The 60,165-nt window shown below is 47.1% G+C and overlaps 5 protein-coding genes across 7 annotated transcripts; 1 reads left to right on the top strand and 4 right to left on the bottom strand.

Annotated features, from left to right (window-relative positions):
* Window positions 1-3,524: 3,524 nt before the first annotated feature.
* On the bottom strand, window positions 3,525-4,970 carry LOC120711553 (ethylene-responsive transcription factor ERF038-like). Its single transcript, XM_039997113.1, has one exon. It carries the CDS (start codon window positions 4,855-4,857, stop codon window positions 3,949-3,951), a length of 909 nt encoding a protein of 302 aa, XP_039853047.1. The 5' UTR covers window positions 4,858-4,970; the 3' UTR covers window positions 3,525-3,948.
* A 2,263-nt stretch (window positions 4,971-7,233) lies between these two features.
* Window positions 7,234-11,479, bottom strand: LOC120711543 (chaperone protein dnaJ A6-like). Its single transcript, XM_039997103.1, has 8 exons — window positions 11,214-11,479; window positions 10,618-10,789; window positions 10,351-10,525; window positions 10,122-10,260; window positions 8,608-8,741; window positions 8,392-8,534; window positions 8,112-8,310; window positions 7,234-7,962 (listed from the first exon to the last, which is right to left on the bottom strand). Exons 2-8 carry the CDS (start codon window positions 10,768-10,770, stop codon window positions 7,640-7,642), a joined length of 1,266 nt encoding a protein of 421 aa, XP_039853037.1. The 5' UTR covers window positions 10,771-10,789; window positions 11,214-11,479; the 3' UTR covers window positions 7,234-7,639.
* A 2,335-nt stretch (window positions 11,480-13,814) lies between these two features.
* On the bottom strand, window positions 13,815-18,106 carry LOC120711532 (anaphase-promoting complex subunit 8-like). The gene is made up of 4 exons (XM_039997092.1): window positions 17,910-18,106; window positions 17,471-17,840; window positions 14,980-16,230; window positions 13,815-14,658 (listed from the first exon to the last, which is right to left on the bottom strand). Exons 1-4 carry the CDS (start codon window positions 17,996-17,998, stop codon window positions 14,569-14,571), a joined length of 1,800 nt encoding a protein of 599 aa, XP_039853026.1. The 5' UTR covers window positions 17,999-18,106; the 3' UTR covers window positions 13,815-14,568.
* A 14,202-nt stretch (window positions 18,107-32,308) lies between these two features.
* LOC120711509 (ceramide kinase-like) lies at window positions 32,309-49,186 on the top strand. 3 transcript variants are annotated; one of them, XM_039997073.1, is made up of 12 exons: window positions 32,309-32,565; window positions 34,579-34,737; window positions 35,257-35,427; window positions 35,540-35,632; window positions 35,748-35,840; window positions 45,910-46,177; window positions 46,310-46,394; window positions 46,982-47,131; window positions 47,500-47,601; window positions 47,679-48,065; window positions 48,678-48,744; window positions 48,817-49,186. In XM_039997073.1, exons 1-12 carry the CDS (start codon window positions 32,470-32,472, stop codon window positions 48,952-48,954), a joined length of 1,809 nt encoding a protein of 602 aa, XP_039853007.1. In that variant the 5' UTR covers window positions 32,309-32,469; the 3' UTR covers window positions 48,955-49,186. The 3 variants fall into 3 exon arrangements, with proteins under 3 accessions (XP_039853007.1, XP_039853015.1, XP_039853010.1); XM_039997081.1 differs by having other exon boundaries at window positions 32,310-32,565; window positions 34,579-34,720; XM_039997076.1 differs by having other exon boundaries at window positions 32,310-32,565; window positions 34,579-34,818.
* A 7,625-nt stretch (window positions 49,187-56,811) lies between these two features.
* Window positions 56,812-59,891, bottom strand: LOC120711502. Its single transcript, XM_039997063.1, has one exon. The coding sequence runs from the start codon at window positions 59,692-59,694 to the stop codon at window positions 57,175-57,177; it is 2,520 nt and encodes an 839-aa protein (XP_039852997.1). The 5' UTR covers window positions 59,695-59,891; the 3' UTR covers window positions 56,812-57,174.
* Between the last annotated feature and the right edge of the window lie 274 nt (window positions 59,892-60,165).

The raw sequence follows: 60,165 nt of genomic DNA, 5'->3' as shown, positions 1-60,165 counted from the left end.
GTCAGATGTCTCTGCAAGCTAGAGTGCACTACTTCTCCCGTACCTGTAGAGCCAGTGAGCCACACATACAGCCAGATCACTGGAGCCAAGGCAGACACTAGCTAGCTAGACAGGTAGGGGTGGTAAAAGGTCCAATATTTTGAACTAGAAAAATCTAAAAACCGGGTCCTAAGAGGACTGTGCTCTAATTTTATATAATTTTGAGTTAAAAAAATTTAAGAGTTTTGTTAGGCTGTGAAGAGACCACTAGAGTCATGCCCCATTATCACCCTACAGCTAGTGCAGCGTCCAATTAGGTGCGTGGCCATGGTCCTGGCTGAAATAATTTGCAGCTACCGGCTAGCTTAATGACGCGCCATTGCGCAATTGATCGCCGGCCGGCGAACGGCACGGGTACGTCTCACCTACCGTGAATGCCGCCGGACCAGCTGATTCGTTCTCGTTCTCGTCTCCGATCGCCCACATCAGACAGGGACGGGCGGCGGGCCCGGCGGCCGCCGACCGGCCGGAGGTGGGCGGGGCAAGGGCACGAAACGCCATGGGCGACGGACAGTCCGTTGGATCCTGCATCTGCGGCTCTTGAATCTCAAGGAATCGGTAACGCATTCTCCTCACGATTAAAACGTTGGTGCGTGCGTGTGTTGTAGAGCTGAATTGGAAGTTGTTGGCTTCTGCCGTTTCGTCTCGACATCATGCACATGCTTGCCGGAGCGCGGGCACGGTCGAGCTTAATTCCGAGTGCTACGTGCTATTACGTAGTTTATTAATGGGACTTTATAAACTGATGTGGATGCTACAGCTCGTGTACATATCTTGAGCACTACCAGTTCATTTAAAAAAATTGTGGAGTTATGGTTTTGTAAAAACTCTAGAAAAAGTGAAATAATATTGCCATAATTGCACAAAATAAAATGTGTGAAAGAGTTATTAGATAGTTAGGCTTCCATTATGCTCAGCCAATCTGCCAAACATGGTCAAAAATATCAATACTATTTACGACTGAACAAAAAAAAGTCTATATCGCCCCCTCAACTATGGAGGATGGACTATATAATCTCCAAACCTATAAAACGGTATATATCACCCCCTGAACTTTCCAAAACCGGTCAAATTAGCCCCTAAAATATTTTTGAAAAAGCATAATAAATCACAAAAAAAATCATAAAATAGAAAATAAAATTGTGTTAGACTTCAAATGAATAGATCTACATAGTGAACATATAATATGGTATGCTTTAATATTTTTTTTTGCTGTAGCTTTAGATCTATGCTTTTCTTTATAGCTGTAAAAAAAATATACTAAAGGATACCATATTATATGTCCACTTTATAGATCTACTCATTTGGAGTCCAACACAATTGTATTTTTCATTTTATGATTTTTTTGTGATTTACTATAATTTTTTAAAACTGCTTTATGTGGGTAATTTGACCGATTTTGGAAAGTTCAGGGGGTGATATAGACCGTTTCATAGGTTGGGGGTTATGTAGTCCACACTCCATAGTTGGGGGAGTGATATAGACTTTTTCCCTGAAGAAATTACCAATACAATACAGGTGGTCTTGAAAGCTGCCATGCATGTTCGGTAAGAGGGGAGATTAGTAAAGACGGATTATTGCATTTTTTACGGATCAGAGCATTACCTTTTGACTAAAGAATGTTGTTGACTCAATCATTGGCAAGCCTTAGAGCCAATGGACGAGCTAGGTAGCTGGTATATATATAGATTATCATTCTAGCTAACTTGCCCCAATAATCTAACTAGCTTTACATATTGATGCTGACAGATAATATTTTCTGAATATTTAGAGCAATCATACAAAATAACTCGGAAAGATACTTCCACTTACCAATAATCAAATGTGAATGCTATACACATGTTGTTAAGGCCGGTATATCGGGATACTTATTCTTACTAGAGGGAATAACTAGTTGCAAGCTAACAACTCCGGTCATGATCCACCGTGCTTGAAACGATACACCTACTAGACTTCGGTTGATTCAAATATAGGAGTAGTATTTCGATCAATGGTGTTTCCTTTTCAATTCGCACTATACCACAGCCCTAAAATACCGTCAAACGTGAGTTGGTAAAACTACCAGTGATTAACTGTGGAGGTTCGAGTTACCAATGTTTTCATGAGGATCTCAACTCCACCGGACTTAGAGAGGAAGGTTTTAGGGAAGCGATTCCTCTGCAGTAGTGCGTGGTCACTGACGTGCGGATCCGGCCCACATGTCAGTGATCCAACGGCACTCTAAAGTACTGCAAAGGAGTCTCGCGGGATTTTAGGGGATAGGTAGGTCCGGCGGTGATTATCACTTGGACAATGGAGGATGTCCCAATGAGAAGATGAACAAGAGAAGGTGAGGGTTTTTTTTTGGGGGGGGGGGGGGGAGAAGCTTGTTTTGCATGCTTGAGAAAAAGGTAGAAACATAGGTGTTAGAGGAAGACACAGATGTAAGAATTGTTGTCGCAATCGATGGTTGACGTTGGTCAACTGAAATTAATCGGTATTCCAGCCACTTGACATAAATATAGGGTGCCCATTTTGAAAGGTGTGAGAAATCCCTTAGATGGAAATATAAATGAACACAAATCGTCATGTGTTTGTAATGTTGAAGGTGTAGACAACGCAAGAATGAAGATCATTGCATTTGCACCCCCCCTCCGCCACCCAATGCTCTCATACCACCACTAGCAGAGGCGTCCGATGATGAGCTTATAGGTGACCGTAAGCTTCAAAACTTTTGGTCGACCCCCACGTCGCCTCTTCCTTCTCCAGAGATACTTTCCCCTTTCCCTTATTTTTTTCTTCTCTCTCCCTCCACCCTTGCTCTGCTCGCTCCATGGTAGCGCGGTGGGCTGGTGCCGGGGAGGGGAGGCGCGGCGTGGCGGGGCCGACGATGGGTAGGTGTGGTGACGGCCCAGCGGCGGGGAGGCGCGGTGCAGCGCGGCGGGGCAGGTGGTGGAGAGTCGGCGCGGTGGCCTGTGGCGGCTACGGCGGGGAGCGGAGGCGAAGCGGGCGGCATAGCGGGGCCGGTGGCGAGGAGGCGGCGTGTCGGCGAGTTCCCCGACAGTTTTTTTATTTTTATTCTAAAATTTTAAGAAAAATTTTTACCCCATTTTTTTAAATTTTGGATGAAAAAAATTTCTCTTCAATTTATTTCGTAGAACTTTCTTTCAAATTTTTTCTATCTCGCCATTTTTTTCTTGCTGTTTCTCCAAACTTTTCCTTGACAAAATTTTCTATCCCTCCAATATTTTCTTGAAATTTTTTTCAATTTCTTTTATCAGAAAAAACAAAAAAGTTACTATAAAAGAAAAAAAGAGAAACGTCGGAATATCGAGTGTAGGGAACTCCTCCCTCCCGCCCCCGCTTGGTCTCCCTGAAAACCGAATCCTGGCTATGCCCTATTTAATACATTTTCGACATTATTACGATACGTGGACACGTAGTAGTACCATCAAAAGAAAGCAGCCACTCAAACATTTAGGATTAACGTTTCTGTTCAAGTGGCATATGACAACACTCCCAAAGTATTATTCTGATTTCTCCAATCATTTACACGGCAAACCACTGTTTCACCGCACCCTACAATGACTTGCCATCTGGAGATCACAGTAGCGACCCCACGAGCGCCAACGGGCGCCGTGCGCCTCCACCTCGATGGTGGCCCGGCCTTGCGTTTGTTAGGGTTTGTTTAGTTGATGAAAAAGTTTAGATTTTAATATTGTAGCATATTTTATTATTATTTGATAAATAATATTCAATCATAAACTAATTAGACTTAAAAAAATTCATCTGCTGCACGCGAAGCAAAAGCACGTGGTGCCGGTCGTCTGTTGCAGCCAACCATCGGCGGGCGGGTCACGGCCGCCGGTGCCACCGGACGGAACGGCTAGTCCGGCTGCACCGGCGCAGCCAACCACCGGCGGTTCACGGCTAGTCCGGCTGCACCGGCGCGGCGGCGCCCATCCAGCACTGATCGTCGTCGGCCCACAGAAGCGGCTCGTGCAGGCTGTCGCCGTCGTACTCCTCCGCCGCCGCGGGAGCCGCCGCCCAGATGGGCGACCAGAGGCCGTCGCTCAGGTCCAGCAGAAGGTCGGGCAAGTCGAACAGGACGCTCTCCTCGGTGTGGCCGGCCGCGGCATCCACCGAACTGGCAGCCGATGACGACGACGCCGCCTCGGCGGCAGGGGAGGACTCGCATTGCTCCACGCCGGCGGTGGCTGCTGCTGCTGCCTTGGCGGCGCACGCGGCCACCTTCTCCGAACTGGCAGCTGACGTCTCGTCGGCATGGGATTGGGAAGAGACGCATTGCTCTACGTCCGCGGCGGCGGCGGCGGCTGCTGCCACGGCGGCCGCGGCCTGGATGTCTGCGGGGGCCGTGGACGCCGGGCGCGGGAGCTCGTGCGCGAGGTGCGGGAAGTTGAGGTGCGCGGCTTGGCCCTTGATGGCGAGCGCGGCCACGTCGTGGGCGCGCGCCGCCATCTCGGCGGTGGCGAAGGTGCCCAGCCAGATGCGCGACTTCTTGCGCGGCTCCCGGATCTCGGACACCCACTTCCCCCAGACCCGCATGCGCACGCCACGGAACGTCGGGTGCCTGGTGCCGGCGGTGCTCCCCCTCTTGCGCCGGCCGCCGCCGTCGCTGCCTTCCTCGTCCACGGTGGCTTCCGGCGGCCGGCGGCCAGTGGGAGCAGCGGGCGGGGACGCGGCCCGCTTCCGCTTCACGTGCTTGTGTTGTCTGCCGTTCGCGGACGGCAGCTCCTGCGCGCCGTTGATGACGCAGGATCCGGCGCCGGAGGAGGAGGTGGAAGACGTGGTGGGCGCATGGATCGCGTCAGCGTCCATGGCTCTGAGAGCTCCTGGGCCGTGTAGGGGGTGGTGGTGCGCGGGGGAGAACGCTTCCGGTTGCCGAGTATAAGTAGCTCAAGCTTGTGTTCGTGTGTGCTGCACTGCAACTGCTAAATGCCACCACCCCAACTGCAGCCAGCCACCGGGTGGCGCCAAAGTTAGTGAGCCTGTCACTGTGTAGGCTCAAGAGTTAGTTAGGACTTCCTGATCTAAAAATAAAAATAAAAATAAAAAAACGAATGCATTCCGTCCCTGAAAGTCTTAAACTCTTACGGTATTTGCAAGTTGGTTGCTCCTGTCAGGCAGCCTGATGGCATGCGTTGGTCATCAGCGGTATAATGTCATAAAGAATCGCATCATACCAGACCATCACTCGCCACTTGGGCAGACGATGCTGGCGAGCCGTACTAATTTTGTGCCCCAGATCGTATGAGCCTCTGCCCAGACGATAATCCTCCTATTTCTTCAGTTGGGCAGACGATGCTGACGAGTCGTACTAATTCTATGACCCAAATCGTATGAGCCTCCGCCCAGACGGTAATCCTTTTATTAGAAAAATACAGCTGGGTGGCTGGTGCTGATTTGGTATGAGAAAAAAATACTACAACTAGCAGAAAATTGGAAAGGCAGTCGACGTCGATCGCCCGAGTAAATTACCTCTCAACCACTAGCCTTAAGCGCACGTGCACGGCCCGACAGGCTCGTCTAACCTTGCGGGGTGGCTCCATGTTTCGTGCGCCGGTGGTGCAGCCAGCAGCGGACAGGGCTACTCAAATGCCAAGGGGGAGGGCACGCGGCCCTGCTAATGCGCGCGCGAGCCAGCAGTGAAGAGAGCAAACGATTTCCGACAAAGTATGTCTTCCCATTTTTAGTTAACTCGTGTATACTTACGTAAGCATCATTTCCTTTTTTGGCTTTACGTGCACAACCCACCAAACGAGCATGCCCCCCGCGTGAATTTCCTTTGCACGCCCCGCGTGGCTTCACTACGAGTCTGTGACTGATCCACCGCACATATCCAAAATGGTATACATAATGTATATTCATAAATTTCTAAATAAAAGTTATGCACAAATGTTATAACAAAAAAGGTATTTATACAACAAAATTATGTATGTAAATTAATAATGCTCAACATATTTATATAGCAAATCCATAACTTTTATTGAAACAAATGTATAATTAACTTTTCTTAGAAAAAGGTATAACAAATAAAATCAGAGGAAAAGTTGTGCAAATGCAACATTGAACAAAAATTGTTAATATAACTTATGCAAAAAGATGAGAAACTTATGCAATTCTTAGAGAAAGGTATAACCAAATAAGATCGGAGAAAAAGTGTGCAAATGCAACACCGAAAAATTGTTAATACAACTTATGCAAAAGATACCGAAAAATTGTTAATACAACTTATGCAAAAGATAAAAAAACTTAAGCAAAAAAGTTTAGAATTTTTTTTATATGAGACAAAGTTATCTAAGCTATATTTATAATTTTTCCTGGACAACAACTTTTTCAGATTAATAGTAAAGAGAAAAAGGAAAATGAATTAAAAATAGAAAAATAGTATCGCCACTCTCCGTGGGATACGAAGAGAGATGGCAGAGAAAAATAGAAATGGAGAAAGTGAAGGAGAGTGATAAGGACATTGTGCGGTGCTTGATCAAGGGGAACGAAAAAAAATAAAAACCGTTGGTAGGCTCCACCCACGTGAAGGCAAGCTGGTGGTGGAGACTCGCCAGAAGGTTCGCTAGCGCTCGCTCGCGGAATTGGATTTCCGGAGGGCACGGCGTGAACGTGCTGGCACAGAATAGAAGATTCGGGTAACAGGAGGCACGGAATTGAACGTTGAAAAAACTTAGAGAAAAAAAAATATTTGAACGGTCCTTGTCTTACGCAACCTGCCTGTTGGGCTCACGAGCGCTCACCGTCTCCGTAGGCACCATGTTCCCCGCACACGTGAGCGGGTCGCTTCTCTCGAGCGGGCCGTGGTGGTTTTGGCACGCGAAACGTGCACGAGCCGTCGAGCCGAATGGACAATTCGCCCGCCCGTCGCGAATTCGCGATCGGCAGATGGCACGAGAAAACGCATCACAAGCAGCAAGATTCTTCGAAAAGCACACGAAAGAGATGGTTTCTGTTCTCGTCGAGCACGTGGCGGATTTGCTAACGAGCAGAACCAGCAGGACTCGGAGCCTAATCACACGGCCCAGCGAGCCGGAAGCAACGGCCGCAGCGACAATCTGAAACACAAGAGGTGCAGGGACGCAGGGGCTAATCACCTGTGCAATTAGCACTACGGTTTTTTCAGTTCAATGACACATCAGGAGGCTGTACCAATCTAAGGCCGGCAACGGACACCGTGGATCACAATTCACAATCCATAACCACTGTAGCAAGGTCCATGTTCTATCACATTCACAGGAATAATAGTAATAGCACACCATAAATCAGATACAAGACGGGCAACACTAACACTTGGAAAGAAAATCGGAATGGATCTTAGCTACGGCAGTAGCTCACGGCACATGTGCGCTCCATAAATTGTAGCCCAACGACCAGGTTCTGAAATCTTTCAAAAAAAAAAGACCAGGTTCTGAATCCCGGTGGGTAGCCAGGGATGTTCAAACAGAGACTGACAACATTATGAGCTCTCCTTTTCCGGCTCTACTAGCTATACCTACACGCTTCAAGTTCAAACTGGTTTAAATCTTTGCCAAAATAGAATCAATACCAATAAATCTGACGGGTAACTTTTGGAGATTCCAATGAACCGAGATCACTGCTGGGCACATTGCACCCTTGGTCCAGATTCCTCCTCGTCTTCATCGTATGCTTCCTGCCGCCTCTGATGCTGCCTGCGCCTCATCTCCTCTTCTATGTTGACATCATGCAGGGTGGTCTCCTCGCACTGATCCAGCTCCATGTCCGACAGCTGGCTCCCTGGCTTTGGTGGAAGGATCTTCTCAAGTGATTGGCATTGGGCAGGGGAGAGTGCACCAGGCTCGGGAAACTCAACGTTGAATTCAACAAAAAGACGGCCCTTCATGAAAGGGCGACCATGCTGGGGCATACCCTCATCATTTATGGCCTTGTGCTGACCTATTGAAACAAAACATAATATGAATATTTGCAGAACAGAGATAGATTTTATAGAGTGTAGAACTGAAAGGCAATGAAAGAGATCAATTGATTGAATAGGATTGTAGAACAGGCAAATAACACAAACAAGAAGAGCCACTCTGTCGTACCAGGCTTTATAACCTCTCCAGGATTAGATTTTATCAGAAGCTGCCGACCATCAAGATGAGTCAGCACAAACTGGAAGCCACACAGACTCTCGGTGAGGGAGATTGTGTGCTCAACATACAAGTCATCATACTTCCTCTTAAACTTTGGATGGTCTTTAAGTTGCAACACAAAAACAATGTCTCCTGTCACCGTGTCAGGCTGGGAAACAAAATTTGAAACATTAGATAGAATATTGAAAACATGCAGACATGTGCGTTTATGACGGTAACAAATACTCACAGCTTCGTCAGCTTGACCCTGGAATACAATCTTTTGGCCATGCTGCATTCCTTTCTCCACATGGACCTCCAAGACCTTCTTCTCCTGGACTACCTTGCTTCCTTTACAGCCTGAGCATTTATCCTTCTCACTTATGATCTCACCTGAACATTGAACAACCATAAGAGCAAACCCAGCGGAACAGTATTTCCAAAGGAAGATACAACCGCATAATACCTGTTCCTTTGCATTCAGAGCAAATAGTGTTCATCTGTTGGATCATGCCAAGGCCTATCTGTCTTGTGATTGTCCTCATTCCAGCCCCACGACAACCATGGCAAGTTCCTGATGCCCCACTCTTGGATCCTTTCCTGAAAGTACAACAAACAGGGAACAGTGAGATCCCTACTAAAATGAACCACAGAACAAGTCAAAGTTGCAGTTTCATTTTAGGGTGGGGTGGGGTTCAGACATCAAATGTCAATGTGCAATCATCTGTTACAATCGAACAATCACATTCGGTTTGGGCACCAACTAAATCAATAAAGATGTCCTTTGGCTTACTCAGCCGGTGGAAAAAAATTTGTCCATTCCATGCTATAACTAAAAAATAAAGACAAAACTCTGACCAATGGTAAAAACAAAAGAAAAGGGATAAAAGGAAAAACGAATAGCAACCATATATCTAGCAAGTCACATTGTAAGTCTGATCTTTAGTCATACAGAGAAAAAATCAAAATATTCCACAATTTGGTACTTGAAAAAAAATAAATGCATCCCTCCATAGGTAATTGCAACTTAATATTTGGATTAATTGACGAATAACCAGAGCAAGGACTGTGCATGAGTTGCAGCATGTCCAACCATACACTTATGCTTAGTTGGAATATTAGAATACAACCATGAAATAAAATGAAGATGAAATTAAATGGCAATATATGATAACGTCATAAGATTTTTTTTTCAGGCCCTCGATTGTTTGATATGGCAAAATATAAGTGCTATGGTCTTATATACTTTTCACGAACTAGGCTACAACTTATAGTTTAGTGTGACAAATTTTGATTTGGGAGAGTGCACAATACTAAGAACAAGAAGAATCTACCTCAAACCTATCCCAGCAACAGTACACAGGTCACTAAGTAACTTCAAATGATCACCACATCGCAACAGCTAATCCAAAGAAGTTTATGACCACATCATATAACAGAAAAAGCAATCGACAGGCTGTAAGTTTAAAAGAATCTTTAAACAGGAACAGAAGATCCATGTGCTTGCAGTCAGGTCCGGCAATGCAGCTGCTTTCCCAAGAGGGAAATGCACAACACAACAAAGTATTCATTGACAAATGCAAAAGTGGGTTTCCTCCTGTAACACAAAGCCAAGCCAGACCTCACATGATGTACCTAGTACCTAGCACCCTCGCATGAAACGCATGTGTGGTAATGTTTATGTTCTTCGGATTGAGTTCACAGCAACACTGCACATACATCTAGAATGGTCCTTTTGATATCAAACTGAGAAGGTCAGTATATAAAAAAGCAAAGCAGACAAATCCCATGCTGAAGGCAATAAAACAGTGATTCTACAAAGGCAGTTATCGTAGTCATTCATACAACTAATAGTCAAAGCATTCACCACACATTTGAATACTTAGAATCATAGCTTCCTTGCGAGTATCATTACAGCATTCATCACAATAGCATTTCAACGGAGCAAAATTTAACTATTGAAACCAAATAAAAACTTACCCCTTGCACTTTGAGCACAAAACACTCCGTGACAAAGATAGTTTCTTGGTTGTTCCATTATACAGATCCTCTAAAGAAACCTTCATAGTATGCACCACATCTTCACCCCGCTTTTGTCTGCGCACTCTAGAGCCACCTCCTGTTAAGAACAAATCCATATATAAGCATTCCAATCTTTTCGATTAATAGAAAAATAGCAGAAAAAAACAGCATAAGGTATTTTGATTACCCCCAAAGGTCCCAGAACCCGGAAAAAGTTGCTCAAATATGTCGAACGGGCTATGGAAATCACTGCTGCTGCCTCCTCCCATTCCCTCTTTAAGTGCATCTTCTCCATACTGGTCATAGATCTCCCTCTTTTCCGGGTCACTAAGAACATCGTATGCTTGAGACAATTCCTTAAACTGTCCAGTTCATCAAGAAAAACTTCAGCATGAGAACAAAATTTAGAATTCCAAAAGTTGCTAAGCATACAGAATATCATCCAAGAACAAACCTTCTCAGGGTCACCGCCCTTGTCAGGATGGTTTTTTATGGCAGCTTTCCTGTATGCTTTCTTCAGCTCATCCTGGGTTGCAGTCTTAGAAACACCAAGAACCTCATAGTACTTGGTGCTGTTGCTGCTCTTCTTTGGCATGCGTCCAAACATGGCTGATAACGGGGGCTTGCTATGAATGGAAAACTCGAATCAAATCAAGTGACCATGAAGTTCTTCAAAGTCCAACACTTATCGAAAGAGGAGCACTCTACTGCACAAAACTTGCAATAAAGAAAAAACATGGCCAGACTAAAACCAGGGATTTTCTTCACGCTACTGATACGTTCAGGAAGAAGAAGAAAATCACAGTATCTTCACTAAGCAATTATGTCACCCAGCAAAGCACTAGCGGACCTCACGAAGGCCGAGTTCTGTTAACTCCACAAGATTAGAATACGTGTTATTTCTACTCCGCCGCGCAAAATATAAATCCGCAACAAACTAGATGGATCAACATGCCCATATATATCAGAACAAAGGTACGGGAACTCGCCGAAAACGACGGATTATTAACAAATCGAACGATGCATCCGGGCGTGCTAGGGTTTCCTTACCAGCAGAGGAAGAACTACGAAGTCAATCCAAGCGCGGACGGCCTCTACCGCGCGTCGGCCCGGCGGGGACGGGCGAGGACGCCGGCGAGGGAAGGGAGAGGCGGAGGCGGAGGCGCGGCGGAAGGATGCCTGGATCTGAAGGAGGCGTGCTCGGCGGGCGCGACGAGCCTATTTTCAAAAAAAAAGAAAAGAAAATCACAATGCTGATGACACTTCTTAAATTTTTCCTTGGGCACCACGGATCGTTGTGGGTTCGATTTCACTTTACCCAAAACATCTTAGCATAGTTCTCATGTGAGTTAAATCCAATGGCTGCCAATCTGTCCTATGGTCCAAATGCCTCCAAGAAGGTTTGTGCTATCAACTACTTTTGTACAGTACCTGACCTGGTGTTTAGCTTTTCCACATTTCTGAGTTTGCAGAGCTGCTCTACAACTGTTTTGATGCATTAGTACAACCTTCTTGTGTCTTGAAGCATGTTCAACTTCCACGGTTTGATTTCATCAGTTGCTGCATTTACATCATAAGTTTGCTTTGAATTAAAGCACATGTTACAATACTATTTTCAAGCCGTGCATTGCGCAATGCTTTGGTTTTGACACTTGATTTATTTTTTTTAAAAAAAGGGGGGAAAGCATGCTGAAAAAGGTGTATAGGAAGGATGGAAGAAAATAATCATATGAGGATGAAGTAACTGAATATGTTGACAACTCAACAACAACCGGAGCCATGGAGGCCTCGCTGAGGCGGATGCAGCCTGAGAGTTTAGGGGCGCTCATCTGTCTCCTCCCTCCACCTCCTTTTCTTTCTTCTCCTTCATCTCCGTCTTCTTCTCCCTCCCTCCCTCCCTCCTCACCATTCGCTAGAGTTTATTGTCATTGTATTCCTGGTTTCATTTGGTTCCAAACCATACGTCCGATTTCGTTCCTGTATACCACGGAAGAATATGCCTACTGAGTACGGAGGAAGCGATGAACGGAAGAAGCAAAAGTATTCGGCAAGATATTTTCAAGCATAAACAAAGGACAATGATGTGATTTGCCAATCTCAATCGGGAAGATGGGTTCCTGGACTTCATGTACCCATCCAGCACCGGAAAGTCGAAAACCTTAATCATTAGAGCGCCATACTCGTCAATGGCGTGTGGCGTGATTCTTCTCCATCGCTGCAGTACGAAAAGATGAAGGAATTCAGGAATTGATCTTGTCGGATGTGTAAACCCAGGCGCCAAGTAATGGGCAAAGTACCGGGCTTAATAAGCAACAGAGAGAAGCAACGAACGGACGTGTGGTGTAACCGTTGAAGCAGGCGATTCAAGGCTCGTTCGTTGAAGCAGATGAAACCGTCAACAGAAGGGGTGCTATATCCTGACGATGCTAGTTGACTCGCAACAATGGCAGCGTGATAAACGACGTTATCTTACCCAGTCATCATGTATCCAAAGCGCTCGCATTCATCTGCCAATTTTTTTTGTGGCATCCGTCAATTTGATTGGCACAGCGAAAAACGATGTACCTAAAATGGTACTGGTAAAGATCTGAAAAATATTTCATGTCACATACGACTCGTTCGTATCACCAGCTTACGTAGAGCATCTCCAAGAATTTTTAAAAAATACTCCCCAAATCTTGTGTTTGCCAACTCCAAAAAAAATCCATCTCCAATAGTTTCTTGTTTTTACTCCTAAAAATGAGAGGGGCGATCGAGAGCTGCGAGGGGTGTATTTTTACGCACAAGGGAGCCTAATTTTTCAATTGTTAGGAAATGGGGAATTAGGATGAGGAACTATTAAAAATTATTTTTTTCTTCAAAAAATAAGAATATAGAAGAGAAATAGAAAACTCTTGGAGATGCTCTAAGCAAACTATCACCATTGCAATGTTTAATCATTTACGAAGTAATCTCCTAGTAGCACTACTAATATACGGGACGAGTCGCAGCAACAAAATCGTGCGTTTTTCAGGCCAATTGACGAATAAATCTTGTTGGGGCGACAATGACGGCTTCAAGCAAAGCTCCAACAAACCTCGTGCCACTAGTCTTTCAGAAAGCAGGCACGGTCGGCAGGCATGAATTCGTTTTCTGCGAGTCCGTGCACTGATATAACACGAGAAGGAAAAGAATATTGCAAAGTTAGTTCGCCCTCGACAACCGACAGTGGAAGTACTGCGAATCGGGCGCTACAGCATCTTCCAACAGAAAGGGAGAAGATGCGGCAGATCAATAATAGGCACCAACAACTGCAAAAGGGCAAAAGGAACAACTTGCGAGCCGATCGGATCGCACCCCGCAGTGATGAAAACGGGCACACTTTGATTATTTGGTTGGGAAAAGGGCGAAAGAAAACTTGCGCGCCGAGCAGATCGCTGCAGTCCAGTCCCAGCCTCACAGGCCTCCAAAATCCGACGCCTGGGGCAGTTGCCTGGACCAAGCAAGAGTGCAGGCTAAGGAATGCAACAGCTCAACAATAACCAGAAACAACCTTATCAAAGTACAGTGGAACCATCTATCCTCTATTTTTGATGACGGGGAAGACACCAACAGCACAGTGCAGATTCCACATGTACATGAAGTTATATACCAAGACATCAACTTGCATCATGCATCATCACGATAGGAATTTACTTTATTCCAATGGTTACATCATGTGGGCACCCAAGCAGAAATGCTGAGTGCTACAAATAGTTGTCCTACAGTTTACATTTTTTTTAAAAAACAATTCTTAATTTCGCAAAATGCCAGAAGTGACTACTGTGATGATAACTTGGTAAGCAATAATTTAGCGTGCACGTTGCAGACAAGGCAAGTCTTCTGAAGAAGCTTATATATGCAAGCAACCATGGGAGGAAACACAAACCAGCACTGTCTGGTGAAGAAAACCAAACCCAGAGAAATTTAGAAGCCTCACAGAAACCAGGCGGCAGATATGCTGATATTTGCATTAGGGATCTGGATCATTCCGATGACACTCATCTTCGCACCTTGCAGGCGCCTTGTTCTCCTTGTTGCCAGGCTCCAGCAAATAGAAGCAAGCATCATGCGCACAAGATCGTCACCTCCAGCAGTATGGAGTCGCATAGCAAGGATACAGACACTAACCATCACGCTGTGAAGGGAGACTGGAAGTAATTCCTGATCAAGATATGCAGTGGCAGTAGTTTCATCAGGTGGGCATCCCTCACTACTGTTCTTTCCTTGACTCTGAGTCGGGTGAGTTCTGACCAACCCCCTGGTTCATGAGCAGTAATCTCTTGCAGGTGTTTTTGTGAAAGCCAGCATGTGTTTGTCCTGCCCAGTTACACTCCTTGTCCAGGTTTCCCAACCAAATAAATCATCTGCAGGTAGACTTTACAGTTTACAGTGCAAAATGGTCAATATCCATTGATGGAAACCCCGACTGTAACCTTTTTATCCCTTGTAACATATTTTTAGCAGTTTCCTTCTCCTGCACAACATATTGAATGTGTATCAGCATATGAAGGCAGTGGTAACTGGTAAATCAGAGTCATGGGAATCAATGCAAGCAGAGACCAATGATCAGTCAACAGAATCATGAGATGCGTTTGTTTCACTTGCAAACCCTGTATCACCAAATGTGATTCAAGTAAATTTGTGTTGCTCAAAATAACTAGTCTCATGTTAGTTTGGACTGGAATATTACGCGATTCATTAACTCACTAGCCAACGTTAGAGTCACCATTTCACTTTTCAAGTTCATTTCATCTTTCACTCTTTTTAAGGAAAATAATTTGAACAGAGAACTTACAGGACCAGTGTAGTCCAAGAGCCTTGTACAATAGTGCTCTGCTTCCTCGAAATTGCCTATGCTCTTGTAATGCTTAGCAAGGAAAAGCAGAGCTTCAACAAAATTCTGGCCTTGCCTTTCCTCAAGCTCCATTTTCACTAAATCCTTCTTGTAGTAGATTGCAGCTTCCTCAGACTGCCCTAGCATGTCATGTAACTTTGCTAGTTGATGAAGTGCGATTCCTTCAGTGTCATTGCTATTTGCAGCCCTCTTATAGCACTTGATGGCTTCTTCAATCATTTGAAGTGGATCACTTTCATAACACTGAGCCATGGCAATCCAGAGACGGGCATCATTGGGTTGCAGATATGACGATTTCTGGAAGTAATAAAGTGCATAAAATGGCATCCCCATCATCTCATAGATTTGACCAAGACCATACCAAGCACGGAAATCTCTAGGATTAATATCAACAGCTCTTCTGTAGGCATCAATTGCAGCAGGAGTATTTTTCAGCTCAACATACTCGTGTCCCATAAGGGTCCAAGCTGAGAGGTACTTTCGATTGAGCTTTAGTGCCCTTTGAAAGTACAAAACTGATTTCTCATGCTGGCCCTTCAGACTGTAGTAATTTGCAATTATGCAGCAAGATTCTGGGCGGTATTTATCCGTCAAAAATACTCTGTGTGCAAGGAAACTCAAAGCAGTCAAGCTTTCTTTTGCATATAGTAAATTTGAGTAAATATCCATAGAATCCACACGGAAAGGATCAGTCCTGAGCAGTTCTTCAAAAATCATCTCCGCTTCATCCAGGTCCCTCATACTATACTGCACCGTTGCAATTTGAGCCTGAATGTAGCCACTGCAGCGGAAGACCCCCATCAAGCGCTCATATCTTTCCAGAGCTTCTTCATGCATCTTTAGTTCCAGATATGTACTGGCTAGAAAGAAGTCTTTCATCCAGTGATTCTTCAAATTTAAGTTATTTAGAATGTCACTGCTGGTGCATAAAGATTGTAACTCTGACCAAGCACTCCAGTTCCAAGGGTAGCTGTTGACAGATTCTACCAAAATTGTCCTAGCTAGACCTTCGCATCCTTTATCACGTAGAACAAGGCCATACAAGTAGAGCCCAAATGAATCAATAGAGCCAGTTCTCCGATGTGTTGACAGTTCTCTCTCCAAATCAACTAGTTCCTGATTAACAGCATTACTCTTGCCCAACGATCCTTCAAGCTCTATCATCTCTGCCTCTTTCCTCTTTTCTCCAGCCTAAAATTAGAGAGCAAATAGATTGTTAATTAAACTATGGGCAAAGCAGAAAAACAACCTAAGCTATTAGAAAACTGTCAGAATGTGTAGAAAAGGAGAAACCATTAAATTGCACACAGAAATCCTTTTAACAGAATAACAGATCAGACTACAGAACAGATGCACATAAGTAGAGCATATTCACAATTACAATCCCGAATTACGCACATTCAGTAAAAAAACCTACTTGACAAATAAGATATAAAATGAATGCCAATAATGGAGTTTTAGCTTGTAATTATTACAATTCTTTACATTCAAATAAATCCTTAATGGCAGAGGGATATTCTAAAATGACAAGGCGCCATGGTTCTAGAATGAATGTTAATCATTCTTCGTCTTACCATTTGCAAGTGATGTAGTCACAATTTTATGGAGCGGAAGGGTATAATTTTTGTGCGCGTGCCTCAATATTGAATATCACATAGTACATAGAAAAAAGCCAGCCATTTAAGACCATGTTTGGACACATGATAATCCCCTCCAATCCATACATACTGGGGGTAATGACGGACAATTAGTTCAATATTATAACAAAAAAGAAATAGATGCTATTCACTCATATTTACAAACTCCTTAAGAAGTGGCATAGCTTTGTCAAATAACAGTAGCGTGCAGAATCAGAGGACAAACTGTACTGAGTACATGGTACAAATGCATGCTTGAAGGTAATATATCCATCCAATGCTATCATCACACTGAAACCAGCTTGCTAGTAAAAGGAGCCATTAGTCACACTCACACATCATCCAATCATTCCGATGCTCAGAAAGGTGAGCGCTTATCAACAGAGAGAGTAGCAATAGCTATGTACCGACTAGAGGTTTACTAACTGCCAAACCATCGTATTTTCTCAAAGCAGTACATGAGCACAAAGCATCAAATATAATCCATCAATTGGCCAATTGCAAGTTTTTCAAGTAAAATCACACCAAATCAGAATTTACTAATCACCCCACTCGCACATCAAAGTAAACTAATTAGATGGTTGAGCCAGTAGTGTATATCCATCGCACCTACAAGTAAAAGGTATCGATTAATCCATTGGCAGCCCCATATCTACCCCAACCCTCACATTCAATGCAGCAGCTCTAGTGGCATTTCATCAAACACCATTCGGCCCTATCCCAGATCTGAAAACTGGCAGATACGCCAAGAAAATCAACACGGCAAGTGAATAGACAAGCAGATCCCATCTCACCATGTAGAGCGCGTAGCATCGCAGGAACACAGCCTTGCGCCCAGCCTGGTTCTGCAGCACGTGCGCGGCGCGGCGGTACTCCCGACAGTCGAAGTAGGTCTTGGCGAGCAGGTACTTGTCACCGCCCGCATCGAACGCGTCGTCGTCGGGAATGGGCGTGCTGACGTACGACACGCCGCCCAGCGGGGTCCCAGCCTCCGAGGTGCTGCCGCATCCGGGGCGGGGCCGGTGGCGGAAGCTGGAACCCCCGCTGCGGTGCAGGTGCAGCAGCCGCCCTGCGGAGGCCGCGGACGAGGAGGACGGCGAGTCTATCGCGGCCGACGGGGCCGGGGCCGCGTCCATGTCTACGCCGACGAGCAGCTCGGCGGCCCTGCGGAAAGGGAGGGGATTGTTAGGGTTAGGGGTTTAGGGTTTGAGGAGGGGGGGTGACAGGGCATACCATTTGGCGGCAGAGTAGAGGCAGCGCTCGCCGAGCTGGCGGGCGGCGGCGCGGAGCTCGGCGCGGTAGGCCTCCTTGGCTGAAGCCATGGGTCCGGTCGGGGAGGTAGCGGCGGCTTTGCTTTGAGTTGGAGCGGATCGACGGGCGCAAACTCTGTTTTGAATTTTTGCGAGAAGAGGGTCGAAGGGGAGGACCCGAGAACAGAGGAGTTGGAGGTTTGTGCGGGTGCGATGGGGTGGAATTTGGTGAGCTTGGAGAGAGAACTTGGACTTGGGCCTGACCAGGAAGAACGGCAAGATCAGGCCCAGTATCGCACTCAGCCTACTACGGCTAGATCAATAATAAATCTGTGGAGAAAATTCCCTCAAAAAAATCTGTGGAGAAAATTCTTCCATGGCGTGAGCAGAACATTCGCTCGTTTTTTTCTTTATTATTAACGACTGTATTATGGAATCTTTAAACACTGTACAGGATTAAGAACTAGTATATTTTGCGTCTTTTCTATAGTTCGAAAAGTGAGGGATGTATTAAGAACTAGTATATTATGGAATCTGTGGAGAAAAGTGGTGGTTCATCAACAGTCAAAACAACCGCCTCATGTTAGGAAACAGTTTCAAATATAAAAACAAACATCACAATCCGTTTCAAGATTTACAAAAAAAATATCACATTTCTTTTCAAGAATCACACCATTCTTTCTTGTAAGTCTCAACATAGCGATAGAGAGCGCCATTATAAACAAATGTTGGTGACGATAATATTGAGCTATGGCTATGAAGAGCTAAGTAATTCTTTAAGAGGAGCACATTGTGATACATATAGAGAGTATGCGGGTTTTGGAGTAGGTCCTCATGCAATTTATAATATTCTCGGTTACGTCATCTTGGAGATTTGCTCTACCATACCGTACATCATCCAGCTCCTCCCACAGGTTGATGCCGGCGATGCCATGATGTGCCTCAGGTTGTACGGGTGAACTTCCAGCCTCGCCGCAAAAGGACTGCAATTCCTCCTCACTTAGGACGTCGAACGGTTGCATCGATCGGTCGATCTGCCCAATGGTGAATCTAGGATTTGACGTTAGAGTGATCCAATATAGAAAAAAAAAGTTAAATTTCATGATAGCTTAATGAAATATTACAAACATCTTAAATCCACAATTACATATGAAAATTAAATCAAATGAAGCTCGTACACTTATAATATTCAAATGTCCACTATTCTCGGCTACATCATCTCCACGTGCCCAGAAAGCAGGGTAGATGGACTATTTAGAGAAGACAGTGTCGGCTTTTGAGATTGGTTTTTGGATCCAACCATGGATACCTGCCAACTTGATTTATATAAGACTCGAGCTCCAATTAAGTAAATATCATGATGCCACGTAAAGGGTAAGCTTCGTTTTTGGATTACATTTTGCAGCAAGTTTTATTTTGAGGTCAAGGGAGGGGAGAGAATCCCGAAGTGAGTTTATTTTATAGTGCCCTAACGGCCCGCATGATGATCAAAGTTTTCATTCTGCAGTAAATTATGATCATATATAATGTATACTGAAATTTATGAATGTGGTTGACATACTCATGTCTCTCTGATATGTGGAAAAATATGTAAGGCTACAATCATGACCATATCTACAATTTTTCAGACACTACGAGTGTATTTTTGTAACCATATATCTATCTTTTAATCACTTAAACGAGGAGCCACAGATATAAGAGTAAGCCTATTAAAAGAGAGGCCTCACCGAGAATGGATAGAGTACGGTTTGATATGTACATAAATAGATGGTCTTATTCTCATTTGTTAAGTTCAAATATAGCCTTAATGAGTACCTCAAAAAATAGTCATATAAGAAGATAAGATATAATATTTTGTAAGAGGATATAGGATAATCTATATAAGATTATTCACCCTTTTCGAATGGGTGGGGCTGGGGCTAGGGTGGCGACCGGTGGCTCAACGGGGCTAGAACTAGCGTGGTGACTGGTAATGCCCAGCCATCCGAACATAGCGATTGTTGCGATGAGAAATGTATAAAAGTAATCTGTTATTTTAATATAATAGTGTTAAAAGAAGCCACCACATTCGCCGAGAGGACCTAGAAATTCCCACGTTAATCTAAAAAAGAGAAGGATTTGCACTGTTGGAGTTATGAAGATCTAACGGTCCAAAAAACTCAAGAGTCCATATCAAATATAATTAATAAATAGTTAATTTCGGAATTTAAAAATAAAAAAATTAGAACATAACAGAAGAGTCCATGCCCAATGCAATTACTAAATAGTTAAATTCGAAATTAAAAAACTAAGGAAACTAATAGTCGGTCAAAGAGTCCAAATCAGATATAATTAATAAATAGCTAATTTTGGAATATAAAAATAAAGAAATTATAACATGACCGAAGAGTCCATGCTCAATACAACTACTAAATAGTTAAATTCGGAATTAAAAAATAAGATAATTAATAGTTGGCCAAAGAGTCCATATCAAATATAATTAATAAATAGCTAATTTCGAAATTTAAAAATAAGAAAATTATAATGGGATAAGATGCGAGGAGAGGGAGCGAGATTGTCAGATTCAACTGGTGGAGTTCAACGCATCCGAGCTGGTCATATGCGTAGGTCGATGTTCTGTGATAAATGTACTATACCAATACTGTTGACGACCAAAATTGGCATGACTGGTGGAACCGGTCAGACCGCTTGCCTAAACCAGTCAGACCGGTCTGGTCAACTTGTTCAAAATGCAAAATAGACTTCACCATTTGATAGCTCTCGTCGAGTAGATCAAAATTCATATATAGAACGTCCAATTTGGAGTTCGGATGAGAGGGTTATGATTTCGGGAAGATTTGACCCTGACCCAGACTGGTTGGCCAGGGCGGTCACACCGGTCCAGGCAGCTCAGTCTGAGTTAGGAGTAGTATTTTGACACGGAATTAATTAGGTTTTCGACTCCTAATGGGATAAGACCATCCCTCCCTATAAATATAAAAAGGTCACGGCCGATTGAGGTATCCAATCGATCAAAAATACATCAATACATTATTTTTTCTTTATGTCTATTGCCTTTACTTTTATCTCTAAACTCTAGCTTTTCCAATCTTCTATCTGCTGTTCTTCCTTCGTCTCCGCGACGTCTGAAGGCGTTCTAGGTGGCCTGCCAATCCTAGAACAACCCTACGTGCACCTGACCTGACGGGGTCCCTCCCGGGCGAGCGTTCGTCGGACTTCGCCGTTCTTCGCCGGTGAACCGGTCGGACCGGTCCCCCTGACCGGTCGGACCGCCCTGAGCATCGGCGCTACACCCGTGTCGTCGCTCGCTGTGCAATCGTGCGCATTCGTGTGTGTTGGCCTTAAATCTGCGCCAACACAATTTGGCGACTCCATTGGGGAAGAAGATCTTGGTTATTTAAAACCGATTTAATCTACTCCATCTACTATCTTGGTGAAGCTGTCGAATCCTAGTGAGATCGATCCTGATAACATCAGCAGACCGTCTGTTGATGAGTTGCCGCCCGAGGATCGTCAAGCTTATGATGCCTTCATAAAGGAGTGTGAAGAGGAGAGCAAATGGCGCAAGAAAAAAGAATTTGAAGAAAAGCGTCGGGGGTTCTTGTCTCACTTTTCCAAGAATCGGAAGGGTGATATCTCTAAGGACAAGGAGGTGGTCATTCTTTCAGATGAAGAGGAGCAAGCCAAATCTAGTGCCACTGTAAGTACTACAACAGCGCCTACTTTGGAGCAAATTAATCAATTGGTGGTTAGTGGTCAAGAAAAAATACTTGCTACTATTCAAGGCTTGATTGATAAATCATTAGGAAAACAACTTTTGACTGATGATGATAGTGCTCCTATTTTTAATGTTGATAGTATTTTTCAATATAATATCGTGCCTCCTGAATCATCGGCAGCATATGCTCATTATTATGGCATGCCGATGAATTTTTATAATGGTCAGAAAGGTCTTGTCGGTACCTCTGGACTAGGGTACCCCCCTCTTGCTGTGTCAAGACTCGCGTACTTATCCGTAACTACGCCCTAAAAAGCTGAGCAGCCGGACCCCTGCGGTCCGACTTCATCTCACCGGACCAACGGTCCCGGACCCGCTTCCCGCTCGGGGACAGGTCCGGTGTCACCACATGGCCCAGAGGTGTTGCTGTGTCTAGGCGAGAGCCTCGTAGTTATCCATAACTACGTGCTGATGGCCTGAGCAGCCGGACCCCCGCGGTCCGAAGCCCTTCTCACCTGGTCAGCGGCCCCAGACCCATTCCTTGCTAGGGAAGGGTCCGGTGACGCCGCGTGTCCCGGAGAAGGGAGCACTCGGCCAAAACAGCTGGGGGCCAAGGACCACCCACGCGGTCCCGGACCCCCATATACTATCCGGACCCCTAACGGGGAGGGACAGACACCCCGCCTGGGGGGGCTAGAGCCGCCACGTGTCCACAGGCGCAGGCACGCGCACGCGGCCGCGAAGCTTCCTCGGGAATACTCGCCCACCTTCCGCATTCAATGCGGGAGACGTAAGTGCGCTCTGCCGCAGCAGAGCCCGAGGTGACTTTTGCCAGGCTATATTGTTGACCGCGCATTACCAAGGCGCACAGTGCAGCCGTTGGCGCCGCCCACGCCATGCGCGTCAGTCTGCTACACTAGTTAGACACGACAGCTCGGCTTTGCCCATCATAACGCCTGCGCGGTAAACCCAACAGTCTACGCCGCAACCTATGCTGCCTCAACGGGCGCCTCGCCGATGGGACAGGTGAAGACCCCCCTCGGTCAGAGAGTCTACAGGGCGATGAATTGTATCCAGCAAGAGATTCTCAATCACTGTAGCACCATTAATGTCTTTTTTCGTGGTATACAATACATCCTCGTTGGGCCCACCTGTCGGGGTCCAACGCCTGTGTACGCGTTTTCCTTGCACTATAAAAGGGAGACGCCCGTTAGAGAAGGACTCAAGTCCAAAAAAGGGGGACTTGGGAGGTAGAGGATAGACTCATCCACAGACACAAGAGCAATACAGCTCACAGTGGGCGTAGGGTATTACGCTTTGGCGGCCCAAACCACTCTAAATCCCCGAGTATTCTTGTGTTCTTGCTTCATGAGTAGATCTGACGAACCGCTTGTGCTTCCCCGAGTAACCACCCTCTGGGATTAGACAGGTGCACTACGCCACCCGGCTGTGGCCCTCCTTCTAGAGCCACGACATCTGGCGCCGTCCGTGGGGAGTGCGCAGGCGTAGGTCAGATCTCCGCTGACCTCCAGGTTTCTGAGGTTGGGCTAATCCTCTGCAATAACGACGAGAAGATGAAGAGAGACATGGCGTCGCCCACGCCGCATGCCCCGGCACCAAGGCGGCAGTGCCCTCGGTGCGGTGGCGCACGGCAGCGGCGCCTGCTGTGCGTCGCCACTACGACACCTCAAAGCCGGCGCGGTGGCGCGCGGCGGCAACACATGCTGGGCGCCACCCTACGACACCTTAACGTCGGCTCAAGGTTTTCTCTCAAGCAACCACCGGGGGTCCCCTGCGTCGGCACGGCGTCGGCACAAGGTTTCCTCTCAAGATGGAGCCTGGAGTCGACGACTGTGACTCGGGAAGGATGTCTGTCGCCTTCTCCCTCGTCTGGCTCAAGCCTCCCTTGGAGCTGCTGCAGATAGGCGTTGGCCTCCGCCGCAATGCGCGGGGGCCCTGTGCCAGCACCAAGGTGGAGCCGGCGAACGACTGCCCTTCTCCACACTCCGTGCTCGTCCAAACAAGCACCTGTCCTTTCGCTGCGCCAAGGTGTCAAGCTGGCTTCAACTCACTATGAGCGGCCATCGGGCTGGCTTCCGTCGGCGGCCGGCGACGGCTGGGCCACTCCCATTCAAAGCCAAAGAAATTGTTCTCATGCTATCTGAGCATGAAACAGTTCTTGTGCTGGGAAGGGCCCGGCAAGCTCCCGAGGTGATGCTGGATGATGCTGTACAGGCACGTCCAGGGCGCCTTCGCCTCCAACGACTGAGAGGAGCCCCCAAGGTGGCAGCTCCACTCCGTTCAGGAACCTGCATGCCTTACAGACGACGGCTGAAGGTTATCCCTAGATAGGATTGAGCGTGTTTCTCCTTTGTAATGATGTGGTGCCTACGTGTGGTCAAGAGCGGTAAATGTTCTCCCTTGTAAACCCGACCTCTGGCTTCATGGCACAAATAGGCAACACCAGCGAGTGGTCCAGAGCGGTAGAGGTCCGCCCTCGTAATCCGACCTATGATGTACACCACGAATCAAGTAATAAAAGAGATTTGCTTTCTCAGTCTTATCTTTACATTAACTTAATTGCACTCGTCCGTTCAGCTTGCATTTTTTCCTTCTCCCGTGCGGAGTCTTTTTTCTTTTCGCTAACGATCCAAATTGAGTGCTGGCTTGTGGTCAGGATGGGACACCCCTTCTAGCTGGAAGGCGGTCTAAACTCCTAGGCACCTGCTCCGGGGAAGTGGTGCTTGTATCCTGGGGTGGAGAAGTTCTGCGTAGCCGCTTAGCCTGGTAATGTACCCTAAGCCTACGCACTTCACTGCCCTGTTACGAGTACCCTAGTATCCGAGGCTGCCGTACCTAGAGGACCGGACTCCTTTCTAGTATAAGGCGTGGTTTCCTATGCCCTACCGCGAGGTCCGGTGACGTATCTCGTTGGATCGATGGCGACAGCTCAAGTCCACTCCGGTGGCCCGCTCCGGCGGAGACCGCTCGCCACGATCGCCCAAGTCCACTCCGGTGGCCCGCTCCGACGGAGACCGCTCGCCACGGTCGCCCAAGTCCACTCCGGCAGAGACCGCTCGCCACGGTCGCCCAAGTCCACTCCGGTGGCCCGCTCCGGCGGAGACCGCTCGCCACAGTCGCCTGGAGCCGGGTCTGGGAAGTGGTGCTCGCTCCCTGAGCGGTTCGAGGTCCGTGCAGCCGCTTAGCTTGGTTCCGTACCCTAAGCCTACACCTTCGCCGCCTAGCGGAGAGCGCTCTAGTACCTGAACCTGGCAACAGGTGCTACGGCCTTTAGGGGATCCGGAGCACCCACTCTGAACATGAGCACGCCAACGCAACCGAGATTGCGTAGGAACACGGCACGATAATGGCCCCACCTGCGGGTTCGTACCTCCCCCGAGGTGAGCCCGAGGGCCATTGTCGGTACCTCTGGACTAGGGTACCCCCTCTTGCTGTGTCAAGACTCGCGTAGTTATCCGTAACTACGCCCTAAAAAGCTGAGTAGCCGGACCCCTGTGGTCCGACTCCATCTCACCGGACCAACGGTCCCGGACCCGCTTCCCGCTCGGGGACAGGTCCGGTGTCACCACATGGCCCAGAGGTGTTGCTGTGTCTAGGCAAGAGCCTCGTAGTTATCCATAACTACGTGCTGATAGCCTGAGCAGCCGGAATCCCGCGGTCCGAAGCCCTTCTCACCCAGTCAGCGGCCCCAGACCCATTCCTTGCTAGGGAAGGGTCCGGTGATGCTGCGTGTCCCGGAGAAGGGAGCACTCAGCCAAAACAGCCGGGGGCCCAGGACCTCCCACGGGTCCCAGACCCCCATATACTATTCGGACCCCTCAGCGGGGAGGGAACAGACACCCCGTCTGGGGGGGGTCCGGAGCCACCACGTGTCCACAGGCGCAGGCACGCGCGCGCGGCCGCGAAGCTTCCTCGGGAAGACTCGCCCACCTACCGCATTCAATGTGGGAGACGTAAGTGCGCTCTGCCGCAGCGGAGCCCGAGGTGACTTTTGCCAGGCTGTACTATTGACCGCGCGTTACCAAGGCGCACAATGCAGCCGTTGGCACCGCCCACGCCATGCGCGTTAGTCTGCTATGCCAGTTAGACACGACAGCTCGGCTTTGCCCATCATAACACCTGCGCGGTAGACCCAACAGTCTACGCCGCAACCTATGCTGCCTCAACGGGTGCCTCGCCGATGGGACAGGTGAAGACCCCCCTCGGTCAGCGAGTCTACAGGGCGATGAAGCGTATCCGGCAAGAGATTCTCAATCACTGTAGCACCATTAATGTCTTTTTTCGTGGTATACAATACATCCTCGTTGGGCCCACCTGTCGGGGTCCAACGCCTGTGTACGCGTCTTCCTTGCGCTATAAAAGGGAGACGCCCGTTAGAGAAGGACTCAAGTCCAAAACAGGGGACTTGGGAGGCAGAGGATAGACTCATCCACAGACACAAGAGCAATACAGCTCACAGTGGACGTAGGGTATTACACTTTGGCGGCCCGAACCACTCTAAATCCCCGAGTGTTCTTGTGTTCTTGCTTCATGAGTAGATCTGACGAACCGCTTGCGCTTCCCCGAGTAACCACCCTCTGGGATTAGGCGGGTGCACTATGCCACCCGGCTGTGGCCCTCCTTCTAGAGCCACGACAGGTCTAGATTACTACCAAGCGCATGGAGCGGTCGGACCGGTCATGGAGGACCGGTTCCAACCGGTTCTGGAGCTTTAGTTGCATATCCATCTTCTCCTGAACCAATTACTAGTGTACCTCCTGTTTCGGCTGATTTTAGCCGAATGAATAATTCATACGATATGGTGCCAAATAATGGTCATATGCAGCGATTACCACATACATATCCGAACCATGCACCGCCGAATAATTCTAGTGTTAATATGCAAAAGCCAAATGACTCTTATTTTAATCAAATACTTGAGAAGCACAAGAAAGATTTGGCTATTATGTTTAAAAAAACTTTCGGCGTAGAATTTAAGGACAAAACTCTTGTTTGTCAAAAGTCTTATCCTGAGAGTTTTGATTCCATTCCATATCCTCAGAATTTTAGAGTGCCAGAATTTATTAAATTCACCGGGGAGGATAGTAGAACTACATGGGAGCATGTTAGTCAGTTTAATGCACAAATGAAAATCTATGGTAGTCTTGATCATTTTAAAATTAGAATGTTTCCTTTGTTTTTATCTGGCACTACTTTTTCATGGTTTTCGGCATTAGCTCCTAATTCTGTACAAACATGGTCTCAATTAGAGCGTAAATTTCATGATCATTTTTATAATGGTGAAAATGAGTTGAGGCTATGTCATTTAACATCGGTTAAGCAAAAGTATGATGAGTCTGTTGCTGAATTTATTAGAAGATTTAGAGATACAAAAAATCGATGTTATAGCTTGGTTATTTCTGAAAAGGATCTTGCCGAATTAGCTCTTAATGGTTTGAGATCTCATATTAAAGAAAAATTAGAAGAATATGAGTTCTTAACCGTTAATCAAGTTTTGCAAAGAGCTTTGTCTCAAGAAAGCCGAAGCAAAGAGTCCAAGTTTAAATCTGATCGTCTTGCCATGCATATGTTACATGGTGATTCTTCAGACGATGAGAATAGTGAGGTTTATGCTGCTGAATTTGTATGGTCATCTAGCGATAAGCCTAACACTTGTGCTTCTTTAAAGCCGATTCCCAAAAATCGTCTTGATGAAATTAAATATACTTTCGATGTGTCTAAGTGTGATAGGATTTTTGATGAGTTAGCAAAGCTTGGAAAGATTAAGTTCTCTCACACTATTCCATTGGTAGATGAGTTGAAGAGGCGTGCCTATTGTAAATTGCATAATACCTTTTCTTATGCTACAAATGATTGCAATGTTATTCGTAGACAAATACAATCAGCCATAAATGAAGGACGATTGGTTATTTCTGGAATGCAAGTTGATCAGAATCTTTTTTCAATGCATACGCATGTACTTGAATTGAAAAATCCTAAGGCTTTAATTCGGCCGAATCAAACCAAATCGACAATGGGAAAAAATGTGATCATTGGAGAAGAGAGGCCTGAGAAGAAGATACAGCAGAACAAAACCTCTCGAGACGCTTCAATGCTCGGGTGGCAAGACAAAAGGAAGGCCGACAACAAGTCGACCGGTCTGACCGGTGTTAAGACTGGTCTGACCGGTGCGTCCAATGAATCTATGGGTTCCTTCAAAAGTAAGATAAGGTTGAGTTTTAAGGAACTCTTGGCCAGATATGAGAAGCAAGGAACTGCTTAGAAGAAGGAGAAGCAATCAGGTGAAGCCAAGGATGTGAGTTCATCATCAAAACTTCAAGAGCAATCGGTTTGTTGTTCACATCAAAGTAATTATTATGGGGCCATTTATGTAATACTCTAGTGTTAAACTTGGGATTAACTAGATACTTAGCAAGTAATTCGTTTCGTCGCAAATCGAGTCACAAATCGAATCAAAACTCAGATTTATTTTCTGGAGTCGGGTGGACCCGGATACTCCGGGTTTTAACCCGGAAACTCCGATTAACCCGGATACTCCGGATTTTATTCCGGATAGTCCGGACCTGAAGCTCCATATCACGTGTTTTTAGCCTTCTGATTGTTCCCATATGTTAAAACACCGTTCACTTCAGCCCTCTCTCTCTCCCTCACGAGCCCTCCTTCAGCCCTCTCTCTCTCTCTCCCTCACGAGCCCTCCTTCCTCCCTAAGCCCTAGACCCCAAGATCTTCCAGTTCAAGTTGATTCCAAGGCTAAGGGAACTTCTATCGGCGAGGAGAATCATCCTTTCCATTCATTCCTCCTTGGGGTGGCTTCATTTTCAACTTGTGCAAGGTACTCAAGCTAGGGCTAACGTTATCGATCGTTGAGCCCGGCTGACTATATATAGGTGGGGCGGTTCTGTAGTTCGAGGCGGGGAGGGGAATGGTTGGCATGTATAGTCCGACGGGGCAAATGCATGCCGTGTTGGTTAGGTCCACCTTGCAAGGTTAAATCGGATCGATTCGCCGTCAGTCGCTCTCGGTTATGAGCACCTTGATCGCAGCACCGCATCGTAGTAAGATCCTATGGAATACGAATGATATATGGATATGTTATTTTTGGATTAATACTCAACGATTGCTATGATTGATTTAGAGGTGCTAATAGTAGTTAATGATTCATCTACATAGAATATGGAGCTAAAATGTTGTAATAAGGATTCACTTTTAGTGCTTTACCGCAAAACTAACCACCAGCTAAAAGCCTTGCATGTCTAGAATATGTGGGCTAAGTATACCCAATAGTTGGGTAAGTCTTGCTGAGTATTAGTTGCTCAGGGTGTTGTTGGACAAATGATTTCAGGACCCTCACACGTAGACTTCTGTTCGTGTTGCGCCAAGTTTGTTCGACTGGACACGGATGGGTGGCACGTTGAGGACCCAGGCGCGTAGCTTTGGAGTGTATGGAATTGCACACTCGTGGGCTGAGTGTGTAATTCATTTCCGATCTTATGTATTGTAGTGGGTAGATTTCATGTTTATCATATTTTGTATAAATGGCAGACACACTTGTATATTATTATGTATTTCAAACTCGTTTTGTAATTTAAATGTTTCATAGCATATGGTGTTTGTATTTTTAAGTAATGTGTTGTACTCGTACCATCTGCGCTCACATTCGTGTAAGACTACCGGTGTTGTTTTGGATCGGACTGTGGGTTAAGAAAAGATCGCCAAATTAAGCCGTTAAGCTAATGCGCCCGATGTGTTCAAATGATGGCCATTACGCTTAATTAGAGTTTTAATTTGGCGGTTCCGTCACAGTTTACTCCCTGGTTTCACCCTTATTTTTACACGCCTATGGATTATAGTAGGATGCATATGCAATCATATTATATTCAGTATCCTCCTATATATTCAAATTATGCTTCACCACAAAGACCGATTGTTGTTAGCAATGATCTAGTCAAAAGAGATATTTGTTGCAGCAAAGAAGACATGAAGCAAGACTCAAAATACTTACAGCCGAGGTGGTGCCCCTCAGACTTGTCTCATACCCAGAAACGAAGACTGCAACGTATGCGCAAGAGAGAATCAATGGAGTAACCAGTGGAGGTCGAGCCAATAAAACCAGTAGCCATGAAGAAAGTTTGGAGACCGAAGCAAGTTGTTTCATCATCAACTTGAAGAAAAGCAAGTTATAGCCGATAAACTTATCGCCCTTAGAACAAATATATGGCCTATGCATTAATCATCGCCCTTAGACAATTTTGGTCCAGAGGAGTGTTCTTTGGCACGCAAATTTTTCCAAAGAACAGGGGGACATATGTTGACGACCAAAATTGGCATGACTGGTGGAACCGCTCAGATCGCTTGCCTAAACCGGTCAGACCGGTCAGGTCAACTTGTTGAAAATGCAAAATAGACTTCACCATTGGATAGCTCTCGTCGAGTAGATCAAAATTCATATATAGAATGTTCAATTTGGAGTTCGGATGAGAGAGTTATGACTTCGGGAAGATCTGACCCAGACCCAAACCGGTCAGACTGGTTGGCCAGGGCGGTTAGACCGATCCAGGCAGCTCAGTCTGAGTTAGGAGTTGTATTTTGACACAAAATTAATTAGTTTTTCGACTCCTAATGGGATAAGACCATCCCTCCCTATAAATATAAAGGGTCACGGCCGATTGAGGGTATCCAATCGATCAAAAATACATCAATACATTACTTTTTCTTTATGTCTATTGCCTTTACTTTTATCTCTAAACCCTAGCTTTTCCAATCTCCTATCTGCTGTTCTTCCTTCGTCTCCGCGACGTCTAAAGGCGTTCTAGGTGGCCTGCCAATCCTAGAACAACCCTACGTGCACCTGCCCTGACGGGGTCCCTCCCGGGCAAGCGTTCGTCGGACTTCGCCGTTCTTCGCCGGCGAACCGGTCTGACCGGTCACCATGACCGATCTGATCGCCCTGAGCATCGGCGCTGCACCCGTGTCGTCTCTCGCTGCGCAATCGTGCGCATTCGTGTGTGTTGGCCCTAAATCTACGCCAACAAATACCAAACTAACATGCTAGAACAAGAGATGCACACGACTGCTGCAGCATGTATGGTGCTTGATTGGTGGTGATAGCACTCACGCTCAGATATTGGTGACATACCTTTTGTTTTGATCATTGTCAAGCTTGCAACCGCAAACTCGGATGGTTATTTGCTCGGTGCTTTGAGAAGCTAGGACGACATCTCTTCGGCCGTTGCCATACTGGTAGCTTTAATTTTGGCATTCCTAGACATAGGAATGTCCACAAGTAGTTTGAGGATCTGTTTTGTGGCCAGAGCGAGAGCAAGCAACACAAACGATTCATTTGTCATTCTGAGTAGATAAAAGCAGACTTTGGAAGGTCAAGAGCAGAGAGATTAATTAGCGCTGTTGTCGTGACAAACTTTTGGTCAAAGAAGTAAGGACAAGAATAGATTTGTGATGAACTAAATAGAAGTCTTAAATCTCATCTGACCAGAAAAAATATTTTTTTGTAACTTTGATTTGTTTTCATCCCACGTTTATAAAGATCTCACAGCAGACCGTGGCTTGGTGGGTTCATATCAAGTGACTAGCTCACATACACACCTATTGGAACATCAGTCGACCAGTAACAACAAAAAAATAGTGTGGTTGGGCAACCATGGTAGTTGCCATGGAAACAGAGTTTGCGTAGACGCCATATCAATTCATGCCACTAGCCACCTAGGGGAATATATAGTGCAAAAATATGCATGAAGTCGTGGCAACAGGGGCACAATTGTTGTCCTTCATGCTGCAAAAAGAAACTGCGCATTGGAGGAGAGAGAACACCCTGCCGATCATTATATATGGAGATTGGATATAGTTTCCTGTTGCAGCCATATGATAAATTAAAGAGGTCGTAAGTATAGGATTCGGAAGAAGCAAGACTTTAGACATGGGGGTGGTTATTACAATAGAAGCCAATGGCTTATGGATTTGGAATTTCGATGGCTAGGTCCATCTTTCCACAATAAGACTTTAAAATTTTAGTTAGTAATTCAAATTGCAACCATTGTATGAATAATTTAATCATTTTCATTAAATGCTTTGATATGCCAACCCCTCTCAGCAATAAAACATGTAATATAAAAATTGTTAACTCGGCCATATCTTCTTCTTAAGATCTAAGTATAATTTAACACCACAGCTAAGACTCTCTGATTACACTTTTCAAAAAAAGACTCTTTGATTAAAATTAAAATTAAAAGATATTTCTTTGTTTTCTCTTTTAGCGTGAATTCATAACGCACAAAACATAATGTGGTGACAAGGAAAAAAAACACACCTCAATCTAAACAATTCAGACAAAACAACAGTAATAATATTATTTTTTTTGAAAAATATAAAAATAATAAAACTAGCTGCCGCGCTATTTGTGCGGAGCACTAGTTTTAATAATGAATTCAATGTCAACCTATATAAATGTTAGATACTGACAGTTTAAGTTCAAGTTAAACAATTTAGATGATTTTGCAATCGCTTGACTGCTTGAGGCCTTGACCAGTCAGCAACCGCGCGCTCTTTCTCCCGGTTTCCACCAGCCTTCAGTCCAGCAGCCACCAAGGCGGACCCAGCAGCTCCTCGCACACAAATATCCAACCCAATGTTTCAAAAAAAAAAAAACCCAACCCAAAAGCACGAATTTTCCTCGTGTTCTTCTCCGGTTCTCCCCACCGAAAAGCACGAGCAGCACACCGGCAACGGCAAAGAAAGCGACACGACACCCACACGAGCGGGCGCTGAGCAACCTGTCGAGGAGGAGACCATGCCGGACGGCGGCGAGGTGCTGTTCCTGGACGGCGTCGGGGAGGTCGTCGTCTCCATTGGCCGCAGCGGCCTCTCTCTACAGCATCTGCATCCGGTACGCTCCGGCCCCTTGATCTCATGTCCCTTCGCCTGTTCGTGATTGCTGAAGGCTAGCTCCAGATCTTACGGGTTTAGACCTCCTTGTGACGCTTAATCGAGAGGGTTCTGTGCGGGATTGAGCCGGATTGTGCGAGGGGCCCGGGATTTGTAGCTTTTGGTCATTTGCTGTGCAATACTGCAATCGAAGAGCTGAGAGGGTGGATAGGAAGGCAGTGAGAAAGATGAATATGGTCGCAAATTACATGACTGGTACTTGATTCACTGTTTTGGTTCAAAATATGGGGGAAGACCCGCGAAAAGTGGCTGGAAGCTGTGAGATTGCACACGCACACCATCTTGTGAGGTTTATGTACCCAACAAAAATTTAGGTACCGCTGCGATTTTGTTTGGAGCAGCAGTGGCTACCGCTTTTTTTTGGGAGAACTATTGTAGGCTTTTCTGATAGGTGTTTTGTGATCTGAAAGATCCTTTGTAATAGTGCTTTTTTTCTAATCTCTGCATTTCGCACACTGGTCTAAGGTGAGGAATGCTCAACTTGTATTTGGACCGCTTTTTTTCTCTCTTAATATAAAGATACGCAGTTCTCCTGCGTGTTCGATAAAAAATGGATCAGTTGGCAAGCTAACAACAACAACAACAAACAACAACATAGCCTTTTTTCCCAAGCAAGTTGGGATAGGCTAGAGATGAAACCCGAAAGAAATAAGTTCAAGGTTCAGGCACATTGATAGCTAGTCTCCAAGCGCTCCTATCCAAAGCTATCTCTTTAGAGATATTCCAATCCTTAAGGTCTCTCTTAACCGACTCATCCCACGTCAGTTTTGGTCTACCTCTACCCCTCTTTACATTATCGACCCGCTCAAGAACCCCATTACGCACCGGCGTCTTAGGAGGCCTTCGTTGGACATGTCCAAACCATCTCAGCCGATGCTGGATAACTTTCTCCTCAATTGGTGCCACTCCGACCCTATCCCGAATAACTTCGTTCCGGACTCTATCCCTCCTTGTGTGCCCGCAAAACCACCGCAACATCCGCATCTCTGCTACACTCAGTTGCTGGACATGTCGCCTTTTTGTAGGCCAACATTCAGCACCGTATAGCATCGCCGGACGAATTGCTGTCCTATAGAATCTGGCTTTTAGCTTTTGTGGCACCCTCTTGTCACAAAGGATGCCAGAAGCTTGCCGCCACTTCAACTAGCCAGCTGAAATTCTATGCCTAACATCTTCATCAATGTCGCCATCCTTTTGTAGCACCGATCTTAAATACCGAAAAGTATCCTTCTGGACCACCACTTGTCCATCTAGACTAACGTCTCCCCCCTCATGCCTAGTCGCGTTGAAATCGCACATCATGTACTCGGTCTTGGTCCTACTAAGTCTGAACCCTTTCGACTCTAACGTGCGTCTCCACAGCTCTAACTTCCTATTAACCCCTGCCCTACTCTCGTCAACTAGCACCACATCATCAGTTGGCAAGCTAACAAAGCATACAAATCCTAGTTAAGTATCCAAACTAGAAACACCAATTTTCCGTGTGTCTGTGAAGCTGAACCTCGTCAACACTCTTAAGGAAGTAACCAGAATTAACATCACTACAATCAGGCTATCGGACACAAGTCAAAACTGAATTATGGGTCAGACCAATCTGCGAATTGAGCCTGACATGTGCGTGTGAAGACAACACTACATTTGCCTAGTGTTGGTCATTACAGTGATCACCAAGTTGGAAATAATATACAGTGTCACTGATATGAGCCACCATGCCCCACATATGGTCCTCACCATGGACGATATTGTTTGATTGATATCTATTTATGATTCTGGTCGTAGATTTTTCTCTTCTTTTACATGCATTTAAATCAGTCGCAGCATAAGGAACTATGCCAGTTTTACTGTTGCTTTCAATTACACTTTTGAGTTGCAAATGATAAATGCCACCAGGAGGCTCTGTTATTCCACTTGCTATGTTACCATATTACTGTGCTCAAGTTGCCACTTTTTACAGGAACTGGTCTCTTCATGTTGGTCGTCTATTACACTGCAGCCTAAATTGGACAACAAAATCAAGTTTTCAGATGTTTACGCTGTAGAGCTGCTCGATAAGGGTCCTATCTGTGGGCCTTGGAATACAAGAACTGTTATTCAAGGCAAGAAAAATATTGAGGTTATGGCATTCCTTCTGGTTAATACAAGCTTCACTTTCTGCAACATGCATCAAACATTTCTGCCAACCAATATTAGATAGGTTAGTTCCATGCATCCTGTTTTCTATGTGTAGCTATAGCTTTCTGCCACCTCCCACTATTTAAACGAACTTGATATACTGCTTCGTCACTAACAATAAACACTAATATACCAGTCACAGCACCCTTTATTGGCGAATAAAATGAAGTTTTCAAAGGTGTTCAAAATGTTTTCATACATTGCACAAAATTTAATATTCACTCAACAGCTTAGATTGTTGCATATTCCACTTTCTGAGATACAGGTAGGGAGTGGATATTATCTGAAGTAGAAAAACTGCTTGTAGTATATGAAAAACGTGGTGGGGGGGGGGGGGGGTAAACTGTACGAGGCCTGCAAGGGCAAGAGGGAGACCTGAGACTGAAACTAGAAAGAACTATTTATGTCTGAAACTCATACACTATATATATCTTCTTAACAAAATCATATGCTCATGCAGATGCACCGATTTGTTGTACATGGGGGGATTACCAGAACAAGAAAATGTCCTTCTCCATGGGTACCTTGTGAATATATTTTTGGTCACAAAGACTTGAAGACCTGCAAAAATTGGTTCGAGCGTCTCATGGCATGCATAAACAATGAAGGCGATAGACCAAAGAACCTGATGGTAGATATGATGCATTTCTTCTCCTCTTGACCACTATAGCACTTGTGAAGACATGCAAAGGATATTTCTTCTTCTCATTGTTGGTCTGTTGTTGGGATTGATAACATTACAGGTATTTGTTCATCCATTATGTGGAAAAGGTAGAGGGGTCAAGAATTGGGAAACAGTAGCCCCATTATTTGGTAGAGCGAAAATAAAAACAAAGGTAAACTTTATTTCTGAATTTTGATTTCTTATGATTTCTTGATATCAGAATTTCCTGCCCATTATGAATAATTCCAGTGCTCTGACTTATTTCCTCCCTGAATGTTTGTCTCCAGGTGATAGTGACAGATAGAGCAGGGCATGCATACGACACGTTAGTATCATTATCAGATATAGAACTCAAGGCACTTGATGGTGTTGTTGCAGTGGTAGGACAATTAAATTCCAATTCTAATTGCTTGATTGTTATCACCCTATCTTTCCTCTAATCTATGGGGCAAGTATTATAGTGATGACGCCTAGTCATCATGAGTAGTTCATTCCGCAAAACAATAAACCAATAAGAAATTAAGGTCAAATGCATGCACAACCTTCTTAATAAACTAGATGTTATGGTTGATTTGCTGTTTAGAAGTACTAGAGAAGGAAAATTCAGAGTTAGGAAAGTTCAGTAGTTAAGAATTGGAATCAAAGTTAGCATCAGGGTTAGAGTCCTAGAAAAAGAAGTCTAGAATCTATGTAGATTACAATTGGAGTTGGATTGTAAGCTGGCTGGCTATATATGCCTATTGCACTTTCACAGGGAAATCGACCAATCAATACATCAACCTGTTATCTCATTAAGCTTATCTACTCATCCCATTGCTCCATTTCTCATCTCCTTGCTGAACTCGATCCTGGCCTGTCATCATCTACATCACCACGGCACGAATCCGGCCAAGGAACGGCTGGAGACCACACATAGCTATCCAATCCGTTCACTTCCTCATGGATGTGACCTAGAACTAGGGAGTATCTATGTAAGCATAAAAACGTAATAAACTAGAAAGAAGTAGCTAGCATCTATGTGATCATAAATATGCACTAATCATTTGCTGTTTTTATTATGTATATTTGTAAAACCAGTTGTAGTTACGCACACTCTTAGCTAGGAACACAGGAATACTTGGTGCAGGGCCAGGGTGTGAGGATTTCAACTTCTGCTGCATGCGTAGTTGTTATTTCTATTTATTTTAGCTGTTCCAATTTAGTCTGGTGCGCAGTTTTGGAGATCAAGTTTTTTTTTTGTTCTTAGGTGTGTTGTAAGCAAAGTCTTCTTCTATAATGCAACTAGGAAGGCCACCCGCGCATTTGCGCGGCTAGATGTTACTATTTTTAACACTACCTTTTTTAATTGTTTCTATTTATTACTCGTGCGGCTAGATGTAAGTATCTATTAGGTTACAACCTTTTTTTATTTTGGCTCTCATAAAGCAATATTTTTTAGGAAAATCAAGATGTGTTAAAGCGTTACCTCAATTTTGATGAGTCATTTTGTCTCCATATAATAAATTAGATTTATTTTTGAGATTGTTCTAAGTTTGTTGTTTTAATGTTGATTGCAAAATAATTTTGAGGTTTTGAGTGTGGATATATTGATATATATAAGTAAATTTTCTACTTGTAATTTTATAAATGTTTACCTTTTATAGTGTTTTGATATTTTTTTAGATAAAAGTAGTTACTCAAAATTGTGTTTTGAGAATTAATAATTGTATTTTTTTTCATACTCCCTCTAGTTTTGAATTAGATATCATTCTGAGATGTAAATTTGTTTTTTAATGTCAATTTAAAATTATTTAGTTTCATTAAAGTGTATTGTTGTAGTAATCAAAGTTGTGTTGTGAGGATTGTGCCAATGCCAAAATGTTTTTTTTTGACTTGTAGGTTATAGTATTACCCCTAATCCAATGCTGCAGTGCTACGGTCGAAGGTCGAGACTTTTGAGTCCGTGCTTCTACTGCACGTCAATGCGCTTGATATTTAGATGATGAACTCATTGTTAGCGTGTGTAGTTAATGGGCTGGCCTATTGGCCGTGGGTTGTAGCTGCGCCGGCCTCCTTGGCCGTGCGCCTCCCTCCTTGGATCTAGATGGTTTTGGATTAGGCAAGGAACTCTTGATTGGTATTACTTCTATAAACCAAACCCTAGGACTTCCTTGCCTATATATGTACACGAGCTTTGCCTCTCCATAATCAATCTATTATTCTCGAGCCATATTTGCTTTCATGGTATCACGAGTCCGGGTTCACACCCCGATTCACCTTCCGCTGCCCTAGCGCGCCGTTCAGGCTGCGCCCCCAACCCTGTGCGCCAGTGATCTGCCGCTGCAGCCACCATGGTTGGGACCCCCCCCTTTCCCCGCGCGTCGTCGACCCTGCTGCCGCCGCCGTCTCCCAGCAGGAGGCTGCTGCCGCCGCTCAGCAGGAGCACGACGCTGCCCTGCTTCGCGTCCAGCACCATGTTTTCAAATCGTCTAGTCGAACCTAGTCGCCATGAGACCGATCATACGACTAGTCGCGATTAGTCGAGCTTAGTCGGTCCTAGTCGTCTGCCTAGTCGTCCTATGTGTCCCAGGACCGATATGATATATGTACTACATATTACTTAATAAAAAGTAAGTATGAAGGCAACAATAATGGTCGATTTTTCACTTATTTGTGAGAGATGATTTGTGAACTGTCCAGAACTCTGTATTCCTGTCCCATAGTCCAGAACTCTGTATTCCTGTCTCTCAGCCTCTATATACCAAAAACCTAATGGGCCACCTTGCCAGCCCATCACCGGCCGAGGCCCACAACTCAAACAGCCCACAAAACAATCTCAAGTCTGATCATTTTCCAACCTGATCGTGCGACTAATCGCGACTAGTCGATGACTAGTCGGACAACTAGAAAACTAGTCGCCCAGACCTACTCGGTGTCCCTTATCGGGGTCACCGGACCGATAAGCCCGACTAATCGCGACTAATCGCGATTAGTCGGACGACTAGATAACATGGGCCCAGCAGGCCGAGGAAGAAGCGGCCCTCGCCGCCAAGGACCGCGAGGCTGCCGCCGCCCGCGAGCGCGCCGCCCTGGAGCGCTCGCGAACGCCGCGCGGCTGGCAACCCTCCTCCTCCGCCTCCCCGCCGCCGCCACCACCGCCCGTCGATGAGGACGGCGTCCAGGCCGCCATGCTCCTCCACGAGGCTGCTGCGTTGCTCAACCTCCCATAGTTCTTAAGGCGTCGCCTAGGCGATGAGGCGCTCCAAGGATCCAAGGCGTCCTGGACGCCTTGCCTAATTCATGTCAGGAAGGGATGGAGGGAGGGAGAAGGGAGAAAGAGGACGAAAACCGATCAGCGATAGCAAGATGATGTTGTACCTGCCGTCTCCGACAGTGCTGCGCCTGGGCAGCACCGCCTCCGCGCCGTCCGGCAGGGAGGAGGAGCGGCAGGCGCCATAGCTCCATCTGGGGGTGGCCGCGGCAGGGAGGAGCGGGGGCACTAGTGCTCCATCTGGGGGTGGCCGCGGCAGGGAGGAGGAGCGGCGGCGCTGGTGCTCCATCTGGGGGTGGCCGCGGCAGGGAGGAGGACTGGCGGCGCTGGTGCTCCGTCTGGGGTGGCCGCGAAGGGAGGAGCGGGCGAGTGGCGGCGCACGACGATATAGGGTAGGGGGGAGAGGGTGGGCTGACGGGAGGAGATGAGTAGTTTATGGGCTGGTAGTGATTTGGTGGGCTGGGCCTTACATTCTTCCTGGGCCTTTTCTCTTTTCTTTTTTCTTTTCTCTTTTCTTTTCCCCTTTATACTGCTAATTATACTGCTAATATTCTGCTTTTACGTTGGCGTATGGCGTCGCCTCGCCTCGCCTAGGCGTCCAGAGGAGGTAGGGCGCCACACCTCGCCTCAACGCCTTAAGAACATTGCAACCTCCACGCGCAGGTTGTGGCTGTCCAAAACATCCGCAGCCTTGTCACGGTCGTCCTTGACGTCTCCTCCGGCGACTGCACCAGGTGGCGCCACCAGTTCCTCCTCACCCTCGGCAAGTACTCCCTCCAGGGCCACGTCTTCTTCGACAACCCTCTAGAAGCAGCCGCACATCCAGACTGAGCGCGCATAGATTGCGTCGTCAAGTCGTGGCTGTACGGCACCCTCTCCACCGAGCTTGCCGATACTATGATGGATCTTGACTGCACCGTCTGCGCCGCCTGGCTCGCCGTCGAAACCCAATTCCTTGAGAATCGAGAGACGCGCGCCCTCCACCTCGACGCCTGGTTCCGGAACTTCGTCCAGGGTGATCTGTCGATCTCCGAGTACTGCCGGCGCCTCAAGGGCATGGCCGCTGACCTTCGGGATCTGGGCGAGGTCGTCTCCGACCGCACCCTCATCCTCAACCTTCTACGCGGCCTCAACGACTGCTACGCCGCCATCGCCCTTCACCTCCGCCGCGGCCGTCCCTTCCCTATCTTTATGGACGCCCGCGCGGACTTGCTTCTGGAGGAGATCAATCTCGCCAACCGCCCGTCGGCGCCCTCCTCCGCCTTGGTCGCCACTGCTTCTAGCAATCCTTCTCCTGGCGGCTCACCCCCCCGCCCAGCAGCCCTCCTACAACGGGGGCGCTAGCTCTGGAGGCGCTGGTGCCAGGCCTCCCAAGAAGGGCTGCGGCAAGCGCGGCAGCGGCCGTGGCAACCAGGGCCAGCAGAGCGCCTAGCAGGGGGGCCCCTGGCGACCCTCCACAGCCTGCAGGCGTCGGCAAAGGGCCAGGCGGGTTCGGCGCAGGGTCAGGCTCCTCCAGCAGCTCTTGGCCCTCCTTCAACCCGTGGACTGGCTCCATCCACATGTGTCCCGGCCCGCATGTGCCATTCTCCCCCAACAGCAGGCACACCTTGCTCAACAACAGCAAGCCCTGCTTGCCCAGCAGGCGCTGCTGTCCCAGCAGCCGAAGGTCGCCCTCCCTCAACAGCAAGTCGGCGCCCTCTACCAGCAGGCTGGTTCTTCAGCCTCTCAGCAGCAGCAGTACCCCCTCTCTGGCGCCTCTACTGGACCTGGCGTATGGGGGTACAATCCGATGGCTGGCTCTCCCTCTTGGGACCAACAATCCCTCGCCTCCACGTTCAGCACCATGACGCTGAATCAGCCACAAGGGAATGGCTGGTACTTTGATTCAGGTGTTAGTGGAGAGTGCCTCCGGAACGGACGAACACTACAACAATAAGGAATAAGCGCGCTAGGCGAAGAGAACAACTCGAAATCAAACACAAAGGCTTCGCACAATCAAGCGGAATTCTCTCTCTATTCAATGTGTCCCATCAATGTATAGCGGTTCGGGTATTTATAGGTGATGGTTCACCTACCAATCCCTGTAATTTACATCGTAATACCCTCTAACAACTATATTCCCAGAATATTCCAAGGACAAGATGATATTTTTACACCACATAGTGGATCACAGCTGGACTCTACTGTCCTCCGGGCCCGGCCTGGTACGTCATCAATCGCCAGCTCGGTCTTCGCTACCTTCGGGAACGCCGCCTTCATGGAAGCCCTCCGGTCTTCGCCCGAGGGCTTCGCCTCTCCGCACGGCTTCGCCGGATGTCTTCGCTTGACGGCTTCAGCTCTTCGCCAGGCTTCGCCGGATGTCTTTGCCTGCCGGCTTCAGCTCTCCACCAGGCTTCGCCAGATGTCTTCGCCTGCCGGCTTCAGCTCTCCGCCAGGCTTCGCCAGATGTTTTCGCCTGTCGGCTTCAGCTCTTCGCCAGGCTTCGCCAGATGTCTTCGCCTGCCGGCTTCAGCTCTCCGCCAGGCTTCGCCAGATGTTTTCGCCTGCCGGCTTCAGCTCTTCGCCAGGCTTCGCCGTGAAACCCGGAAGGCTGGGTCGGTGGTGATCTTCACTCTGACTCCGACGGCCTGCGGGCCTTCGGTCGATGGCCGAAGGTGGCAACCCCAACATCAGGTGCTACCTCTCACATGACTCCTCATGCTACTATCCTTTCACATTCGCTTTCCTTGCGGTATCCCGTTCCATCATCGATTGTTGTCGGTAACGGCTCTTTACTTCCTGTTACCTCCACTGGCGCTGCACTCTTGCCTGGTTCCTTACGTCTTAATAATGTTCTTGTTTCACCAAGCCTTATTAAGAACTTAATTTCCGTCCGCCAGTTTACATCTGACAACAATTGCTCTGTTGAATTTGATCCCGTTGGTTGTTCTGTGAAGGATCTCAAGACCAAGAACGTTCTCGTCTGGTGCAATAGTTTCGGCCCGCTGTATCCCCTGCGCTTCCCAGCCGCCACAGCTCTCACGGCCGCCTCCACTTCATCGCTCTGGCACTGTCGTCTTGGTCATCCCGGACATGAGGCTCTGTCCAAGCTAGCTTCAGTTATCCCCACCTGTCATAAAGAAGCGAGCTCCTCTATTTGTCATACGTGTTAGCTAGGTCGTCATGTTCGTCTCCCGTTTCATGCGTCTTCATCTCGTGCCTCTAGCATGTTTGATCTCATACATTGTGATTTGTGGACATCTCCTGTACTCAGTGTCTCTGGTTACAAGTATTATTTGGTCATTCTTGATGATTTTTCGCATTATCTTTGGACGTTCCCTTTACGACTTAAGTCTGACACATTTACCACTCTGGCTCACTTCTTTTCTTATGTGGCTACCCAGTTCGGCACCAGCATTAAGGTTGTACAATACGATAATGGTCGAGAGTTTGACAACTCCAGCGCCCGCTCGTTCTTCCTTACTCGAGGCGCCCATCTTCGCATGTCCTGCCCCTATACCTCTCCACAAAACGGTAAAGCTGAGCACATTATTCGTTCCACCAATAACATCATTCGCTCACTTCTTTTCCAAGCTGGCATGACTCCGACCTACTGGGTTGAAGCGCTCCATACGGCCACGTATCTGCTGAATCTCTTGCCAACCAAGACCCTTCAGTTCTCCATGCCGCACTTTGCTCTATTCGGCACCATGCCAAACTATGAGCACCTGCGCGTCTTTAGGTGCAAATGCTACCCCAACCTATCCGCCACCGCCGCACATAAGCTTGCTCCGCGCTCATCTATGTGTGTCTTCCTCGGATATTCAGCTCACCACAAGGGATACTGCTGCCTTGACCTCACTTCGAATCGGATCATCATCTCACGACATGTCGTGTTTGATGAGTTCTCGTTTCCTTTTGCCGAGCAGCACCCCTCGCCATCACCTGCGGACTTTGGTTTTCTGGATGATACTGCTAATCCTGTGCCGGTTCCCATTGGACCTCCACAGTTTTCTCCATCTACAGGTTCTCATGGCGCCTTCCCTGGAGCTCTGTCCGCACAGCCACGTGCGGCACACGGCGCTCCTTCGACTGCACAGCCACGTGCGGCACCTGGCGCTCCTTCGACCGCACAGCCACGTGCGGCGCTCGACGCCGCGATCTGCACCTCAGTGCCTATCCTTGGCGCCTCCAGTCTGCTGCCTCGCGCGGCTGGACCGCTGCCTCGCGGCTCTGGGTCGTTGCAGATCGCCGACCGACCACCCCGACTGCTGCTTCTTCGCCCGCAGCACGCAGCTGCCCGTCACTAGCGTGTCTTCCCCTGCTGGTCCGCGGCTGGCTGCGGCCTCGACACCAGTCAGCGCTGCCCCAGTTCAGCGCCCGGAGGATCGCTTCTTCCGGCACGTCTACACTCGGCGCACCACCGCAGCTACCCCTGCTGATCCGGCGCCCGCCCCTGTTGCTCCGGCACCCCTACCCAAGGGCGTTGTTCCAGTTCCGCCCGTGGTGAACCAGCACTCCATGGTCACCAGGGCCAAGCAGGGGTTTCGGCAGCCAACACTCTACCATGCCGCGCCCCTGTCGCCTATTCCGAAGACCTTCCGCAGCGCCCTTGCCGATCCAAATTGGCGTGCTGCTATGGAAGATGAGTATGGTGCCCTGCTCCAAAATTCAACTTGGGACCTCATGCTGCGTCCACCACGGACCAACATCGTCTCCGACAAGTGGATTTTTAAACACAAGTTCAAGGCTGACGGTTCTCTGGAACGGTATAAGGCTCGTTGGGTTCTTCGCGGTTTCACTCAACGACCTGGCGTTGATTTCGACGAGACTTTCAGCCCAATCGTGAAGCCCGCAACTGTTCGCACCGTGTTGTCTCTTGCATTATCACGCAATTGGCCGGTGCACCAGCTCGATGTGAAGAATGCCTTCCTTCATGGGACTTTGACTGAGACAGTAACTGCTCCCAGCCGTCTGGGTTTGAGCATTCAGCTCACCCCGATTTCGTCTGCCGTCTCAACAAGTCTCTCTACGGCCTGAAGCAAGATCCCCGGGCATGGTACAGCCGGTTCGCCGCCTTCCTCGTGTCCCTTGGATTTGTGGAGTCCAAGTCTGACACTAGCCTGTTTGTGCTTCGCCGCCAGTCTGACACGGCATATCTGTTGCTCTATGTTGATGACATCATCCTCACGGCCTCCTCCATGGATTTCCTACGGCGCATCATCTCGGCATTGCAGCAGGAATTCTCCATGAAGGATCTTGGTGAGCTTCGTCACTTCTTGGGATGCATGTTCAGCGTCATTCTGGAGGATTTCTCCTATCCCAGAAGCAGTATATGCTGGACATTCTAGATCGGGCTGGTATGATGGGCTGCAAACCTTGTTCTACCCCGGTTGACACCAACCCCAAGGTTTCAGCAGTTGCTGGTGCACCTCTTCAGGATCCGTCTGATTTTCGCAGTCTGGCTGGCGCTCTTCAGTATCTCACCTTCACCAGGCCTGATATCACATATGCCGTCCAGCAGATTTGTCTTCATATGCATGATCCGAGAGAGCCTCATCTTGCTGCTCTGAAGCGCATTCTTCGGTATATCCGTGGCACTCTACACTTGGGCCTCGAGCTGCGGCCGTCATCTGTGGAAGATATCATTGCCTACTCTGATGCTGATTGGGCAGGCTGTCCAAACACTCGCAAGTCCACATCGGGCTACGCAGTCTTTCTTGGGGACAACCTCATCTCCTGGTCCTCCAAGCGTCAGAGTACTATATCCAGATCCAGTGCCGAAGCTGAGTATCGCGTCGTTGCTAATGCAGTCGCTGAGGCGACTTGGCTGCACCAGCTTCTTCTTGAGAAGCACACACCGCTTCGTCGAGCTACATTGGTCTACTATGACAACATCAGCGCCGTCTATATGTCCAGTAATCCAGTTCAGCATCAACGCACCAAGCACATTGAGATCGATCTCCACTTCGTCAGGGAGCGAGTCGTATTGGGACACGTCAAGGTTCTTCATGTTCCTACTTCGTCTCAGTATGTTGACATCTTCACCAAGGGGCTTCTTCGACTGTGTTTGTGGAGTTTCGTTCCAGTCTGAACGTTCGAGGCATCAACGGACTGCGGGGGCGTGTTAGCGTGTGTAGTTAATGGGCCGGCCTATTGGCCGTGGGTTGTAGCCGCGCCGGCCTCCTTGGCCGTGCGCCTCCCTCCTGGGATCTAGATGGTTTTGGATTAGGCAAGGAACTCCTGATCGGTATTACTTCTATAAACCAAACCCTAGGACTTCCTTGCCTATATATGTACACGAGCTTTGCCTCTCCATAATCAATCTATTATTCCCGAGCCATATTTGCTTTCACTCATGATTCTTGCTGAGGTTGGAGAGTCATCGTCATCACAATGGATGCCCATGACAGCGGCTTTAATTTCATTTTTGCTCCTCATCATCCCCCGGCGATGCTTCATGAATCAACATATTCCTCCTTGATATGGGCGTTGGAGCTCTCATGGCATTCCCTTTGGGATTTTTTTTCTCTTAAGACCCTACAACATTAAATATATCACATCATTCTATTTCTTATCTCTTCCTCTCTGTTTGGTACTCATAGCTCGTAGAATACCAAAGTTGTTATGTTTTGGATTTAAGTACGCTACAACACTAAATACATCGCATCATTCTATTTCTTATCTTTTCTTCTCTATTTGGTACTCATAGCTCGTAGCATGCCAAAGTTGTTATGTTTTGTTTTAGATTTATGTATTTATTTAATGGTAATGGTGTGTTATATGTATGTGTAAGGGTAGCTCGTAGCATACCAAAGCTGTTATGTTTTGGATTTAATTATTTATCTAATGGCAATGGTGGGTTATGTTTATTTATGTTTAAGGATATTTTGGGCTAATATTTATTGTAATGGCAGTGGTGGGTAATTTTATTTTTCTTTTTTTTCCTCCGATTAACGTTGGATTTTCTAGACTTTGAGAGCGAACGTGGCGGCTCTATTTGTTGGCCAAATAATAAGATAATAGATGACACACAGCTCTCTTGTGTGTTCAAGTTTTTTTCCCCCCAATGGATCTCATTTCCTGCATATTATCTAAATTTTGCATACAAGTTTGGAATCCTTTCACTGTGTTCTGTTAAGAGAAAAAACAAGCTACCGTTAATCCAAAAGGAGAAACTGCCGTTGTTACTCATGACATTTTTTAACTTGTAATTTTAGGGTGGTGATGGTCTATTTAATGAAATTCTGAATGGGATACTTAGTTCAAGGTACAAGGCTTCTTATCCTCCAACTCCCGAGGGCTTTGGATATTTTGGGAGCAATGACAATGAGAACTGTGAAGAACAAACAAGGAATGGGCTAAACTGTAGTATGCAGACACCAGATTCTGTGGATACCACGTTTCCTGGGAATTCAACTAAATGTGATGACCATGAACCTCTTCTTTCAACTTCACAACCTACAGGACTAGAGATACCATCATTAAGTAAGTTCATGTTTACATGTTGTGCATATGTTTTATAGAAGTTCTCATTAAGTATTTTTGTGATCCTTCTTATCTTAAAACTTGTGAGCTTCATTGATTAAACTAGAGGGCTTCTGTCATATTCTACTGCAGAACAGGATCATCTAGTCTCCTTCCCAAATGACTGGTTCAGACTTGGTATAATTCCTTCTGGCTCAACTGATGCTATTGTTCTCAGGTAGTGTTTAAGATACTGATCAGTAAAGCTTGTTTTGATCACTTGTCATTGGCGTGTTCCATTAATTTCCACTGGGTTTGTATTTTGAGTAGTCATTTTTGTGGACCCATGGTTATTCAGTGTGAGATACTCCCTCCATGCATAAATATATGACACTGTTGACTTTTCCTCAAACTTTGACCAATAATATTTATTTAGGGCTAACATGTTGATTTTAGAGCTAACTTGTTGATTTTATCTATCTGCACAAATATTTGTATACGAATGAAAGAGGTCAATGGTGTCATATATTTAAGAATGGAGGTTGTAGTTATGGTCGTTTTAGCTAGAGGACAATTCTACTATTACCATCTCTGTAGTGCTCCTGTGAGGAAACACGAGCCATGGCAATTGGTGAGCTTGCCAAAATAGCACTGCGCTGCTCTTTCAAAACATAGTTTAATTTCCATTTATTGCCAGCAACCCATGCACATTGTAACCGTTTTTTGGTTTTTTTACCATGAAGTGCTGACCCCCATGTATGTCTATTCATTATATGGACTCATCAATTCTTTTTGCCGATGGTTAATGCTCATTGGTCCTTGCAGCACAACTGGGGAGCGAGATCCTGTGACTTCTGCTCTGCTTATTATTCTCGGCAGAAGGATGTCACTTGATATAGCTCAAGTAGTCAGATGGAAAAGTAGCCCAACAGCTGAGGTCTTGCCTACTGTACGCTATGCTGCTTCATTTGCAGGGTATGCTACTGCCTCTAGGAGATAGTTCAGTTGCGTGATGTGAATAACTCTGCGCAATTTTGCCTTTAATTTTAATAAATTTAGGCTTTTCTCTGATGGAACCCTGAAAACAAAAGGAGTGATAATTTGATGAGCTTGATTGCTAGTCCTTGGTGAACTTCTTCTTAAATGAGCTTGCATAGGCATCCTGCAGGAGTCTTTACCATAACCCAAACAAAGAGAAGTAATATTAGTTTCTGTGGGAAGCTACAATGAGCTTAGCCTTATTTTCTGTCTAATCAAAATGACAATATCTGTGAATTCCTCTACTCATGTTAGGCCATCTTTTTCGCATGATTGCTTATGGTCACTTGTTACTTTGCTTGTAGATATGGGTTTTATGGAGAAGTTATCAGGGAGAGCGAAAACTACCGGTGGATGGGTCCTGCACGTTATGACATTTCTGGAACAATGGTCTTTCTGAAGCATAGGTGAGTAATGGTTACTGTTGTAGGGCCATTGTTGCTTCATGTTATTGACAATTGAACAATCTCTGGTCATTTTTCAGGTCGTACGAGGCAAAGGTTGCTTTTCTTGAGACTCCAGACACTAATCCACTTGCAGCATCAGCAGAGGATTATGTAACTGGAGCACAACCACTACAATCTCATCAGAGAAGACCTCATAGAATAATCTGCCGAACAAATTGCTTTGTATGCAAAGAGGCTTCAACACCTGGACAAAATTCAGAAGATGAGGTTGCAGACAGCTCCAGAACAATATGCGAGAACCCAAAGTGGGTCTGGTCCAAAGGATGTTTCCTCAGCGTTGGTGCAGCTGTCATTTCATGCCGTAATGAAAGAGCCCCTGACGGCCTGGTAGCTGATGCACACCTCTCGGATGGTTTTCTTCATCTTCTGCTCATCAGAGACTGCCCTCCTCTCCTTTACTTATGGTGAGTGAAATGTTGCTGTCTTGCTGATCCCATGATCCAACTTCTTCCAGATTTCAGAGTACTTTAGATTTGAAAGCTGTTTCCCGGTGAAGGATGAAAACAATAAAGCACTTATTAATTTCATTTGAATTGGAATTTGAAACCTTTTCATATCTGTTGTCTGTATGCATGGGTGAATCTTAAGGCATCAGACAAATATAACCTAAAATATAGTTTACATTCGTTTCCGAGCTCGCTTTAAATATTCAGAAACCAATGTAAGTTGGATTTATTCTGTAGTTCCGCTATTTGCAAATTCATTACTTAATAATGATCTAATGATCTAATGGCATTTGTCCCAAGAAAAGTCCAGTAGCTTTCTTAGGAAAAACAAGTACTCCCTCGGTTCCAAATTGTAGGTCGTTTCGGCAAATCTAGATACATAGCTTTTGCTATGCACCTAGATAAACACTATGTCTAGATACGTAGCAAAAACAATGTATCTAGATTTGTCAAAACGACCTACAATTAGGAACGGAGGGAGTAGTTAGCTATTCTTACCTTTATATTCGTTGGAAAATTAGCATGTATATTTTGTTTGCCTCTACATAAACAAGGATGTATTATCTGCAGGCATCTAACACAGTTTACCAAGAAGGGTTCAGACCCTTTGAGCTTCAAGTTTGTGGAGCATCACAAGGTAGATGCACTTTTCCTCCCATTTAATCCCTTGTGGTTGGTTGAACTTAATAGAGCTTTCCATCATCTGCAGACACCAGCATTCACATTTATCTCATCACATGATGAAAGTGTCTGGAACTTGGATGGAGAGATTTTTCAGGCGTGTGAGGTATCTGTCCAAGCTTGCCGGGGCCTTGTCAACCTCTTTGCTTCAGGACCAGAGGTGTAGTGCTAGTAATGCCATAAGTTCCTCGCTTGTTGCACGAGGGAAGATCTGCCAAGAGTCCATATTTTGCAGACAGGTCCTTATTTAGCTCTTGCATGTACATATGTGTCTCTTAGTAAAGAACTAGAATTCTTTGTCCATAGATATACTTGTGGCTTGGAAACAGCCCCATGTTTGCCAACAATATTGATTGAATTAATGAAGAGAAGCTTCTTCCTCTTTTTTAACGAGAAAATCAATGAAGTGAGGCACTTATCCACCTGTTCGAACGATGTCCAGTTAGAAATGCCCTCCCATCGGGTGTCCTGAATGATTTTGACAGCATGAATTTGCAAGAGGCAAACTTTCGTGGACCTACGCTTCGCCAGACACCCAGGATTTGTTAGGGCCTTCTTGCCTCAGAAAACGGTAGTTTGTCTCAGAAGTTCTTATCCTTTCTATTCTTTTGATGAAATTGGCTTTCTCGGGCGTACCACAGCTTCACCGCCGTGGTTAAGATCTGCGATATTTGCAGTGTTTGTTATCTGCTGGGTTGGCCACACTTTGCCATGGATGCCGGATGCGGCAGGTTGGGCACAGCTGCTCCTTGAGTCCTGGTCCTGGCACCGGGGACTGATGCCTGGCAGCGTTGCGACCGGCGAGGCCACCAGCGCGAGCTTTCATGCGGCCCTACCGCTCACCGTACCAGAGCCTGCCTGCTGTGAACCGCAGGGACGAAGCACGATACGATTTGCTTGCCTAGCCGGCTAGCAATGCTTCGTGCCGTTGACATTTCTCCGGTATACTCGACCCTCGAAGCTGAAATAGCGGTGTAGTGGGAATGTCACACTTTGCAGTGGACTCATTTGCCACTGCTAGCGGAATCTGATTGTACATTACTCCTGCTCTTTACAAATAATACTCCCTCCATGACATTAACACGCTACAATAAAACTACTGTTAGGGTCTGTAGGGTCTGGTTGGATAGGATAAAATTGAGTGCTAAACTTAATAGATGGAAATCAAGAGCGGCTCAAGAATTAACATAACAGTATAACACACTAAAAAACTGAAAGTTGGACAAGTCATTTTGATATATAGGCAGAAAGAAACACCTATTTTGTAAACCATAGCCATCCATCCAAGAAAGAAAAACCAATCCTAAATCCATCTAGAAAGTCAGTCTTCCTTACCAATAAAAGAAAGGGAACAATCTGGATGGATCTTCGCTGCCATCAAATGCTCTAGAATAACACCGATGAGATGGACAAAAGAGTAGGTACCTCAGTTGCAGCGCAAACATTTTAAATCAAGATAGAGAAAATCTGCTACTACAGATAAGTCTATTGCATGCCAATGTCCACAAAACACTAAAAGAAAACAATCTGAACGGATCTTCGTACGCCCTTGCACAGTAATTCGGATATAGCTGAGAAGAATCTGCTGCTGATGCTAAAGCAGTTAGAGCAGCCTCTTGCGCCATTTGGTTTCCAGTCTACCTCAAAGACATAAAAGTTTACAATAATTGAATAGACATTATGCTCATATATGATGTCTAAACTCTATAGTACGTACAGTTAATGTGAAAGACTAGCTTCAAGATCCACCTGAAGCAACAATAGAAGTTTCTCGACTATTCCATCTGGGTATGGTGTCAAAATATCAGCTCTGCAGTTTTCACTGAAGTTTACGATAGCTGATGCAGCATATGCCTGTACTCATAGAAAAAAAAATATTAGAGCATGCCTTGTTGGTTGGTGTAACGAGCCTGGGTAGCTGGAGAGGTAGATTAGAGGGGGATCGGCTAGAAATGTTGGGGTTGGGCGAAGAACAGAGAGGAACAGAGGAAGGAGACGGGGATTCGGAGGGATGTTTCCTCTATTCAGTTTCTCGATGCCTTCTACCGGCCTGGTTTCCCGGTATATATCCAGCCCGATCACAAGCCGATCGGCTAACTGCCTCATGCCAGTCTGGCATGGGCTGTAGAATGAAACGGCCCGTGGCCAATCATACAATGTGGCTCATCACACTTGGGTCCTAACACTCCTCCCCCCTTTGAATCCGGCATGACCCCAGGCCGGAGCAGAAGAGAATCGCCGGCGAAGGTCAGCTTCGTCTTCCCATGTCGCAAGTGCTGAAGACATGCCCGACCACTAGACGCGGATCCTCGGGTGAACTGCACCAGCTTGCTTCACCAGCTTGTGTTCTAATACTGCTATAGGAAGAGCAACCTCTGTATCATTTATGATGGCATTGGTCAGATCTTTACTGACCTCAGTCCGCGGCGGAATGTGCTTCTTCAGTTGGGAGACATGGATAACCGGATGGATCTTGCTATGACTTGGAAGATCGAGCTTGTAAGCTACAGAGCCCACCCGAGCAAGAATTTGGAATGGTCCAAAGAAACGATAGGCCAGCTTCTGATTATTGCGAGGAGCGGCTGAAGACTGCACGTATGGTTGGAGTTTCAGATAGACAAGTTCTCCCACTGAGAATTCCCGCTCATAGTGATTCTTGTCCGCTTGGTGCTTCATGCGTTGTTGTTCCCTCAACAGTTGCTGCTGAATCAATTTGGACAACAATTCCCGCTCTTGCAGCCATTGTTCCAGATCAGAAGAAGTACAAGCTGACATATCAGTAATGCCCAAATGGCGTGGAGACTGACCATATAGGACCTCAAATGGTGTTCTGCCCAGGGCTGAGTGAAATGTAGTATTGTACCAGTACTCGGCTAGAGAGAGCCAATCTAACCATTTGTTGGGGCAGGAATTGACCAAGCAACGTAAGAACGTCTCCAAGCACTGGTTCAATCGTTCCGTTTGTCCATCTGTCTGAGGATGGTAAGAGGAGCTCATAAGGAGTTTTGTGTCAGACAACCTGAAAAGCTCTTGCCAAACTGTACTAGTGAACATCTTATCATGATCAGATATGATAGCAGTTGGTAAACCATGTAACTTATAAACGTTGTTGAAGTATAACTGAGCAACTTGGAGGGCTATAAATGGGTGTGATAGTGGCAAGAAGTGTGTATACTTGGAGAACTTGTCAATGACCACCAGGATAACTGATTTATTATGAGACTTGGGCAGGCCTTCTATGAAGTCCAAGTTGATTACAGACCATGATTCTGTTGGTACTCATACATATAACACACCATTACCATTAAATAAATACATAAATCTAAAACAAAACATAACAACTTTGGTATGCTACGAGCTATGAGTACCAAATAGAGAAGAAAAGATAAGAAATAGAATGATGCGATGTATTTAGTGTTGTAGCGTACTTAAATCCAAAACATAACAACTTTGGTATGCTACGAGCTATGAGTACCAAACAGAGAGGAAGAGATAAGAAATAGAATGATGTGATATATTTAGTGTTGTAGGGTCTTAAGAGAAAAAAAAATCCCAAAGGGAATGCCATGAGAGCTCCAACGCCCATATCAAGGAGGAATATGTTGATTCATGAGGCATCGCCGGGGGATGATGAGGAGCAAAAATGAAATTAAAGCCGCTGTCATGGGCATCCATTGTGATGACGATGACACTCCAACCTCAGCAAGATCATGAGTGAAAGCAAATATGGCTCGGGAATAATAGATTGATTATGGAGAGGCAAAGCTCGTGTACATATATAGGCAAGGAAGTCCTAGGGTTTGGTTTATAGAAGTAATACCAATCAGGAGTTCCTTGCCTAATCCAAAACCATCTAGATCCCAGGAGGGAGGCGCACGGCCAAGGAGGCCGGCACAGCTACAACCCATGGCCAATAGGCCGGCCCATTAACTACACACGCTAACACGCCCCCGCAGTCCGTTGATGCCTCGAACGTTCAGACTGGAACGAAACTCCACAAACACAGTCGAAGGAAACCCCTTGGTGAAGATGTCAGCATACTGAGACGAAGTAGGAACATGAAGAACCTTGACATGTCCCAATGCGACTCGCTCCCTGACGAAGTGGAGATCGATCTCAATATGTTTGGTGCGTTGATGCTGAACTGGATTACTGGACATATAGACGGCGCTGATGTTGTCATAATAGACCAATGTAGCTCGACGAAGCGGTGTGTGCAGCTCAAGAAGAAGCTGGCGCAGCCAAGTCGCCTCAGCGACTGCATTAGCAACGGCGCGATACTCAGTGTGTCAAATGCTTCCTGAGTGACTGAGCTCCATACAAACTGTGCTCCTTTCTTGAGAAGAAGAGTCAAAGGCTTGCTGATTAAGCTATAATGCTTGATGAACCTTCTATAGTAACCAGTTAGCCCCAAGAACCCTCTGATCTCTTTGACATTAGTAGGTACTGGCCAATCCTGAACAGCCTGAGTTTTCTGAGGATCAGTGCTCACCCCTTTGCCGGATATTATGTGTCCCAAATAAGCAATGGACTCTTGGGCAAATGAGCACTTAGATGGTTTGGCAAACAAATTATGATCAACTAAAGTCTGTAGCACAACCGTCAACAACTCTACATGCTGTTCCAGTGTGGCAGTATAGATTAAGATGTCGTCCATGAACACTAGTACACCCTTCCTTAGTAGAGGAGCAAATGCTTCATTCATCAGCCCTTGGAATGTAGCTGGTGCATTAGTAAGGCCGAAGGGCATAACTAGGAATTCATACAGTCCCTGGTGTGTTCTGAAGGCTGTTTTGTGGACATCTTGAGGAGCTACTCTGATTTGGTGGTACCCCGAGCGTAGGTCCAGTTTAGAAAACCAGCAAGATCCTGCTAATTCATCCATTAATTCTTCTACCACCGGCATCGGGTGCTTGTTCTTTACTGTCACAGCATTCAACTTGCGATAATCTATGCAAATCGCCAAGTACCATCCTTCTTGCGTACCAACAAGACCGGGGAAGCAAATGGGCTGGAACTCAAGCGAATTAAGCCCTTCTGCAGCATCTCTCGCAACTGTTTTTCCACTTCGTCCTTTTGGTCTGGGGGTAGCCGATATGCTCTAGCATTCACTGGCTGGGCTCCAGGCACCAGCTGAATGGTGTGGTCACAAGTGCGGTGAGGGGTTAGCTGTGTGGTATCTTTGAAAACCTGAGGGAACTTATCAAGCACTTCCTGCACTGTAGGTGGCAACTGCTGGTCATTAGTGAGCTCGTTGCCTTCTGAGATCTGGTTCAGATTGGTAAGTGTTTGTTGGACTTTATGCAGCTCAACCATATGAGTTAGGTTGTTTCTCTTTAGCAATCCCTTCAGTTTTCTGCATTGGATGGGTCGACAAATTACAGCATCTAGGTGCAGACCTCGCAGCATGATTCTCTTGCCCAAATGAGTGAAATGCATTTTCTTTGTGCGCCAATGAATACACATTGGGCTGTGGGTTTCCAACCAATCCTCCCCCAAAATGATATCAAAGCTGCCCAGATCTAGCACTCTTATGTCCTGGGTGAATGAATGTCCTTGTGTCCACCACTGCAGGTCCTTCACCATGCCAGTACACTGAATGGAATTTCCATCAGCTACAGTGAACCTTTCAGAGGGAATAGCTGTTACTGCCAACTGCTGCTTTTTGACCAGGTCAGAACTGATGAAAGATGATATACTGCCTGAATCAACTAGTGCCAACACTTCTTGCTTGCCAATCATACCTCTCAACTGCATAGTTCTCCTCTTTGTGGGGGTTGTGGTCGCTGGGTCAGACACAACCATCAAGGACGAAGTCTCAGGAGTGGTCAGATCCTCACTATCAGAGGTGTCTTCATCAGAATAATCCAGGACTTCCAAGAGCTCCTCAATAATGTGAAGGGGAACCTGCTGAGGGCACTGGTGCTGCCTGTTCCATTTTTCTCCGCAGTTGAAACATAAGCCCTTCTCTCTTCTGTAAGCCTTCAGAACATCCAGCTTCTCCTTGCCTTTGTGCTCATCAACAGACTTGAATTCCGCTTTCCCTTTAGCCTTGTCATAAGAAAACCCAGTCTTCAGAGAAGTCTTGGATGAAAAACCAACTTCAGTCTTCGGCAAGGATTTCTTCCTGCCATTCTCGAGCTCAGATTCCAGCAAAAGAGCGAGAGCCGCAGCAGTTTCCACATCTTTGGGGCGGTGTAAAGTAATGGCAGAACGTATTTCATCACGAAGCCCATCCAGGAAGCGGGTTACAAAAAACACATGATCATAAGCAGGGTTATTGAGCAGGATTTGGTGAGCTAGCTCAACGAACCGGTTGTAATACTCATCAACCAAACCCGTTTGTTTCAGGGAATAAAGGTTTCTCATGTGGATTTGGTATTGGTTGCGGTCAAACCTCTCGCACACCAACGTGCACAGCTCCTCCCACTCTGTGATGCGACCCAGGCATTCGATGGAATGAAGCCAGGACGCTGCTGCATCAGTGAAATTAAGCGCAGCAAAACGGGTTTTCAGGCGGTCACTAACCCCATACACCTCAAAAAACATCTCGCAGCGATCCTTCCACAACCTAGGGTTTTCGCCATCAAATTTCGGGAAATCGATTTTGGGAAGGTGACTGGATCTAGGTGTGGTACTGGGCGGGGCAAACGCGAACTCAGAGTGCTCGGGAAGGGGATTCGTGGACATACCCGTGACCGGGTGCGGCGAATGGGCTCCAAGGAGTCCACCGCCAGCATCCCGGTGGTGATTGGCGACGCGGTGCCCGCTGGGCCGCTCCAAGGTCCGTGTAGGTGGGCGCACGTCCTGCTGAGGAGCCATGTTCAAATCGAACGGGTTGGTCCACCGCGGCGGGGGATGGGGCGGCGCGGTGGACGGTCGAGGCGGAGGGTGTGGCGGCAGCGCAGGAGCGGCATCGAGGCGGAGGGAGTGTGGCGGCGGCGCAGGCGTCGCCCCGCTCCAGCAGCTTGGTCATGGCCGCGTCCGCAGTGTCCCGCCAGGCCTCCAGATCGGTGAGCTTGTCCAGCACCCTCGTCATCGCGGCGTCGAAGCCATCGAACTTCTTCGCGAGGTCTTCCATGGCCGACGACATATGAGCACCCAGGAAGAAAAAAATTGGTGAAATTGTGGCTGGTGGGGAAATTAGTGGCTCTGGATACCAAATGTAACGAGCCTGGGTAGCTGGAGAGGTAGATTAGAAATGGTAGCTGGATACCAAATTATTGGCTAGAAATGTTGGGGTTGGGCGAAGAACAGAGAGGAACAGAGGAAGGAGACGGGGATTTGGAGGGATGTTTCCTCTATTCAGTTTCTCGATGCCTTCGACCGGCCTGGTTTCCCGGTATATATCCAGTCCGATCACAAGCCGATCGGCTAACTGGCTCATGCCAGTCTGGCATGGGCTGTAGAATGAAACGGTCCGTGGCCAATCATACAATGTGGCCTATCACACTTGGGTCCTAACAGTTGGCTGATGTGCTTGATGAGGAGCGGATATGGCAAGTCAAACAACAAACATAAGCATGTGACAGGAGAATCAGATGCATGCAGGGTTTTGCATGTCTGATACACGTATGCACACCAGCCTCAACCTCATGCCCTTAACTCTATCATAAATCAACACAGTCGACATACTATAGCATTACGTCAATCGGATATTACTAAATTGAATAACTTGCAAGAATAGTCAAACTACGAACATAAATCCAGAAAACCAGCAAGAGATATCTACCTGAAGTCAAATGGTACCAAAACTGCTGGAAATTCATTCAATTTGACTCCAAAATGTAGTAACTAAAACTTGTAGCATAACAACTAACAGGTGTTCATATGCATTCATCTGTTCTAAAATGCACGAGGCACATGTCAGTTGTTTGTGGTCAATGCACCATAATTCCATAAACATTCTATTCAGTGAGTGCATTAACCTGTAATAATCCTGCCACCGTACCTGCAAGACGTCTTGGATAACATTTCCCATGTTGCCATATCAATCTGAAATTACAAGCATGTCTGCAATAGATAAACAAAGATGCAGCTTCAAATTTTTAAAGGTTACAACTTACAAACAACTCTATATGAACCAAAAACATGAAGATACCCATGGGGGGAAACTATATAGTACATTAGATAATCTCATCAAAGGAAAATTGAATTAGCACACCGAATGAAACAAACCCACGAGATTTACATTATACTCCTCCCTAACCTATCTCATGTAACTCAACAACATGCTATTATTTGGTGGTGTCCACGCATCACATAACAGCACAAAGCACAATCAAAGAACCTCTCCCTCTCTCTACTATTACACAACAGGCTCCCAATCTCAGTGAACTCACTAGCTAACTAGGCATTGCATACCAGTGGCTCGGTCTGGCCGGAATCAGAATCCAACTCCTGTGGCATTGAGGGGCCGATGGCGGTCCTTCCAGAAGCAGGCATCGGGAGCCAGACGTGCCGATGACCGCATCGGCTCTGATTTGCATCGTTTCAGAACAAATGGGGCATAGGCTGCCGCATTGGTGACGAGCGGCAGCTCTAGCTTCATCTTCTGTTCAGTTGTACCTGGTTTTAGTGGTGTCTTCTGAGCAACTGGAGGTGGCTTAGGCGCTGCAGCCAAGTTCACCTTTGATGGATCTTTGCACTCTTGTGAAACGTTCACAACAGTGCTGCCTTCAGCATTCTCCTTATCTCCAGGCTCCCCTGTAGCAATAGCTGCATCATTTCCACTAGCAGAAGCCTTTTGTGGGTGACCATTACGGTTATTCTTGCCCTGGCAAGACTTCCAATGAACGAAATCAGTGCTGCAGACCCATGTCTCCTTGGAGACCTCCATGGAGAGCTTTGGTTCATACATCATCAGGAGGAGGCAATCTGGCAATTCACCGCTCTTCTTCCGCCTCTGTACCACAGGTCCTGCCTCACCATCTTCAGCTCTGGTTTCTACTTTCTGAACTTCCTGGTTCATTTCCACGCCTTGCGTCTCTCCTTCCTCTCCATTCTTGGTAGTTTCTTCTTCCTTTCCATCATCGTAGGATTCTTGGCCTTCCTCAGCACTGTTTGGAGCAACAGCAACAGCACAATCTTTCTCCGACTCTTGCTCAGATGAAGTTTTGTTACCCTTCCTCGACGCCATCAGCACCTTCGGCTCCGCAACAAGATGCTCCTGTTCAATTGAGAAGCTCCACCTCCGGCCATCTCTGTCAATGGAGAAACTAGCCCTCCTTGAATCCTTCAAGCTCGAGAAGCTAGACCGCCGTGCCTCCGTCTCAGCTGAAAAGCTGTGCCGCCTGCCAACCCTATCGCTAGCCGATGAGGCCCTGCTGCTAGTACTGACACGCCTCCTGCTACTCAACCGTCTCAATCTGTTGCGGTCCTCCTTCAGGCCTGCCGAGGGAGAATAGCTGCTGATTGACCTCCTCCCCTTCACCTCGTCTGCAACTTTTTCTAGTGCTGGTGCGTCTTCCTCCCCCTTACCCACCACCAGCTCCACCATGCTCAGCCCTTGGTTTTCCACTGCAGTGTCTTCTCCCGACGAAACCTCCAAAGCAGCATCTTTCCGAACAATTTGTGTTTCCTCTACCTCTACTCTGCAGGATACATCCTTCTCTTCTTCAACAAGATCTCCACGTTTAGAGCTCTCTTCAGTTTCTGCCTGTGCTTGATCTATCTCCCCTGCTTCACCACCACCAATGTCACCACCACCAGAGTCGTCGCAATTCACATCTTTGACAGAGACAGCTGAATGACGAGCTTCATCTTTGCACTCCTCTGGTTCAGCCTCAGCCTCATCTTCCCCTCCTCCTTCCTCATCGTTGTCGACGCCACCAGCCAAATCATCACCCACCTGCTCCACGGTGGCTGCTGCTGGAGACCCCCAGAAGCGGGTAGCAAGAGCAGCCATACGGACCGGGTCTGAACGGCAGCGCATTAGCAGCAGCGCGTTCCTCGGGGGGATGCAGACGCTGACCCTCCCTTGTTCCTCCTTCCCCACCACCAAGATCTCATCTTTCTTCTCCACCTCCACCTCCCCCACCATCACGGCCTTCTCCTCCTCCTCGACATCCCACCCTTCCATGACGAGCCCCACGTCCGACGCCCTCATCTCCTCAGCCGGCACAACGGCGGCTCCCTTGCCGACCTCGTCGTCGTCCTCCTCCTGGATAGCCAAGAGGCACCTCGCCACGGCAGCGCCGCACAGCCAGCTGCCCCCAGCCGGCGCGCGCTGCCGCCGCTTCTTGCCACCGTGTGCGTCGCCGGAGAGCGCGCCCCGCTCGCCGACGCCACCCGGCCGTGACGGCGAGCAGAGCGAGCGGCCGCCGCAGGAGCCGAATGTCTTGAGCGCCTCGCAGATGTTGACCGGGATCTGGTACACCCAGCCCTGGTTCTTACCCTGGGGGCCGTCCCGGTCGTCGCCGGCGCGGCGGAAGCTGGCCTCCGCGCTTCCGCCGCCGCCGACCCCGCCGCGCCTGGAGCGGGAGCGCAGCGCCGCGGCGGAGGCGTGCTTGGGCTTGCGCTTGCCTCCCTTGACGCGGACCTGGCCGATGCAGGTGACCTTGGGAGAGGACGGCTCGGCGGGCTCGAACCCACCCCGGCCGCGGCGGCCTCCGCCTGTGGACCCCGACGGGAACATGGGCGACTGGCCGCCCTTCAGGCTCCCGCTGTTGCGCAGGCGGCGGCTGAGCGATGGGTGCAGTGGCGGGGCTGGCACGGCCTCTGCTCCGGCGCCGGCGCTGCCACGGCCGGGGCTGAGGAGCTTGGAGGAGCTGGAGGGGCGGAGGGAGGACGGCGCGCCGGCGGCGGCGACGGATGCGGTGGAGGCTGCGGAGGGGCGGGAGGTGAAGCAGATGAAGAGCTCCGTGCCGCCGCCGCCGCCCCGGTCCAGGTGCTTCTTGCGGCGCATGAGGGGGGGGGGGGGGGGGGGGGGGGGGGGCTTGTGCAATGCCGCTGCTGGGCTGCGCCGGTCTGCTAGATGCGGTGGGGAGGGAAAAAATTAGGGTTTGTTGGTGGTGGCGCTGGCAGCCTCCCCCTCTAGTGCGGTGATTGAGCTTGAGACTGTGGCTGGTATGGATAGCGAGGAGAGCAGGGAGTGGAGGTGCTGGGCTAGCGTTGCTAGTAGTGAGTACTGACAGTGGCAGGGCCGCAGCAGGGGTGGTGAATTGTTCCGGCATGGGGTTGTGGTGGGGTCCACACTATCACTCCGGTTTATCATCTCACTTTTGGGGTAAAAGCAAGAAAACAAAATCGTTTTTTCCGGACATTTCCTCGGGAAAGAAGGAATTGCAGAAAAGCCCCTGTTTTGTTCCTTTCTAGTTAATTGCGTGCTCATCTTGGAGTTTTTAAGAGCATCTTCAACAGATTACTACCTCATATT

Source organism: Panicum virgatum, chromosome 1K (assembly GCF_016808335.1).
Source record: "Panicum virgatum strain AP13 chromosome 1K, P.virgatum_v5, whole genome shotgun sequence".
Lineage (NCBI taxonomy): Eukaryota > Viridiplantae > Streptophyta > Magnoliopsida > Poales > Poaceae > Panicum > Panicum virgatum.
This window is presented reverse-complemented; position numbering and strand designations above follow the sequence as displayed.

Bases quoted from the DNA above. Each gene is read 5' to 3' on its own strand.
- LOC120711502 (XM_039997063.1), bottom strand. From the start codon at position 59,694: ATGCGCCGCAAGAAGCACCTGGACCGGGGCGGCGGCGGCGGCACGGAG.
- LOC120711509 (XM_039997073.1), top strand. From the start codon at position 32,470: ATGCCGGACGGCGGCGAGGTGCTGTTCCTGGACGGCGTCGGGGAGGTC. The intron at 34,738-35,256 runs GTTATGGCATTC...ATGCTCATGCAG, and splicing joins AAGGCAAGAAAAATATTGAG to ATGCACCGATTTGTTGTACA. The intron at 35,841-45,909 runs GTAGGACAATTA...TTGTAATTTTAG, and splicing joins TTGATGGTGTTGTTGCAGTG to GGTGGTGATGGTCTATTTAA.
- LOC120711543 (XM_039997103.1), bottom strand. From the start codon at position 10,770: ATGTTTGGACGCATGCCAAAGAAGAGCAGCAACAGCACCAAGTACTAT. The intron at 8,535-8,607 runs GTATTATGCGGT...TTCAATGTTCAG, and splicing joins CTCTGAATGCAAAGGAACAG to GTGAGATCATAAGTGAGAAG. The intron at 8,311-8,391 runs GTGAGTATTTGT...TTTGTTTCCCAG, and splicing joins AGGGTCAAGCTGACGAAGCT to CCTGACACGGTGACAGGAGA.
- LOC120711553 (XM_039997113.1), bottom strand. From the start codon at position 4,857: ATGGACGCTGACGCGATCCATGCGCCCACCACGTCTTCCACCTCCTCC.
- LOC120711532 (XM_039997092.1), bottom strand. From the start codon at position 17,998: ATGGCTTCAGCCAAGGAGGCCTACCGCGCCGAGCTCCGCGCCGCCGCC. The intron at 17,841-17,909 runs GTATGCCCTGTC...CCCTTTCCGCAG, and splicing joins CTCTACTCTGCCGCCAAATG to GGCCGCCGAGCTGCTCGTCG. The intron at 14,659-14,979 runs GTAAGTTCTCTG...TATGTTGTGCAG, and splicing joins TCTTGGACTACACTGGTCCT to GAGAAGGAAACTGCTAAAAA.